The 72,089-nt window shown below is 33.7% G+C and overlaps 3 protein-coding genes and 1 non-coding gene across 5 annotated transcripts; 2 read left to right on the forward strand and 2 right to left on the reverse strand.

Moving 5' to 3' along the window:
- Positions 1 to 6,635: 6,635 nt before the first annotated feature.
- Positions 6,636 to 6,950, reverse strand: LOC120073524. Its single transcript, XM_039026365.1, has one exon. The coding sequence runs from the start codon at positions 6,948 to 6,950 to the stop codon at positions 6,636 to 6,638; it is 315 nt and encodes a 104-aa protein (XP_038882293.1).
- A 15,776-nt stretch (positions 6,951 to 22,726) lies between these two features.
- Positions 22,727 to 34,448, forward strand: LOC120074551 (ubiquinol-cytochrome-c reductase complex assembly factor 1). Of its 2 annotated transcripts, XM_039027708.1 has the most exons (8): positions 22,808 to 22,939; positions 23,225 to 23,323; positions 23,644 to 23,857; positions 24,869 to 25,035; positions 26,128 to 26,252; positions 27,826 to 27,889; positions 28,095 to 28,143; positions 34,190 to 34,448. In XM_039027708.1, exons 2-8 carry the CDS (start codon positions 23,309 to 23,311, stop codon positions 34,267 to 34,269), a joined length of 714 nt encoding a protein of 237 aa, XP_038883636.1. In that variant the 5' UTR covers positions 22,808 to 22,939; positions 23,225 to 23,308; the 3' UTR covers positions 34,270 to 34,448. The 2 variants fall into 2 exon arrangements, with proteins under 2 accessions (XP_038883635.1, XP_038883636.1); XM_039027707.1 differs by lacking the exon at positions 23,225 to 23,323 and having other exon boundaries at positions 22,727 to 22,939.
- Positions 34,449 to 38,086: 3,638 nt separating this feature from the next.
- On the reverse strand, positions 38,087 to 39,666 carry LOC120074405 (protein NODULATION SIGNALING PATHWAY 2-like). The gene has a single exon (XM_039027520.1). The coding sequence runs from the start codon at positions 39,626 to 39,628 to the stop codon at positions 38,147 to 38,149; it is 1,482 nt and encodes a 493-aa protein (XP_038883448.1). The 5' UTR covers positions 39,629 to 39,666; the 3' UTR covers positions 38,087 to 38,146.
- Positions 39,667 to 52,895: 13,229 nt separating this feature from the next.
- Positions 52,896 to 52,969, forward strand: TRNAN-GUU. The gene has a single exon. It is a non-coding gene; the product is annotated as a tRNA-Asn (tRNA).
- The last annotated feature ends 19,120 nt before the right edge of the window (positions 52,970 to 72,089 follow it).

The raw sequence follows: 72,089 nt of genomic DNA on the forward strand, positions 1-72,089 counted from the left end.
CTTAACACATGTTTCCCGGCTTGTATATGTGTAGCACAGACCAAGGTATGTCATATAGTCAATACAAAAGTTAAGTTCTAATGTTGAAATTTACTTCCTAGAGGAAGGCTATGAGAAAATGAGTTCTTGTGTAGATGATAGGCAATGGAACTTAACTTGATGCTATAAAATACCCCGATACCAAAGGACATTTGAGAAGGTACCTGACCAACTTGATACCGAAGGACATTTGAGAAGGTATCTTAGTAGCTCGATGCTGAAGGACAGGTTTGAGAAGGTATTTGAGTGAAAGTTCCTAAGGTATGACGGTACTTAGTATGGCCATGTGCACGTAGGCAGTTTTGAATGAGAGGCCAAAGTATGGGTCTCTTGGTCGGTAATAAACATTGGGAGCTAGAGCATTTAGGCTCGTTCTCAACTAGGGAATAATGATGTTTGATGATGTCTAAGAATGGTTTAAAGCTACATTAGAGACAATTGCTTGAGATACTCGTTAGTATATTTTCATGTTTATAGTAATGTAATTCATAATGTTATACGATTTTATAGTCGCTCACTAGGCTTTTAGCTCACGAAATTTCTGTGTTTTCCCTTCTCAGGTAGCGGTCAGATTCCTCAGGGTTGATCCTGCTGCTGCTTGCCACTAAAAGACTCGGCTTACTAAGAGGACTTAGGTTGTTGATCTATTTATGTACACATCTTTTGAGAGGGACTAGGGCTCTGTTAGAGATGTTTGGGCACATCCGTGAATGTTTCTCCCCTTAGATGTTATATCATACCTGTATGCATGTGTTTAAATAATAGTTTGTTGAACTTTTAGGGAGGCGTTCCATATTCATACATTATTAATGTTTAGAAGGTTGGCATTTAGATTAGAGGGCTAAAGTGGTGGGCGCTGGCAGCAGGGCTAGTAACTACCACGGTCATATCCTCTTTTAGGTTAAGAGGGTAATCTGGAAGGGGGTGTGACACATTGCTTGGGACGAAATGGAGCGTCTCAACAAAAGGGGTCAAGATGTTGTCACCGCACAACCTAACGCTAGAAGCCAACGTGTGGTTGTACTTCATTAAAAGAAAGTTGCTTCCCACAACTCATGACCATTTGATCTCCAGAGAAAGAGTGATGGCCATTTTTTGTATCATGTGACTAATCCCTATCAACGTTGGTTGCTTTATCGCATATCAAATTTGGTCATTCTTCTCTAGGCCAGGGGGCAGCTATTCTTCTCTTCACTCATCATTGAGCTCTGCATAGCTCAAGGATGGTTTGAAGAAGAAGAAGATATGGTGGTGAAAAGTACACTGACGAGCAATTCCCTCCATCGCCTAATGAGGTTGCCAACACAAACAGACATCTAATCTAAGCCACAAATGAAGTGGCAGCTTCATCCCTATACGACCCTAGAATCCTCGCAGCAAAAGAAAAGAAAAGTGACTATCATGTCATAGGTTGAAGAAAGAGTGCTACCCTCGTCTCAAATAGAAAAATCTACACCACCCCAGCCAGACCTCGAATCTCTCAAACTGAGCGTTGATCTCAATGTCTGCCCTCAATCGCTTGAAAATCAATGCCACCGGGTCCTGAAGATGAACCTCTTCCTATCCTTCCCCTTGTATCCCAATTACCAAGCCCACCACCTTCCCCTAAATTTGATAGCCCTCCATATGTCATTACTGATGACCCAAGCCTGCCATCGCTTAGGACTAAAATAGGCGCTGGCTTCGGCATTGGCAAGGATAGTGAGCGTCAGATTGGTGAAAAAATGCAGCATGATCAAGCAAATGAATCTAAAGGGATCGACCCTGAAGAGGAATTATACAGATTCCTTCATGATGACCTCTATGAACAAATTTTGGGGGTATAGATCACCTATCGCGGCAACAACAATCACTTTAAACACAAATGAATGAGCTAAGGCAACAAAAAGACGAACTCATTAGACAACATAACGAGTTGAAGGAGTTTGTTTAAGATTAGCAGAGCATAATGTGTGACTTCATACGACAGCTGACACAAAGGTAGCACGACCAATTACATTATATGATCAAATTCTTTCAGAATGTCGTCGCTCGCCTCGTGGTGGTGCCACCTATTCCCCCGCATCTCCAGAGCCTGTTGCAGTTTCCCAATGAAAACCACCGCGAGATCATAACAACAATACAGGACAAAATTAAATTTAAGGGTGGTGTCTTTCCTTGTTTCTTTTGTTTTATTTTAGTTTAATGTCACTTTCACTCTCTTGTATCATCGCCTCAATGGTTGAATATAAATTTGATGGAATTTTGTCTATCTTTTGTGCCTTTTCTTTTGTTTGCATCACGCATATATTTTTAATCGCCTATTAACTTTCTATTGCCTTGTTGTTTGCCAATAATGACCTTAATAATGAAATTATACTCTAACACTAATGCCTAAATTGACATCAGTATTAAATTTTAGGATTCTTTTTCCTTTGAAATTATTTCTAGGATTCAGTAAGCATGCAATCTTTACATCAAACTTCTTTTACAATAGCTTTCTAATTCCATCGCATAATTCTTTTCTCCAGCAATGAGGACCTTACTGCCCTCTAAATTTGGGGGTGAGGATGGGAAAAACTTTTGTGAACATAAAAGCTTTCAAAATTTGTTAATCTCCTTGAACACATCCTCTATAAAATTAAAAAAAAAAAGGTGTTGAGATCGAAACTGGCTCATAGTTAGATGTCCACAGGACACCCGTGGGGGCAAGCCCAAACGAAGGCAAGAATCGAGATTAACCCAAGAAATAATTGATCACAACATGGCAGGGTCGAGTTTACCCGCGCCCGTAAACCCTTGCTACACAAATACAATTTATAAATCACCGAACGAACTACTAATATTACCTAGTAGTACAAGCGGCAAGTCTGGGGTCGAACCTCAAGGAAGCGTGGAAGATTAGTTCATCGAAGCTCCTTTTCAGTTAAAGTGGTAAATGGGGGAGGGATTGGTATGGATTGATAATTGAATGTGCATGAAAATAAAATGCGAGAAAATAAAAGATAAAAATGCAATTAAAGGAAACAATCTAGCTTAAGGGAATCAGAATTGACTAACGTAATTCTTGTTTATCGAGTTGTTTAAATGTAATTTTAGTTTCTTGATTATGTCTAGCCCAATTGATTGGAATCCCAATCAATGGTTATAATTACCTAATTAATTAACATGCATAAAAAATGATGCTCCATACAAATTAATGAATCACATTTAATTTTAGGGTTAACACTAGAATGAGTGTTCGACTTCCAACGTCTAATCAAACATTCAATACAATTTCTCTCTAGGTTGATAGGAGCAATACTATTCTTTTTAGGCATCATATATCATGCCTAATGAAACGCAAGCCTAACTAACCTATTGCTTCCAATTAGGTTAACCTACAATTTCACGTCACATATTACAAGCCAATCTCCAAGCATTAAAATGACACAACAAAATCATTGGTTTTCAATCAATAATAAAACCATTCAATTCATAAAACACAAAAATCAAATTGAAAACCATAAACAAAAACAAAAAGATTACACTCAAACAAAACTCCCAAAAAATTACATCGTTCCAAATTTCTCAAAGCAAGAAAATAGCTAGAATTTACCTTCCCATGGAGTTGGAGAAGAAAAATCCCAACATCATTCCATTAGTTACATGAGATGGGGAGAAAAACGGAGAAAAATACAAGTGGAGAGGTGAGAAAGGGAGAAAATCGGCTTAGGAGCTAATCGGAGGTCGGCCCTTCTACCATAAATAAAAAATCGACATTGCGAGCCTTGCGCCGCGTCCATCAGTCATAATCTGGAGCGTCGCGACACTACTTTGTGCTCTAGAATGATCATCTATTGACTTGTAGCATTACACAACGCTCGTTTGATTGTTGCAACACTCCGTCTAGGGCATTTTTATTCGTTCACATCCTTTTGAAGCCCGGTTGCTCAAATTAGCTTCTAATTGCTCCAAATTAACTCCAAATAGCTCGTAGTGATAAATTCTGACTCCAAGATGCTCGATACCTATAAAATCACTAAATAAACACACTAAACATAGTAACGACCTAGGATTCTACCTCCAAGATTTTCGGTGCTATCACAACTCCACTGCCATAAAAAGTCATAAGTCGTGAGTTTAGATTGAAAAGAGCGACGCAAGATCACTGACACCCGTGGGAGCAAGCCAAAACGAAGGCCAAACGTTTGGATCGACGCAAGATCACAGCAGAAATAACAATGGTTTTTTTTTTTAATCTTGTTCAAACCCTCATTTCTGAAGAAATAAAATCTGAGATTGTCTTAGAAATGAGTAGAGGATTTTTTAAGAATAAGCTTGCAGCTTCTAAAGATTATAAATAAATTTAGAAGAAAAGGGGATAAAATTCAAGAAAATTATGGACTAGCAAACTGGGTTAAGCACGTTGAGGGGTCTAGGCAACTAATTAAGGCGATGTAAAATCTAGGAAATCCAAAGTATATGCTTGAGGACAAGCATTGTTTTAAATTTGGGGGTGTGATAACTTGTAGAAATACAAGTTATTGTATCTCTTTCATTTAAAAGAATAGGAAAAAGATATGAAATTACGACACTAGTACCAAAGAATTCATACAAAAATCGAAGTATGCGATGATACAATTTCAACATTTGATATATCTGAATTACAGGCTGATATTCCTATCTTTATGCAGAAAACTCGTTAACCAGATGAACACATGATCGTATGAACCAAGCATTCACTGATGCGATTAAGCAAGGGCTATCAGATACAAATATATGATCGCATAACCAGCTATAACGATGAAACATGACATGGGTGGTGGGAGTCAAATCACAGATTGAGTTAGTGGCTGACAAAAGAACTTCGTTGAAGATTCAATGAACTTCTGATGTGTTGCAGGCGACGTGTCAGGGTATGGAATTTAATGCACCTCATTAGCACAATCATGACTGAGAGAAAAGAAAAGCCTCCTCAGACGCCTATAAATACCCATGTAATCACCATGTAGGATATATACAGAAAGATGAAAGAAATTCTGAGAAGAAAACTCTGCTAAAAAACCTTCCCATTCTGCCATAGAAATACCTTAGCAAGAACTTAGGATTCCTGTGAAAGAAAAAGAGGGATACCATTGTTCGATAATCTGAGTGAAGCAGTTGCCAGTAGAGTCGGAGGGAGCAAGACATTGCACACCACGACTTAATTCTCTATCTCTTTCTTTCTTTTAAAGTGTATTTGCATCATAATTTTAACTTTGACAAATTCAAACTTTACAATATGAATACATATTCATTTTATCTTTTGTTTATCTTATCCATCACTATTATGCATAGCTAAATTGTCTAATGGCTTGAGAAGTATGTAGCTAACACTACTAAGCAGCATGAGTAATATGCGATCAACTTGTTTTATGTATGCTTATATGTGTTACTTGAATAAATTGAAAGATTGTTCTAAGTAAATTTAATTTGAGTTTGAAAGAATTTAGATTTGGAACTCATAAAACAAGAAGGAGTGTTCTTTAGAAATAAGTATACCTTCTGCACATTACACTCATCGCATGCATCTTAGAGATAAGATAATGTGGCCAGATACACTGAGAAGTGATGATCGTAACATGGAGTGCATCGCTTGAATGCATAATCCATTTAATTGCTTAGGAAGTGTTAGTGAAAATTCTTCTCCACCTCGTCATCGCATATCTATCACCAACAATCATAATCGACACTGTTTCACTTGGGCATAATTTTCATCGCATAAAATTTAGAATTAGAATAATACATCCAATCAACCCCTTGTTTGAACATTTTGATTTGCATTAAGATCGTATTTTTAGTTTCACCATACATTTACAAGCAATCCCTGAGTTTGACCTTGAACTTACTAGGACTCTAGTTAAATTTGCACTTGGGTTCTACCAGATAAAATAAAGCGTTATAACCTCATAGATTTTACTCATTTCATCGTATCTTACGAATCATCAATGACAGTCAATTGATAACATTTACTATCTACGAGTTTTTTAGCATAAAATGCAACAAAGAATTAATCAACTTTTATTATTGTTTCATCAGAAAAACAAGCATTCACTTTTGGCTGGCGGCGATCACACTCAACATTCTCAAGTCGCGACAGATGATATGCAACTATATTTTCTAATCCCTTGCAGACAATGATTTCAATATCAAATTTTTGCAAGAGTAATACCCATCTGATTAATCACGGCTTCACGTCCTTCTTGGTCATAAGATATTTGATGGTTGAATGATCCATATGAATGATTACCTTTGATCTCAACAAATACGATCTGATTTTTTCCACAACAAACACTACTGCGAGCAATTCCTTCTCGGTTGTTGTATAATTCCCATGTGAACTGTTGAGGATTTTGCTCGCATATGCAATTGGATGGAGAACTTTGTCCTTGCGTTGGGCTAAAGTTGTATCTATTTCATAATCATTTGCATCACAAATCAATTCGAATGGTTTTAACCAGTCTGGTGCGATCAAAATAGGTGTTTTGATTAGTGCTTCTTTTAATGTTTAAAATGCTCTTGAGCAATTCAGATCAAATTCGAAAGGTCTATTTACTTCCAACAGCAAATTCGACAGTCTTAAAATTTTAGAGAAATCAGTGGTAGAATCCAACATGTCCGAGGAAGCTTCGAAGTGTTCTCACGTTGGTAGATAGTGTCAATTTTTCTATGGCATCAATTTTGGCTTTGTCAACTTCCAACCCGGATTTAGACACCTTGAGCCCAAGCACAATTCCTTCGGTCACCATGAAATGACATTTCTCCCAATTGAACACCAGGTTGGTGTCTTCACATCTCTTCCAAATGTTCTCAAGATTTGCCAGACATATTTCATATGTCTTGCCATATACTGAGAAATCATCCCTAAAAATTTCAACTGAATCTTTAAGGTAATAAGAAAATATGGCCATCATGCACCTCTGAAAGGTGCTTGAAGTGTTACATAGCCCGAAGGGCATGCGCCGAAAGACGAATGTCCCATAGGGGCAAGTGAAAGCTTTTTTTTTCTTGATCCTTAGTTGCAATCATGATTTGGTTGTACCCCACATAGCCATCTAGGAAGCAAAAGAAGTCGTTCCCTGCTAATCTATCCAACATCTGATCAATAAATGGCGGGGAAGAGTGACCTTTTTGAAGGAAATCAGACATGACGATTTCCATGAGCAGTGGAAGAATCTTTCCAAATTTCAATCAAATATGAACATACACAATTACAGTCATAAATGGAAACAATAGGCTATGCACCAAAAAGAAATTATAGCATGTTTTACTACACGATTAAGGGAAGGAATTAACCATACCTTTGAAGACTCATCTTCAAGATCCCTCGATCAAGAATGCTTGATCATAGCAAAACGATAACTACGAACGCTTGAACACTTTGATCACTACACAACACGATCACAACAAAGATCTCCAAGATCACGAACACCCCAAACACCACGAACGGCCACCACAGAACCTTAACTGTGTCGAGTTGAGTATGACCCCACCAAGAAGGTTACCTCGATATTCTCGGTGTGACGTATGAGAATCCAGAGTGTGCACTCTATGTGGACTTGGTTAGAGGATAAGATCGGAGGAGGAAAGAGGAGGACAATTGTGTAAACGATTGAGCAAATGGGAGATGACAAAGCCTATCGTATAGATCGATGCCCAATCGTTTATCAAAAGCTATGCGATCATCTAGCTAAAGCTATGCGATCGTTTAGCAAGTGTCTATCGTATAGGAACACTCCACGATTGTCTAGTCTCTCCAAGCTATCGTTTAGTAAATCAAATTTACTTCACAACCTTTCGTGAAAACTTTCCGAGATTGGAAATCTCAAATCAATATTACTAAAATTAGAAAAACATTTTTCCTTTTATCTCATGGTTACCATGAAACCATCGATAACCTCCCACTTAATTGGTTATTAGATAAAAAGAGATAATTATCAAATAATTAATATTATTATAAATAAATGATTACCAACTTATCATACTATATTTAACCTATAGTTTTAATATTTCATCTCATGAAACATACAAACCATAACTCTTTTTCTATTCCATGGCACTTAATGTAAATCTCATTTATATTAACCCTTCACTTGATGTATCTCATACACCACACCGATCATATCATATATAATCAAATTATCTATTGTCAATTTGAACATTTCAAATCAACACCAAGAACTAATTCTCAACTTGAATCCATTGAGCTACCAAGGGGACCTTATGGACCTGTAGCTCGAAGCTCCAACGGTATGTGAATAACTGACTAAACTCTTTAGTCACGGGATCCACCATCCGTTAACTGTCAGGCACTCTACTAAAGATCGATAGCTGAACTCTTTTTAACATAGATATATTATGTGTCTATCTTAACCAATCAACTGTACGACAACCCTTCACAGATCGCTCGTAAGTACAACTGGGTCAATAACCGTTATGCCCCTATAGTTACATTTAACTCCTTAAGTATCGCTGGTCCCTCTAATGAACATAAGTTATTGTTCTATTATGATTGAGTCCTCTTTTCCAAAGAGAAGTTGTGGTCACTATGTTTAAGCCCCGAAATCAGCCCTTAAGGGAGCAATCTATCTACTTACCCCTACTTCGGGGAAAGAGTAAATTCCATCTTATGTAACTGAGTTCCCAGCTCCCAAATCAGACAAGTCTCTAAAAAGATAGGCATGTTGAGTTGGCAATCTCGCCACTCTCATCCATACTAATCAAAGGATCGTTCTCAAAGGCAGAAGTTCCTAAAAGACTCAGGATTGAGGTCACACCTATGGTCATTTAGGTGAGATGTAAGTCTCCAGTATTAACGGCGTTATATATAGAGACTAGTCATCTCGTGGTTCGGTCTTATACAAACTTTTTGTATAGGACACCCCCGCTCGCACGTCTCCTCATGAATGGGCAGGATCTACCATCTGTAGTAGTTTACAACATTTGCAATCCCCTACAAAGCGGGGCGTATCTGTAGTGTCACCAGGATTAGGAATCCCTCCTTAATCCTTATACTACAGACCTATTTAGGTTATCACTTAAGGCATGATCCACTTGTATATCGCATATACATGCTTAAGTTTACATAAGATAACTATGGAACTTTGTTTGTTGGATATGAGTAAATGCCAGAATGAAATAACAATTATTTTATTCATAAACAATGTGTATATTACAAACAACGAGATTACGGGAGAATTAAGACACCAATCCCAACACCTTTTTAGTAGCTGCATTGAGCTTCCTATAATCCATACATATTCTCCAACCCATAACCATACGCATCAAAATTAGTTTGTTGTTTTGGTTGGGAACTATAGTCATTTTGCCTTTTTTTAAGACGCATTGCAGGGAACTGACCACGTGCTATCTGAGATAGGAAAAATACTCCCTGCATCCAACCATTTAATGATTTCCTTTTTGACAACTTCCTTCATTGCAGGGTTGAGCCAACGCTGGTGTTAAACAGAACCTCCTTTTCCATCATCGAGTCTGATTTTATGCATGCAATAGGATGGACTGATTCCCTCGATATCAGCTAGGGTCCATCCTATCGCTTAATGTATTTCTTCAAAACCTTGAAGAGAGCATCTTTTTTTTCCCTTTCTGAGAGTGTTGCTAAAATAATGGCAGGTAAAGTACCATTCTTAGCAAGGAATGCATATTTCAAGTGGGCAGGGAGTGCTTTCAACTAAAATTGGCAATTGTTCAAGCGAATGCTTGATTTACCTTCTCAATTTTCTTATCCCAAGGGTTCAAAATTCATTTATATCTCTTTTATCATATAATAGAATTCAAATGTTGCATTTGCCTCATACTTCAAGTCCATTTCCTCGTTGATTTCAAATTCCAGCCTACAAGGCTAGTCTTCTTCCAAGTCATCTGTTCCACATGCATTGATCTCATCATGATATTCCATCGCCTTAAGAATGTTAAACTTCATCTTCTAGCCATTAACTTGCATGTGATTTCACCTCTATGCACATCACTTTGGGTTCTTTTTGTTGATAGGAAAGGTCTTCCCAAAATGATGGGTTATCTTTATCCGCTTCGTAGTCTAATATAATGAAACCAGCTGACATAATGAATTTATCCACTTTCATAAGCATATCCTCTAGTTTTTCCCCTGGATGTACCAAAGAATGGTCTGTCAGTTGCAATGTAATCGTGATGGGTGCAAGTTCTCCCATTCTCAGTTGCTTGAAGATTGATAATGGCACAAGATTGATGTTGGCTCCAAGGTCACATAGAGCCTGCCCTATATAAACTCCTCTAATGGAACAAGGAATGGTAAACTCCACGGATCTATAATTTTTTGTGGAATAATGGAGCTACAATCTTGTGTCAATGCGACAATCCCATAATTTCCCATCTTTCTTTTCTTTGATATGATATCTTTTAAGAATTTGGCATAAGATGACATATGCTTCAACGCATCAATGATTGGAGTTTTAATATGCAATTGCTTTAACACTCCGAGGAAGCATTGGAATTGGCTTCCATCATTCTTATTCCCAATCTTTATGTGTATGGAGGGAGTTGTACCTCGTTTGATGCTTTCGAAGTAGAAGTTATTGCAAATGAGTCTCTACATTCCTCTTGGCTTTCATAAGATAGTATTCATGGTTACTGCATTGGTTGTGTGTCAGACTGTTCATCAAAAGGATATTTTTGTGCTTCATTCGTAAGCTTGATTGATTTTTTCTTCGGATCTTCTTTCATGATGCGATCACTTCTTAACATCACTGCATGACATTGACATGACATTGTTCTTTGCCTGAACTTCCTGTGTTGCAAGGGACTTTAGTGTTGCTTGGCAATGAGCCTCGTGGTATGTTTTTTTAACTCTCCAGCAATCTGCCTCATTGAATTTCAAGATTTCGAATGGATGTCGCTTGATTTTGTAAAACCGCCTCATTTTTCTGTACGTATTATTTTAACATATTTTTTAAAGGTGAAGTTGCTGGTTGTTGCAATGAGTTTGATGCCTGTTGATGCCCATTTTGTCTTTGATGGAGTCTAGGTGGTCCATCTCTAGGGGCATTGTGATGGTTGGCATGTGCTTGCTGATTTCCTCCTTACAAAAAATTTGGGTGGTTTCGCCAACTAGGGTTATTGGTATTTGAAAATGGATTATTTTTTACAAAGTAGACAGATTATAGGTTATTGGGCATACCATGAATGAATGAGGTTCTTCACAGAGAATGCAATTCTCATTAGCCATTTGGGTAACCATATTCACCTGCCAATTTTTTAGGCCAGTTTTTGTCATGGTCATCACTTACAATAAGCTAGTCATCTCATTCATCTACATCTGTAATGATGCGATGGCATCATTGCTCTGCCCTCTCTCACTCGATCTTAAACCATATTCACTCTCTTTTCAGTCCTCATGGTTCTTTGAAATGCGATCAAGGATATTTTTAGCTTCAACATAAGTCTTGTCCAACAAACCGCCTGCTGCACTAGCATTTACAACAATTTGAGTTGTTGAATTCAGGCCATAATAGAAAATCTCAATTTGTAAACAATTAGGGAGTCTATTATGTGGACAATCTCTTACTAGTCTTTTGAACCTTGCCCGTGCATCGCTTAGTGTTTCATTTTCTTCTTGTAAAAATTTGTGATTGCCCTTATCCTTTTTTAATTTTCTGTAGGTGGAAAATATTTCTTCATAAACTTCTCCACGACTTGTTCCCACGATGTGATTTCACCAGGTTCAAGTGAATAGGCCCACTTTCTAGCATCGTCACATAAAGAAAATGGAAACAAGGTGAGCCTAACTTATTCAAGAGTAATGTTGGGGAATACAAATGTACTGCAGATTTCAATGAAACTACTCAAGTGAGCATGGGAATCTTTGCCTCGTCTTTCTCCAATTGACCAACTATCTGAATCATCTGGAGCATAATAGGTTTTGTTTCAAACTTGGAACTATATAGTGCTGGTCACATGATCCCAAGTGAGAAATCATATAGGATTGGCGAAGCATAGTTCCTGATGAGTCTATTGCGATCATTAGCTAGAAGAATGGGGTTGGCGAGAGCATCTTCATTATCATTGATTACAGCATGTGGCTCCTCTGGATTATCTTGTTGATCTGGCATACTTTAAGCCCTATTCCATTGTGTCATTTTCTTATTTACTCTTCTTTTTTTGTGAAAGGTCCTTTTGATCTCTAGGTCATATACAAGCTTAGGTGTAGATTCCTCGCTCATAAAACGTTGGTACCTTTTTCACAGATAAGGGTACAATACACCAAAAATCGAGACTTGTGAAAATAAAAAAACAATCATCTTAGTGCACTTAATTACCACAATCTTCAGTGACAGTGCCAAAAACTTGGTTCATTTTAAAATATGCGGTGGAGTAAGTGCTATGTGATGTTTTATTAACGCGTTGTTTTACCTAGTTAGACTCAAGTATAAATCCAACTGGAATTATGGTGAGTCTAGGGTCTTACTCAGGGATTGCATTCTATATATGCATTGTCAAATATTGTTTCTATCTTGACACGAGTTGTTTACTAGATATGTGATAATTTGGATCCTATTATATGGAAATCACAATCGTAAGTGATGAGTGTGATGGAAATCACAATCATAAATGAAACAGTCTATGCGAGAAGTACAAGATTCGAATGAATAAAGGTAGGGTTCAGAAAAATATCCACTATCATTTCTAAGTAAATGCACAAGCAAGCTACTAAAAAATTACAACCTACACTTCTCAATGTATTTAGCCACCATATCCTATCTCTAGGATGCATGCGATGAGTGTTTGATGTAAAAGATGTTTCTTTATTTCTAAAGATGCTCTCTTTTTATTTTATGAGGTCTAAATCTTTGGCCTTTTCAAACCTAGATTTAAGCTACTTGGAATAATCTTTCGACTTATTCAAGTAGTTTATAAAGCATATATAAAACAAGTTGAACACATGATTAAGCCTTACTTAGTTCATGTTAGCTGCAATATTTCTCAGCCCATAAAGAAATTAGTTGTTCATCGTAAAAGTTGAGAAGATGGATAAAAGATAAAGTAGATGTATTCATATTGAGAAACAAGAGTCTTTCAACGTTTTACACAATATAAATAACAATTGTGCAAGAAAATATAAATAGAGAATCAAGTCATTGTATGCAATTCCTTGCTCTTCTGATTCTGTAGACGACTGCTTCATAAAGAGTGTATTGAAAGTGAGGTTCCCCTTTTGCTTCCAGAGAGAAATCCTAAGCTTTCGTTTAAGATTTCACGAGGGTTCGAAGAGAAAGTGTTTTTGAAGTAAGAATTTGGGCAGAGTCTTCTCCAATGTTTTGGCTCTTGGCTATCAACCATCCTCTCCTTTGCATGAAAATCTCATTGGGTATTTATAGGCATCAAGGAGCAACTTTTTATTCTCTCATTAATGATTATGCTAATAAGGCGCATTAATTTCCATACCCTAATGCGCCGCCTGCTCCGTGTAAGAAGTTCATTGGCTCTACCGTGAAGCTTTCATATCAAATTACCAACTTGGTCTCTGATTTAACTTCCACCACTCATACGTCATGTCATCCTCTATCATATAAGGCTACCAACTTGTTCAACTATGTGATTCTAATGTTGGCATTGTGAATTCCTTGAGACCACATAAGTAGATTTCCTGCACCCAAAAGGCACGATTTTTATATCATTCGTAGATAGTGAGAATTTTTATGTGTGTGATCACGTGATATAATTATTTATATGAATTCTTTATCAAGCTGTCGCATTTTCAAAGTTTTTTTCTAATTGTTTTACATAATATAGGTATTTCTACAGGTAATCAATTATCAATTAAAACTAAAATTCAAAACTAATAATTTTATTGATTTAAACCTAAAATTTGTGAGTGTAAATCCAGACTCTCATATAAAAATGTTTTTTTTTTAATTTTATAATATGTGAGATGGGGATGGAACTCCTGGCTTCAAACTGAATAACTTATATGTCAATTGAATAAGGGTAACCATTCAAACCGCAAAAATCGAGGTGAGGTTGGGAGGTCTTTGTGCTTGAGGGCTATCTTGCGAAGTAGAGATAGATTCAAGAATCTGGTTCGTTTGATGATTGGCGATGGACGGTCTTGTTTTGTTTGGTGGGATCCTTGGCTGCCGGGGGGTGCGATTTTGGACTCATATCGGTTTACGGTGGTTCATGATGGAAGTGCAGTTGTCGGAGTTCATGGATGGTGAAGGAGGTTGGAGATGGCCTACAGTGTCTTGGGAGCTGCTTGAGATCTAGGATTTTATCCAAGCAGTGGGGCCTAGGGTGAGGGGAGAGGATTATTGGGTTTGGGTGTCGGATGCTAGTGGTCGGTTTTCTATCGCTAGTGCTTAGGAGAGTATATGTCCTCGTCGTCCTAGGGTGTCTTGGGCTGGTATTTTTTGGATGGGGGATTATCCAGATGTGTATAAGAGACAGGGTGTGGAGTCGTGGGATAATTTATTTTTTGAGTGTGGATTTGGGAGAGAAGTGTAGTCTAGTGTGTTGTGTCAGTTGGGTTCGACGCATCGGGTGGCTAGTTGAGATATAGAGTTATGTTGGTTGTATCGAGTGGGGTCGGGTAAGGGGGTGCGTAGTAAGTTGTTCCGTGTTTTCTGATGTGCTTCCATATACTACATCTGGCAGGAGCATAATTGGCGGCTGCATGGAGGTCGACCGAGGTCAGTGTCTGCCCTGGTTCACCTTATGGTCTCTACGGTTCGTGCTTGTGCTACTTCCCGGTGGGTTGACCTTCTTGGTTTTATCTAATGTGTGTACGGATGTTTTTTCTTTTTGAACTTCATGTTGTTCTCTGTTTTGTTGTAGCCCTTATTTTGTGGGGTTTTGGGTTCTTTTATCTGTCTTTCACCTTGGTGGTTTGCGAGTTTGCGTTTATGTGTTGGTTTTGTTATGGTCTTATCCTGTTAGTTTTGTTTTGGTTTTGTTGCCCTGTCTTTGCTTATGCTTTGTTGCTTTGATGCCTTGATCTCGAGCTGTGGGATCCCCTTTGTTGTATAATAAATATTACCTATTCTAAAAAAAACCAAACCGAACCAAATTGAAAATTTTGGTTCGGATTAGTTTGAAGAAAATTTGAAACTGAATTAATTCGGTTCGGTTCAGTTTCAATTTCGAAAATCGAATTTGAAACCGGACCATTTTTAACTATATATATAATATATATATATATATATTATATATATATATATATAATATATATATAAGAGTAAAATTGAATTTAAAATCGAATCGAAACCGTTTTTCAATTTAAAAAAAATATATAACATAGATTTTTTAAAAACACCAAAATCAAATTTAAAACCAAATTATGCGGTTCAGTTTCACATATTAGAAAATTCAGTTCGGTTCAGTTTAACCATCATACCGATCCGAACCGAACCGTTTCCACTCCTACAATTGAATTATGCTTTGCCTCATATATATAAATATTACGGCCAAAATGAGTATGATTTAACTAATATAAAAAAGTTTGTACTATCGAATTTTATGTGAGGAGTTTAATTCCTCCACTCACATGTATTGCTAAGAAAAACATAGAAATGTTGAAAATTAATAATCACATTTAAGGTGGATTGATCAAAATAAACTAAAGATTATATTACACATTTACTCCCAAGTTTATGCATATGATTATAACATATTAGTTTTTTTTTTTAATTGACAAACCTATTGTATATAAATAAAAAGAAATTATATTCACATTAAGTATAAGATTCAAATATGTCTAATAAATTTGTTGAATTTTTAAAAATGTGAAAAATGCAAGTATTTAATAAACACGAAATTTGAAGTACTAAAAAATTTGGAAAATGAACATAGAAAATACTTTTTATTATAAATATTATGATAATAGATGCCCATTAGATGCTCATGTTTAGTGTCCATTGACCATGTGTCATGCCCTCATTTCCCAAAGTGTTGTCCATGTTTCTCAACATTACACGTTATTAATGTCCATGTAATTCACCTCCTACTTGCCAAATTGCACATAAATAGTGGCATTTGATGGATTTTGGAAGATACACATACATTAGGCAAATTCTATGAAAATTGGAGAAAGTAGAGAATTTAGAGAAATTTCTTATTTTAGATTTTGCTAATTTATTTTATTTTGTTTATTTATATATTTTGTTTGATTTATTTTTATATTATATTATATTTATTTTAATATTATATTTTATTGGTATTTGTGTTCCCATTGTGCTTCTCAAGTTCACAACATGTTATCAGTATGAGCTCATATCGTTTTCCTCTCTAAAATGTAGGTCCTAAAGGTATGTTGATTTTCTCTCTTTGTTATAATTAATAAATTAAATATTGTTTTACATATTTGATGTATATTAAATTTCTAATATAAATATAATATTTTGTAATAGTGTTACTATTAAAATATTATAAAATTAGAATTTTTAGCATTTGATATTGATGGTAATAATTATTTGCCATTAATGCTTAATGCCAAATACACCTGGATGCCATAAAAATGCGATCATCAAAAAGTATTTTTTCTTCATAAAGCTCGTCGTAAGTGGATGCACTTGAGGCTAAAAAATTTTAAATCAATATGTTAGAGAAGACATTTTTCTACATTTCGGATATGCTCATATAGTAGCAATATCGAGAGAAAGGTTTTAAACAGTATTATGAACTAATTTCATGTCTTCTCGTAGTCGAACAAAGTAATGAGTTATTGATGAAAAATCATGAATATCAGCCAACTGGAGTAATACCATTCCTTAAAGTGAATGTTGTGAATGTTAATAATCGTGGTCGAGGTCGTGACCGTGGTAAAGGAATAAATAATTATCTTTTTTCATGGTGGCCGTTCCAATTATTCAAATTTCAAAAGAACCATACAAAATGATGATTACAAAGGAAAAACTCCACAAGATAAGAGGTCAAAAAGTGTTGAAAACAAATGTTTTCGATGTGGAATGACTAGGCAGTGGTCATGTAACTGTCGTACGTCAAAATACTTAGTTGATCTCTATTAATTCTCCCTGAAGGAAAAAGGGGAAAATGTAGAAACAAATTTTGCATACGAGGATAATGAGATATTTTACTCATCCAATATAATATATTTGGATGTGACACATTTTTTCAAATCTACCGAAGAGAAAATTGGCACAATCGATGACATAACAATCATTTCTTTTGATTTTGAGAATATCTAGTATTAATGTTGTCCTTTTTTTCATTTTTTTTCCTTTGTTAATATTAAATTTTGTATATTCCCAATGTTATCTTTCTTATTATAATTATTTTATTTTAATGAAGAAATCTAGGTTATTTTCATATGTTGGGTGACTAAAAAATGAGTAAAGAAGATTTATGTCCGGCAGACAGTGCAACTACACGTACAATACTTACAAGTAAAAAATATTTTTCCAAACTGACAATACTGGAAGCAAAAGTCAATACGATATTAGGTTCTGCAAACCTAATTGAAAACTTTGGAAAAGCAAATACTATTTTTCCTAGATAAAGATGAACAAAATTTACAATTGACAATGTATTGTTCTCTAGTCAATTAGTCAATCAAGGAGAAATCTACTTTTTTAAAGATATACGTTATAATGATTCATCATATTGAAGTGGATAGAATGAATAATATGGAGTATCTTTATATCATATCTACTGTCTCATATAAAAAACGTATAGTGGAAGAGTTGCCTGTTTTATCTTCAGGATCATATTATACTCATATATGAGTAATTGAAACATATGCAACAATGAACCTGAAGTTCGTGAATCAAGACATATTTAAAATTTGACATGACAAATTGGTCATTCAAGATCTATAATGATGAGACGAATTACTGAAAATTCAAATAAACACTCATCGACGAGCCAAAAGATTCTCCAATCAAATGCGTTATCATGCTTCCAAAGAAAATTGATAATTAGACCGTCACAAGCTAAAGTGGAAATTGAATCCCCTGCATTTTTAGAACGAATTCATGATGATATATGTGGACCTATTAACCCACAAATTGAACCATTTAGCTATTTTTTGGTATTAATGGATGCATCTAGCAGATGGTCATCCGTGTGCTTATTATCAAGTTGAAACCTTGCATTTGCAAAATTACTTGCTCAAATAATTAAGTTAAGAGCACAATTTCATGATTGTATAATTAAAACCATTTGTCTTGATAATGCTGGAGAATTTACGTCCTAAGCTTTTGATAATCATTGTATATCAATTGAGATAAGTGTTAAACATCATGTAGCTCATGTTCATACACAAAATGGTTTAGCATAATCATTCATGAAACATTTGCAGTTAATTGTTAGATCATTGCTTATAAGAGCCAAGCTTCCTACATCTATATAGGGACATGCTATTTTGCATGCGGTGTCACTTGTACGCATTAGGCTAGTAGTTTATCATAAGTACTCATCGTTACAATTAGCTTATGACCATGACCAAATATTTCTCATCTAAGAATTTTTGGATATTTAGTATATGTTCCAATTGCTCCACCACAATGTATTAAGATGCATCCTCAAAGGAGGTTGGGAATATATGTTGGATATGATTCCCCATCAATTATCAAATATCTTGAATCCTTGATGGGTGATGTATTAACTACACAATTTGCTGATTGTCATTTTAATGAGGTAAATTTTCCAACATCAGGGGAGGAATTAAAAAGTTGAAAAAAGAAATTGCATGAAATGCATCGTTATTGTCTCATTTAGATCCCTGTACAAATCAATGTGTACTTAAAGTTCAGAAAATAATTCATTTGCAAATATAGTAAATTAGTTACCAAATGCATTTATAAATGCTAAAAAAGTGACTAAGTCATAATATACTAAGTGTAAATGCTCCATGAAATGCAATAAGTTGTCACTCATGAGTTTGGGACACGCCAGAAACGTGATAGATCATTTGGTTCCAAAGATAAAAATCCTCGAAAAATAAATAGTCAGTAAATGACCTTGTTAAGAATATAAATGTTATAGAAGAAATCCTAAATATGAGTACTCATAAGAATATTGAAGTAAATGAGGATAATAATGAGATCTTAAAAAATTATGAAACCATATAAGCTGACAACATTTTTGATACAACATTACTCACGATATTATTTATGAAAGTGAGTATGAAAAATCGACATAGCGAGGATTGACTTATGTGGAAAGAAACAATCCAATATAAATAAACTCATTTTTCAAATCGTGAAGACTAGTAGTCCAGACATCAGAGAATGACAAACATATGGGATACAAGTGGAGTATTTGTAAAACAAATAGAGTGAAGTCACAAGTAAGACTAGTTGCATATGGTTTTTCACAAAGACATGATATTGATTATGATGAGACGTATTATTCGGTGGTGGATGCAATTAAACTAAGATATTTAATTGGTCACAACATATTTATATGGATCTCTTGATAATGATATTTATGTGGGAATCCCATAAGGATTTAAGGTACCTGAAACATATAAATCAAATTTTTGGGAATTGTATTCAATGAAGTTACAAAGATCGCTATGTGGATTAAAACAATCAGAACGAATGTGTTACAATCGCCTGAGTGGATATTTGTTGATAGAAGGATATAAAAGCAATCCAATATGTCCATATGTTTTTATAAATAAATCACAACCTGAAATTTAATATATGTTGATGATTTGAGCAGAAACTCCTGAAGAGATTTTGAAGACAATAGAATTTTTGAAAAAATAAATTAAGATGATAAAATTTTATCTTAGTTTACAAATAAAGCATAAATGGAATTACATCAATTTATACATTAAAATCTTTTGTGGATTATGTACATCATTGAAAGCACCTATGGTGGTTCATTCACTCGATGTAAAAAGGATATATCATCTGATCTTAGAAATATGATGAAAAATGTTAGGTCCTGAAGAACCATAAATCTTAAGAAATAAGTGCACTTATATAGCTTGACTTGTTCATAAACTGCACTATGTAGTATTTTTCAGTAATTTTGTTACATATATATGATATTCCTCCAACAGGAGGATATTGGAGTAGAGTTACATATAGTACATTTTATTTGAGAATTAGTTTACATTGATTTATTTTATTCTAATAAATCTAATTATGATCTAGTTGGTTGTGAAGATGCATGATAGTCATCTAACCCATACGAGCTATATCTTAAACAATTTACTTTGTATATGAAGAAGAATTTTGTGTCATGACGATCAGTGAAACAGATCATAACGGCTACTTCCTCGTATCATGCTGAAATTCTTGCAATTCATGAGACTAGTTGAGAATGTGTATGGCTAAGATCGATGACTCAACACATTCGTAGAACATGTGATTTGTTTTATAGTAAAAATCTTCCAATGATATTATATGAAGACAACACAATATGCATATCCTAAATTAAATGAGGATTCACCAAAGTTCTTTTACACTCATGATCTTGAAGAAAACGGTAATATCATTGTACAACAAATTTGTTTGAAAGACAACCTAGCAAACTCATTTACAAAATTATCACCAACCGTAACCTTTGAGAAATTGATGCACAATATTGGAATGCGGCGACTCAAATATCTCAAGTGATGTTTCCACGAGGAGTAGTAAATATACTGTATCATTTTTTAATAGTATTATATTATATGAAATATATATTCTTTTTCCTTTACTAGGATTTGTTTTCCAATGGGTCTTTTCCCATAAGGTTTTAATGATGCATATTCATATATATATATTGGGCATTTAAGGGATAGTATTATAAATATTATGGTAATGGATGTCCATTAGATGCTCATGCTTAGTGTCCATTGACCGTGTGTCATGCACCTATTTCCCAAAGTGTTGTCCATGTGTCTCAACATTACACATTATTAGTGTTCATGTAATCCACCGCTTACTTGCCAAATTTCTTATAAATAGTAACATTTGGTGGATTTTGAAATACGTACATTGGGCAAAATCCAAAAAGATTGGAGAAAGTGGATAAATATCATTTTTATTTTATTTACTTCTGTTATTTATTTATTTAATATATTTATATATTATGTTTAATTTATTTTAATATTCTTTTTATTTTTTTATTATATTTTATTGATATCCACATTCTTATGCTTTTCAAATTTACAACACCTTTTAGTTTATGATTCTATTAGGGTAGAGTAGGAGATCTAAATTATATATATAATATATATAATAGACATAANTGCTTTTCAAATTTACAACACCTTTTAGTTTATGATTCTATTAGGGTAGAGTAGGAGATCTAAATTATATATATAATATATATAATAGACATAAAATATGTATAAGTAAAACATAAATTAACCCAGGACATAGACTTATGTTTACAATTAAAATGAACACACACAAAAAAAAAAAAGATTTTTACATAAAAGGTCTAAAGATAGACACACATATATATAACGTAGGTGAGGACTAAATTATAAATAGTCGATGATATTAGTGAAAATAGAGAGACTAATAGGTCTTTTTTGTAAAAAAATGAAAATTTCAAGACATTAACGTAATATGTGTCTATCTTATATATTTATTTATTTATTTATTTCTCTCTCCTCCATGAATATATTCTCTCTTCAATAATATATTTCATATATTCTCTCATTCATAATTCACACCCATTTTTTCGACCCTTTTTTTCTCCTTCCTCTCCCTATTTTTTCTCCTTCTGGTGGTGTGAGTTGCAAGCGGTAAACGACGGCGTGGGACAAATTGATGACTTAGCACGAGATGATACGAACAACTTGGGATGAATCAATGACACAGACGCCGTGGGACGAATCGAAGGTGACAGATTGAGCATATTAAATCGACGACATGGTGGGGCGAGCAAATTCGATCAACGAAGACAGGGAGAGAGATCCGTGGCGCCATGGCTGAAGAAGAAAAAATGAAGAGGAGGGTTATGTATTATAAACCCCATATGAAGATGAACTTTATTTTTTCCTATTTTTTTTATATATACTATGCTATATATGCATTTTTTTAGCTTTTGTAGGAAATTTGATATATATTGTGGTATGCGTATTTGTTAACGAGTGTTTTTTTATCTAGACTTATTGTATTATGATGTATATACTGTGGTGTAAATGAAATTTACGAAGATTTATATACTGTGGTATATTTCATACATTAGTTTATATTGTAATTTATGTCCAACATTAAATCAATATTTAATTTATAAACGGTAGCATATTTCATATATTAGTTAGAATAGTTTCAAATACCTAACAAAATGTTCTAAGGTATATTTAAAATAATCGCTAGTCCGTAAAAAAAAAATCAATAAATTGATAGGTGAAAACCAATGTAAATAAATAAAAAATTAATTAAATGCATTTTTTTTTCTAAATTAGATAATAGAAAAAATTAAAATAAATGCATTTTCTCTCTCCAATTGATAAATGAAAAAAATTATATTAAATGCATTTTCTATCATTATAATAATGTATTTTCTCTCTCCATCATTAAAATAACTTTAAAAATAGGAAAAATAATATATAAAACAAATATAAATAAATATAAAAAAGGTAAAATTGTCAAAAAATAACACTTAAAAAGACATTTTTGAAAAAAATCAAATTTAAAGACATTTCTGAAAATATGTAGTGAAAAATAGGCTTCTTACGTAAAAAAAAAAAAAAAAAATCGTAGATTTTAAATATGGTAAACCCAATTTCTTCACCCAAAACCGAAGAACTGTAGCTGTAGCAATGTTGGCGAAGTGGAGCAGAGTCACCCGCCATCTCTCGAGGATTGGAGTGGAAAGCAACTTGAAATTTGGTACAGATTTCCCTGTTTGTCATCATCGGAATTACGCCAAAGTCGCAGCCGCTGCTGCTCCCAATATCCGTCACTCGGAAAAGGGTGTATCCGACGGGCATGTGGTGGGTATTTCCATCACTAATTTTAAGCTCCGCGCGACAATTTTGATGTTTGTTTTTTTGTCAATCGAATTTGTTGGTTGCTTTTAGTTTCTGTAGTAGAAGACGATCTAATCATTATTGGGGCAATTTAAGCTAGTTTTGTTGTTCAAAAAAAGTTTTCCTTTTATTTTCACTACGAAATCAGTGTTTTTCTCTTCCTTTGATAGTTGTTTTTTGAACATTACTTTTGGCAAACCAGTTTATCACTCTCTTAACAAGGCCAATATCTGTTGGTTTGAAGTGCAGACTTCAACTTGATTGTTCTATATCTAACACTCGGGATCCTCTCAACATGCATCTTTTTACTCTTTTCCTGCTTGTTAGAGAACAATGCAGTATTTAGAGGTATATGTTAATTTATTTGTTAGTCTGGTTCACATGATTCTTATGGTTAGCTTGTTTTTACGAATCCAATATATTCTCATCCCCTTCTTCGAAGGCTGTTTGTTACACTCGAGTCCCTGTGTTTTTTGAACATACATAACTGGCTGAAGCTCCTTGTCAGCAATTGGGTCGTAATTTCTTCGCATATGAAACTAATATTAGTTTTCTTCAGGCATCTTACCGTGAAATGGAATTTAGCACGGATTCATCTGCTTAACTTACATGGCTAGTATACAGCTTGGTTAACCTATGACTGAAAATGAAATAATTGGTTTAAACAGGTGCATTTGGATAAATTGCTTTTGTCGAAGCCTTGTTCTTTGGCTTTGGCCAAAGATTCACCATTGAGAATGGACGAACCAGAATATGCGGGATTTAAACTTCTTTTTCTCAGGATGATGTTGTTTTATAGTAAACAAAGCAAGCATATTCGAGCTGCAAATGTGATATACCGACGAATTGTTTCGCAAGTTGATAAACCTGCCATATATGATGGTAACTCTTTCTCCCTCCCTTAGTGTTATCCTCCCACCTCTCCTCTCCCTCAGTGCGGAGGCTTGTGAACAAATATTATCTTGTATTCATGATTTACTTGGAAATCTGCAATCAATTATAGTAAAGAATTAGTACAAAACCTCAAGACTCAAAAGGAATGCATTATTAAGTATACTGTGACAAGAAGCTTATTGTCAATATCATGCAATTGGTTGGATCATGAATGATCACTCTAAACAACTAGCAGTGAAGACACATTATAGTGAAGAAGCTGGGCACTCATCATGTCTACTTGGAATCAATTAGCTAATACGTCATTTCCTAACCAATGGACTAAATTAAATGCCTCAACTTTGGGACAATTTTAGCAAGCTAGTGAATGGATTTGAACCAAGATTTATATGGGTGGAGATTCAAATCTTCTTCACATGACATCTAGATGTAAACAATAAAGGGCCTAGAGGGAATGAGTTGGCCTAATGGTCAATAAGGACTATGAAAATAATGAATGCCGTAGAGGGAATGATTTCAAGTCATGTTGGCCACCTACCTAAGATTTAATATTCTATGAGTTACTTTGAAAACTAAATGTGATAGGGCCAAATAGTTGTCTCATGAGAGTAGTTGAGGTGCATGCAAGGTGACCTGGATACTCACAGATATATATAAAAAAAGTTGGGTGTTTACCTACACTAAGTAGAAATGTTTTCCATATATTTGTTATTCATTTAATTATTTATCTGATTTGGATGGTAACATATAGCCATTTCGAGTATTTGTGCTATAAAAAAAGCTTTCTTCCTAGAAATAGTATCCCAAGCTTGGTGTCTTGCTCTGAATTGTTTTTTCTTATACAGGCCATAGATAAGGCCTAAAGTATTTTCTATGCCAAACGGAGCTACAATAAGTTGCCTAAATTAAAGTATGGCATACTTGTGACTATTTTTCAGTTCACAGATAGCAACAATAACTTGAAACTTATGTAGTATTCTTGTTCTTCTCAATGTGCAGTGTTCAATTTGGAGAAAACATTTAAAACAACATTTTCGCTGCTTGTCCTTCACATGTGGCTTTGCCTGCGGCGCCTGAAAGAAGAAGGAAAGGAAGGTGTTGAGCGCGGGCAATACGTGTATGAACTTTACAATCACGATGTGGAGCTAAGAGTGTCTAAAGCTGGGGTTTGTAACCAACAGTACAGAACCTTTTTCATCCATGATTTTCCTTGAGATTTAAATCCAATAAAATTTCAGTGCTTCTATGGGACATATTATGTCTATGTGTACATGCACCCTCTGTAATTCATTAATCTAGGTTTTTCTAAGGTGACTGTGATAAAAAGTTAAAAACATCATCATCTTAAAAGATTAAGACAGTAATTGTTCGACAAATCATTCTTATATATTGAAGGCATCGCTTATCCCACAATTTTACTGTCTTAACATTCTCCTGTTAGATACCCAAGTAGCTGTACAATGAGTTTATTTGTTACTTCTGGTGCTCGGTTGCTGGTAGGTTTGTTAGGCTTTGGGGTAAACTTTGTTTATTGTGAGTTTTGTTATAAAAAAAAGGAGGGGAAAGTGAAGAGAGGAGGAGAAATATTTTATGAGGATCTTACCTTGTATGAATGACATTGGGTAATGTTTGTAGGCTCTGTTGACATAGGTTATGCTGTTTTGGTGCTTTTTTTTTTTTTTATAATTCACTATTCCCTCTGCTTGAGGACAAGGCTATACATGGTTCCTTGAGTTGATATGCGACTAGCTTTCAAATTTGTTTGCTCAGCTGTGGATTTTGTTAGAATGGGTGGAAAGGATAGTGAAGAGATGAAGAGGATTTTAATGAGAACTAGGAGCTTAGCTCACAGGGAGGAAACTAGGGAGTTCCTTGATATAGTGAGTTTTACTTTTCTGCTTGTATTTCAATTGTTCTATCTTTCATTAATTTCTTTTTTATCTCTTCAATGTTATTTTCTGTATTTGGTTTTCCTGTCCCTGTCGTTTGTGTTCTTCCCAGGATGATAGCACTTGTTGAGATCATGCCTAATTTGATCCTAAGATTTTCCTTCATAGGCAATAAAAAGTGTGATGTTTAGTTTTCTTGATTCTTTATTTGAAATGAGATTATTTGCAACGCAACACTGAGATCTGTAGGAATGGCACCGTGAGTGTTATAAATTTGCATTGCAGACTGACGCATACCACATACGTACATGCTACCATGAAATAGGCTTTACTTATGAGGATGTATGTTATGTTATTTTTCACTGGCAGGTCAATTTGCTTTTGACTCGTTGGATGAAAGATTTAGAAAAAATCTTTTATGGAAATATTGTTGCTTATGATTCTGCCATGCTTCCAGAAGCTGGAAAAGATGAGCTGCCCAACGTAATATGGAAGTAAGCCTCTTTTCACCTTTGTCATAGTTGTAAACTTTGAAGTTTTGTGCGATGTTATATTTTTAATGCAATTTTAGAATCTAATTTTGTTTTTGTTTTTGTTATTTTAAGTTTTAGGTAGTTGTCTGGATGTCTTCCCTCGCCTAAAATGTTGAGTCACCTCAAACCTCTTGCTTCTATCGCATGAACCTCTTGTCTGAAACATTGAGTCGCTTGGAATCTATTGCCTGAAATCTCTCTCCACCAAATGTTCTATCACTAAAGCTCAAAAATGGCATTTAATGCTCCATTCCTTTTGTCGCAGATATCTATCTTCATCCTATCCTACGTCATACCATCTTGAATCTCATAGTATCACCTACTACACTTAATAATGTAATTGACTTAAGTGTCGGCAAAAAAAAAAAAAAAACAAAAATGGAAGAAAGAAAGAAAGAAAACTACGGTGTGCCATGAAAACATTGCACGAGCATGTGATCAAACAAGACACCACTATAGCCTTCTATATCACTCCAGTATCGTACTTCCATTGTGGGCCTTTCTCAATCCCTTTAGTTGTTTTTTAAATGGCAAAATATGCTTTTGATCATTAGGTGGTTTGAGTTTGATGTATCCTTGGTTCCTAAGGTTTCTCGAGGGACACTTTTAGTCCTTAAGGCTAAGGTTTGTAAAATGGTTTTAAATGGTCCTTAAGATCTTTTGAACTTTAGTCGACCTAACAAAATGTTGACATGACGCTAAATATATTGAATGTCTCTAACGGCGTGTCAACATTCTACTTTTTGGCGAGGATAGATGTTTTGGTTGATCTTTTGAAGTCCAACGGTCAGACTTAAATAGACAAACTTACCACTCAACGCATATAAGTTTGAGGCAATGATTAAATTATAGACGTTGATATTGCTATCTCAATTTTATAGATATATTGATATCAACGGATATTTATGTAAAAAAAATTATAAAAATTATTTAATATAATAATTTAGTTGTTTCCTTACTTTTGTTATGGAACTCTTCGATTTACAGATATATCGATGTATTGACAGATAGTTTAATCCTTGGTTTGAGGAGTTAGAAGTATCTTAGATATGATTAAAAGAGATAACAACTCTCGTTCCTTGTCATATATCTGGTAATGCCTAGCCAGGTATAGAAGAAGATTTAATGGTCTTATGAAAGCAATAACTTTGCTCTAGTCACCACAATGATTTTGCTCTAGTCAGGCACAAGCACTTCCTTGTCGACAACCACCCAAATAAAAAGGCCTAGAAACACCGGTTTGCTACAAGAGGTTCCCCTACTTTACAGGATGGCGTCTTGTCATTCGATAAAGGTTTCATGACAGAACCCTTCACTGCACCCCTGAAGAATGGGTATGCACCGCCCTCTCACCATTAGAGTTTGGTAGAGGAGAAGAATTATCTATCGAGAAAATTTCTCGAAAGTTCATAAACCACAATCCAAATGCCCCCTGAACTGAAAATAAGCAATATGATTTTTCATCTTCTCTAAATAAATTATTTATACTTATCCTTGAATTTCTCTCCCAGTATTTGATTGTCGTATTTTACAGGAATATATATTCTGATGATGGATCACCAATGCCAAACGGTGCTGCTGCATTACGAGATGTGCAGGTGCGTTTTCTGGCTGCCTTGATTATCCCCCATTCTAAGGAACACATCAATGCTTGAGATTATCCCCATCTGAAAAGTGAATATTTGGAGTTAAATCCACTATCTGTTTGTAACTGATACATCATTTACCATTGACAGATCAATGATTGTCAGATATATTCTTTAGATGATCTTGCAATAACTTGTCTATTTAATGTAAATGCAGGCAATGGCTAGGTATACTCGTCGTGAAGTTAGTTGCTTGTCCTTGACAGGTAGATTATAGTTTTATACTGTATACACACGTGCACGCACATGCACATATATATTCTGTAGCTGCCCAATGGTTTTGATGAATATGATATTTTGTTTTGCCAAGGGAACATGCTTTTTTCATTAAATACCTCTTTTCCAACAAGGAATGCAAAGTTGGCTTACTGACTTTTTGTTGCTTTAGCTTTGGAGAATCTATTTGCCCCATCATTCAGAATTTATTGATGAATGATTATTGAAAAGCACAGATGTTTAACATCCTGTACTCTCAATCTGGGCCAATTACCTTAGAATTTTGCTTTTGGATTTTATCTTCCATGTTCATTGTTCAGTAAAGTTGGTTGACTTCGAATGCAGTAGGGCAATTGATCTACTTTTTGTTCAAGCCTTGGGACCCGAACTACTGCTTATAGGGACTAGTTCTTACAGATTCTAAAATCTTTCAAGCATCAAAGGAGAAAATCTTTAAGAGGGATGTTTATTATGGAATTTGTAAAACTCTTAGATTTGAGAAAGAATCAGATGCTCTATTCATTCACCAAAGATATGAATATATACAAGTGTACAAAGCATAGAAAAGGAAAATATCACAAAATATTTACAAGAATGGAAAACCCTAACTATAGAATTATAACACTCCCCCTCAAGTTGGAGCATATATGTTAATCATGCCCAACTTGTTACATAGATAATCTATACGTCTTCCATCCAATGCTTTTGTGAAAATATCTCCTAATTGTTCTCCAGTCTTCACATATCCTGTAGATACCAACCCTTGTTAAATTTTCTCACGTACAAAATGGCAATCAACTTCAATATATTTAATCCTTTCATGAAATACTGGATTAGACGCAATATGAAGTGCTACTTGATTATCACACCACAACTTTGTTGGTGTGGTGATTTCAAATCCCAACTCAACAAGAAGTTCATATATCTAAATCAATTCACACACAGATTGTGCCATTGCTCTATATTATGATTCTGCACTTGAATGTGACACCACATTTTGCTTCTTACTCTTCCAAGAAATCAAATTACCACCAACAAAAACACAATACCCTGATGTTGATCTTCTGTCTTCTTTAGATCATGTCCTATCGGTGTCTGAGAAACATTCAATATTAGTATGACCATAATCCTTATATAATAAACCACGCCCGGGAGCAGCCTTCAAATAACAAAGAATCTGTTCCAATGCAGCCCGATGATCAACTGTAGGGCATGACATATACTGACTCACAATACTTACTGAATAGGCTATGTCAGGTCGAGTCGCTGTAAGGTAATTAAGTTTTCCCACTAACCTCCTATATCTTTCAGGATCTTTTAACAATTCTCCATCTTTTATGAGCTGTAAGTTTGGCATCATTGGGGTACTACATGGCTTAACCCCTAGCTTTCCTGTTTCAGTCAACAAATCAAGTACATATTTTTTCTGTGATAATAGAATTCCTTTCTTGCTTCTTATTACCTCAATTCCTAAGAAGTATTTCAACATGCCCAAATCTTTTGTATGGAATTGACTATGAAGAAAGGTCTTTAGAGATTGGATACCTAAAGCATCATCACCAGTAATCACAATATCATCCTGCATCCACATATACGACTAACAAGATGACACCACCCTTAGATCTCTTAAAAAAAACTGAATGATCTAACCTGCTCTTCTGCATTCAAAAGCCGACCAAACCAAGCTTGTAGGCTCTGCTTTAATCTATACAAGGATTTACGAAGGCGACACACCGTTCCATTCTCCCCATGAGCAACAAACCCTGGTGGTTGCTCCATATACACCTCTTCTTGAAGATCATCATGAAGAAATGCATTTTTAATATCAAGTTGATGTAAAGGCTAATATTGATTGAAGCTAATGAAATAAACAACCGCACAGATGCCATTTTTGCTACCAGAGAAAAAGTATCAACATAGTCAATGCCATAAGTTTGTGCGTAGCCTTTCGCTACAAGGCGTGCTTTTAACCGAGCAACAGAACCATCGGAATTGACTTTAACTGCAAACACCCATTTGCAACCGATAGCCTTCTTTCCTGCAGGGAGAGAAACTAAATCCCAAGTACAATTATCATCTAAGGCAGTCATCTCCTCCACCATTACGACACACCAACCAGGATGAGACAAAGCCTCATGAACAGTTTTAGGGATGGATAGAGACTTTAAGGATGCAATGAATGAATATGTGGAAGGCGACAAATGGTTATATGAAACAAAAGAAGAAATAGGATGAGCACATGTACGTTTACCTTTACGAAGAGCAATAGGAAGATCATCACTCGTTTCTGGATCCAATGACGAAGAAGACTCTGGTACAGGGCATGGAACTGAAGGAGATTGTCGTCGAGTATAGACTTTAACGATGGGTGGAAGAGTAAAGGTAGTCACAGGTAGAGATGAATCAGGAAGAGGATCGGAGGGAAAATAACTGTGTAGACAAGGAAATTATCCTCTAATTCCTTATGCTCCCTCTGACTCTTATGCTCTCCTGACTCTTATTCGAGAGAGAATGATGGTGATGAAAAAATGGGGTATGTTCAAAAAACGTGATATCAGGAGAGACGAAATATTTATTTTAAACTAGGACAATAACACCAATACCCTTTTGGACAGAGAATAACAAGGAAAATACATTTTAAAGACTTTGGATCCAGCTTGGTGTGCTGAGCCGAACATCCCGAACAAAACAGGTACAACCAAATATTTTGGGTGGAATGGGAAACAAATGTTGCTTGGGGCATAAAGTATGAAAAGGTATCTTACCCTTAAGAATGGAAGAAGGCATGCGATTTATTAAGAAACAAGCTATGGAAACAGCATCAGCCCAAAAGGATTTTGGAACATGCATCTGAAACATCAAAGCTCTGGCTGTCTCAAGGAGATGACGATTCTTTCATTCTGCAATCCCATTTTGAGATGGAGTATCGACACAGGAAGATTGACGAAGAATGCCATGGGCATCTAAATAATTCATGAGTGTATGAGAGAAATATTCTTTAGCATTATCACTCCATAGGATTTTAAGAGCACCACTAAACTGAGTTTGAATTTCAGCATGGAAGTTACAAAAATGAGAAAGTAACTCAGAACGACTTTTCATTAAATATAACCACATAACACGAGAATAGTCATCGACAAATGTAACAAAATACCTAAATCCTCATTTGGACTCAACAGGACATGGACCCCAAACATCAGAATGGACTAATTCAAAAGGAGCACTAACTCATTTATTGACTCGAGGATACAAACTCAAACGATGAAATTTAGCAAACTGACATGACTTACAATCTAAAGAAGACAAATGTTAAAGTTGTGGACGAAGAATGCCATGGGCATCTATATAACTCTTGAGTGTATGAGAGAAATATTCCTTAGCATTATCACTCTGTAGGATTTTAAGAGCACCACTAAATTGAGTTTGAATTTCAGCATGGAAGTTACGAAAATGAGAAAGTAACTCAGAACGACTTTTCATTAAATATAACCACGTAACACGAGAATAGTCATAGACAAATGTAACAAAATACCTAAACCCTCATTTGGACTCAACAGGACATGGACCCCAAACATCAGATTGGATTAATTCAAAAGGAGCACTAGCTCGTTTATTGACTCGAGGATACAAACTCAAACGATGAAATTTAGCAAACTGACATGACTCACAATCTAAAGAAGACAAACGTTGAAGTTGTGGATGGATGATCCAAACGACAATGCTCTTCAAAGGGAGACGACACTATTAAACATGTGATGGCCGTAGATGTTTGTGGTTCAAAGATGTAAAGACCTTCAAATTCACGGCCTTTACCAATAGTCTGTTTCGTCGTAAGATCCTGAAATAAGCAATAACCAGGAAAAAAAAAGAGACACAACAATGAAGATTACGAGTGAGTTTACTGATCGAAATCAAATTAGACGAGAAATGTGGTAAATTTAAAACTGACGACAAAGAAATTGATTCAGGAAAATGGACGATTCCTGATCATAAAATAGGAGTGGAGGTTCCATCAGCTATAGTGACATTAGGTGAAGAGGTAGATGTACAAAGGTTAGAGAATAAATTGAAGTTACCTGTCATATGGTTTGTAGCGCTAGAGTCAATGACCCATTTTGACGTGGAGGAAAGAAGGCATTTCGAAATGTTACCTGTCTCTGCGATGGCCGTAATGGGAGTAGATGATGTTGCCCTCAATAACTCTTGATACTGCTGAAATTTAGCAAACTCCTCTGCAGAAATCGTAATTGACTTGTCAAGATTATCAGGAGTAGAGGCGTTATGTGCAAAGGGTGATTGTATCCTCTGACCTTTATTCAACAATTTTCGACATTCACGCTTTGTATGGCCAGGTTTGATAATAATAGCAAACAACACCTCCTGGATTTGATCTTTTGTTATTGGGATGATCTTTGGAGCTATTTGATTCAACCCCCTTATTACCTCTATAATCATTTGTGCGCCCAATCAAAGCACTACTAGAATCAGATGACGTAACTGCTTGTGTCTTTTCAGTACGAAGTATTCGAGTGTAAGCTTCTTCAACGATTGAGATTATTGAGCTTGACAACACTTGATCTTTGACCATCTCATATTTAGGTGCAAGATCTACTAAAAAGCTCATGATAAACAACTTCTCATGTTGAGCCATCAGAACTTTTTGGATCCATGCTGATTGGCATCAAGGCATTGAATTCCGCACATTTATTTTTAACCTCCATAAAGTAGCTTGTAAGAGATTTTTCTCCTGATTAGGTTGATATGGAGTCTTACAAACATTAAACATTCTATTAATATCTCTTTCCCTGAATAAAGGAAATCCAGATATTCCAATAGTTTCCTTGATGATTCGCAGTGATTTATAGTTCAACAATTTCACGTCAATAGAATTCTTGATTTGTAGAAGCATCCTTGAATCGTCCCGCCACCAATATTTCTTATTAGCATCAATCGGTGGCTCTTTCTATGATGTGATCATCCATCTCCATGCTCCTAATAAATTGGCGGACATTTGATCTCCATGATATAGTTGGATCCATTCACTTGTGTCAGTTCTTTGACACCATAGGAACAATCTCAGACATGACTACTGGTTTCTTATCATCCATTACCTCAAAAAAAAATAGACACCGGACAGCAGATAATCAAACTCTAATTTACCGAAGAGATGTCTTTAACAAGCAGTGAGAATATCTATATATCCCAAACAACACACACCACGAGAAGAGTCAACCACACTGAAGAAACCATAGAAGACGAACAAAAAAACGACGGCGCACACGCTACATGCGCTGGCGCGTGGACGACAGCAAGATGAACAATCGGCGCGTGAGCCTCACGCGCTGGTCAGGTGGCAAACGGACTTTGGGGTTTGTAGATCGACGGCTGGGCTCCTCGTTGGACTGGGTGGGGTTTTTTTTTTTTTTTTTTTTTGGGTGGCGGCGGCTAACGATGGTGAATGAATCGAAGATGGAGACTGTGAGCAAAAGTGTAAACTCACCTCTCCACAAAACCCTAAACGTATCACAAACGAGTTCTAAATTCTCAAACCCTAAGGTTCACAAAACCCTAAGTTTGTTTAGAGAGCTCTGATACCATGTAAAACTCTTAAGTTTGAGAAAGAATCAGAATGCTCTATTCATTCACCAAAGATATGAATATATACAAGTGTACAAAGCATAGAAAAGAAAAATATCACAAAATATTTACAAGAATGGAAAACCCTAACTATAAAATTATAACATAATCAAAACTAATAACAGAAGATTGACTCACTACTTATCCATTCTTAGTTTGACCCATAAGCGATCTAACTTCTAACTAAAACATAAACCATTCGAATGAAAATTACAAAATAGTTACTAATTATGCTACATTACATCACACCATCTATTTATTTTTGTCGCTTGGCTCCGGAAATTATTGCATTTTGAAGTGTGGTGGGTTCAATATTTTATAAATAAATCTTGTAAACTCTTAACCTGCAAGTTTCATGTAATGTCTGACTGATGAAATCTGCATTTGACCAACCGACAGACAAAGAAGCAATTTTGTCTGGGAACTTCATGTTCACTTCATTGGAGACTGGGAAGCCAAGCTCAAATGATGGAAGGTGATAATGCTGAATGGTAATGATTGAGTTCTACCTTACAAAGGTCAAGAAAGAAGACATTCATTCTATTAGTAACTTAATAATATCAATTGAATTTTTAGAGAAGGTTTTACTTCTTATACCCTCTTACTGAATCCAAATTATTCATAGAGTTCAGTGACAATGAGGTTGTCTTACTGATTTTCTCTTCTGCCCTTTCATTTGCTTGATTTAGTTTTATTTTTTGCAACTCAGAAGCTTTGTATGATTAAATGTAGTACAATTACCAGTGATAAATTAAATCTATATAAGAAATCAAATGATTTTTGTCATATAAGTTCTGGTTAAAATTTCAACTTTACCTCTCTTTTTTCTATTCTCAGCGATGGCCTCAATGTGGGAACCACAAATAATAAATAAATAAATAAATAAATAGATGTTAGATGAATAAATGGGGGAGAGGATAATGGTTCAACATGGATATACTGTATAGATTGAACTCAGAATGGAGCGTTGTCATTTGTCTCTATTTTTTTGGGGTTAAACTACCAATTTAGTCTATTTGGTCCATTAACTTTTAAATTACAAATTTAATATCTTAATTTTGGTATTTTAAGATTGTGAATCTATTATACGATTGGTTGGAAGTTTTAGATTATAAATTCAAATTTATATTTAATTGATTAATTAATTTTTAAAAAATTTTAAATTTATTAAGGCCTGTTTGAGAGGAAAATTGAATTCAGTTTCAGTTTTATATTTTCAGATTTACTTAGTTCAAGACATGCATTTGATAGATAGTTTGGTTTTTATATTCGAGACATGTTTCTAAATTTTGTGATTTAATGGTAGGGTTGGCAAAAATTTCCTCAAGATCGAGGCCTCGTCCCTGACCCCCACCCCAATTGGGTTTTCTTTTTTTTTTTTGAAATATTTATATATTTATATGTATATCCTAAAGGCCATGCAATTATATATTAATTAATTTTACAAATAAATATTAATTTTATTTATTTTGTAATGGAAATATTGAATTAATTTGTCAAAGGTCCAACTCCCCAACAAAGCTCAATATATGTCTCGAGTTGAAATCCTAATATCATATCTTCCAAGTTCCATCATCTCTTTCACTCCACCGGCCACCATTCTTTTCAAAAATCCATCTCTCCAACTTAACGTTCTTCGTATTTTTTTTTTCTTTTCTTTTTTTTTTTTTTTAAAAAAACATTCTTCATTTCTCTCTACTCACCGGACATCGCCTCCACCACGAGTTGAGCTCCACTGCCACTACCCTCTTTGTTCCCAAAAAAAAGTATCGGGGATAGGTCCCTGCGGGGACCAATTTCCCTCAATAGGGAATCTCTGTCCCCGTCTTCGTTTTCAATTGGCGGGAGTGGGGAAAATACCCTCATAGAATGATCATGGGACGGAAAATTTCCCTACTTTGCTCTGACCCCATTGTCAACCCCATTAAATTTTGAAGACAACATTTTTATGATTTTCGTGTATTTAAATTTTGAATTCAAAAGTTTAAATTGTTGCATTATATTTAAAAGATAAAAAAATATTAATAAATATAGCATGAATTTAGATAAATCCAAAACACACACAAATTTAGAGTTAAAAGGCTAATTTATAATTTAATCTAATTATGAATAGCATCAATTATCAGCCGTTGGATGTCTCTTTCAGAAAAAAGAAAGAAAGAAAATTGTAGTAGTTTAGGCGACTCTCAACTTGCAGTATATTTTCCCTTTTCGTCTTTGATGACTCCCTGAGTTTTGGGGATTATTTTAAAGTTTTTTCTTTCTTTTTTAAAAAATAAAATTCTAAAAAAGTTATTGATTGATCTTATGTATTTCTTAATTAAGTAATCAGGGAAAAGAACGCATGCTGTTATCACCCAAGAACAAAAGGAGTTTGAAACTCAATACATGGAGAAATGCCTACACAATTTTACAAGTCCCTAACATTTAATCATATACACTGAGTTAATTATTATAGTGTTAGTGATTATTAACACATTTAATCATATAATGTAGACTGTTTTAGTCTGAGTTATAACAGTTCGTGTAGTGTATAGTATCTTAGTCTGGGTAAGAAATAGTAAATATTATAACAAAAAGAGATGGAGAAGATTGATGGAAAATAGCAAATGCGGTAACAAAGAGGATAACAAATAGTATTATTGTAGACATTTATAGGTTATAAATAATTATAAACACCACTATATTTGAAACTCCAAACATAATCCATTTTTACCAACTTCAAATTAGGGTCTCAAACAACTCCATAATAATTTTCTAAGGAGATATCAATTTTACCATTCTTTTATAAGGAATCAACTAAGTACATGGAAAACTTGTAAGTTTGATAATGAATGTATATGTATGCATGTGTGTGTATATATACATAGAGAGAACTTTAATAATAAAACGTGGGACGAGGAGAGATTTGAATCTCTTATTAAAGAGATATATAGATAAAGAGATGGGAGAGAAAAATCAAGGCATGTAATTTACAGACTTAGACCATCAATTAATAAGGTATTAAATGTGTAGTTGATAAGTTTAGAAGTACATAGCATAATGAGAAGACGTGGAAGGAAACATATAAATTGACATAGAAAAAAATGATGATTATCTAAGCTTAAGAATTAATTTGATATTAAGATCATACCATGTTATGATGGTGTGACATATTAAAAAAAATTAACTGCAGTTAAAAAAATAAAATCAGTAATAATAATAATAATAATAAAACCATTTATAATCCCTGAATATGGAAAAGAATTAGAGAAGTCTACGAATCAAAATTGAAAGCTTCTGACTTTGGACTAACTCAAGTCAACCAAAGACTAGCCATTGTTATCATTCATCAGCATAGAAATTTAAATTAAAAAGAAAAAAAAAAAAAAAGAAGCAAAACTTTGACATCAATAAGCGAAGAAACCTAGAAATTAAAGAAGGTCCAAAGACAGAACAAAGATTAAATTTGTCATTTATATAATGATGTTCCTCATATTTTGCTCCAAGAGAAGAGTTTTTATTTTACATCATGTTTTTGTCCTAAAATTGCAAATAAAATAGGACTTATTGTGGTGGTCCATGTCCAAGAAAAAAAGTTCCATTTTGTTTGTTCATTATCGAAAATTCTTCTGTTTTAGACGGCAACTGAAGTGATGGAAGAACAATGTCTATTTCAGTATTAAATATTCTGATGTTTTTACTAATTATTAATAAACTACCTTTTCTTTATTCTTTTTTCTTTGGAAAAAAATAAATAAAGATTAACTAAATATTGAATTGGTCCAAATATTAATGTGCATAACACATAATTTCTTCTTCTACTCATATATGTAGAGATGAATGATTATTAGCCAACTTCCAACCAATCCCATTGGAACTTTTAAAAATTAATCAGTGATTCAATTTTGAGACTATAAATTACTTGGGTTAGTTAAGGAATATGAGGAAATGTTAAGGTTTCGCGAAAATTAAATTTACTTTAATCAAGTACAATTAAATGATTTTTAAAAACTAAATCACCCAATCTATTGGTTTATATGGTTTTTTTTTTTTTTTTTTAGAACATTTTCAAAAATCATAGGCAAATTTTGAAAACTAGTTTTTGTTTTTAGAATTTTGATAAGAATTCAAATGTTTACGTAATAAATATGGAAATCATGAACAAAAAATTATGAATAGACAAAACAGAATTTTGAAAAATATAATTATCCAACGAGACCTAAATTATTATCGAAGAAGATCTAAACGATTTGATACTAAGAGCATTAAAACTATAACAATATAATAAACCTTTTCATATATTATATACATATACCTACAATAATGATATTGAACAAAAGAATCAAATGATAGTATTTGTTCTTAGTAAACTCTTCAATTTGCCACTCTTGGAACCCAAATTGTAGCTGTACACAATGGCCTTGATTTCCAACACAAGCTTAAGCTACACTTCTCATGCTGCACCCAAAAATCTCCTCTGAAAAGGCTAATCAAATACTTAGCTTGAGAGCAATTGAAAGAACTAAAAGGGATTTTCTTGTAGTCTTTCAAATGATCAAAAGCACTTTTCCACACATATGTTTTATCACAAGGGAATTGAGTAACTGATTCCAAAATTCTTGTCCCTAAAAACTCTTCCATCACTTGTTTGAATCCATTTTCATAAACCCCAGAAAAGCATCTCAAAAGTGAATCTGAAAGAGCAGAGAAATGATGAAAAGCTTCAAAGAAAAACTCCACAAATGACATTGGTTGAGGCCCTGCAAGCTGTTTACTGACCTTAAAAAGCTCTTCTTCAACTAAAACTACACATTTAGGGGAAAGTTTTGAAACCCCATTTATAAAAGTTTCAAGCTTTGATAAGTTTCCATAGCTTAAAATATGGTGAAAAATGCCACTACAATTGGCAATTACTGTCTCACCCAACACTTGAATTTCCTCAAAGTTTTCTGCTTTTTCAATTCCCATTTGATCAAATATGAAGGGGAGATTGATTGATTTAGCAAATTCAATTAATCTCCACCCTGTTTGCTCAATAATCTTTCTCTCATTTTCATTGTCTTGTACAATGGCTGTCAATCTCAAAGAACAAACATCTTTCTTAGCTGCAAGATCAGCCATTAATGGTGGCCATTGAATTCCTTCCATGATATCAAAATCTATAACATGAATGATTTTCCCCCCTTCTGCTGCTTCAAGAATTGCTTGATTGGCTGTGAAATGAGCAAACTTTATATAAGGAGATAGCTGCTGCAACATCTGAAAGGCTGACATGGAGTTATTGTTAATCTTGATTTGATAATCAGCTGCAAGAATATTATAATCAACTGTCTTGTAATGGAGTCCTTGAGTGAAAAACCAAGCCAATTGATTGAATGAAGATGAACCCATGTCATATAAAAGTAAATTCTTCAGCTTTTCAATCAAATTTGAAACAAGGAAATGGTTTTGTGCTTCAATTGCTTCAGCTGCTGCTAATAATAGATCTGTTAAGCTCTCTTCTTCCATTAGCTCTGCTTGAATTCCCTTGAAAATAGTATTATTGGAATTTTCTTCTTCTTCTACAGGACTTGAATTGCTGAGTTCTTCAATGTTTTGAGGATCTACAGAGGAAATTGTGAGGAAGTCTTCAGGGTTGTAATTGAATATTGGATCAAATTGAAGCAAATTTTGATCATCATATTCCAAAAAGCTTCCTTCTTGGAAGGAATTTTGAGAGGAGTTTTCTGAGAGAGAAGAGCAAGAATTTGCTTGTCTGCACCCAGAAAATTCATGGCTTTGGAAAAAGGGTTCAACTGATGAAAAGTAATTGTAATTGGTAAGGAACTCAATGGATTCAAATTCCATTGTATTCATAAAGATGTTAACTTTATGAATGAAATTGAAAGGCTAATTAAGACACAAATTGCTATTTATCTTTTGCTGTGTGAGTATATATATATATATATATGTGTGTGTGTGTGTTATTTTGTAATGAGAGAGAAGGGAATGATGAAGATGACATAAGCACTTAATATAAAGTACTGTTAAGTTTTAATTCTAAGAGAAAAATATTAATTAAGAAATTATTGATTTAAATGTATCCGAAGATTCCAACCTTCTTATTTTATATTGATTTTGAATCCTGTGGATGGCGGAATCTACTGTGAATCATTGCAAAATATAAATAATAGTTGGTTTAGATGGTTTAATTAACATTAATGTGATGTTTGTTTTGGTTAGACGTGAAAAAATATTAGAAGTACAATTGTCTCACATCTGAAATATTAAAGAAAGAAATGAACACCAAATACTATAAAATATAAAGGGAGTCTATGTTTTTTTTATTTCTAATCATACCAATTTGAAACATGAAGGAGATTTCCATGTGATTGTAATAACATATTAAATCTCTTTTTTTTTGTATATGTTTTTTTTTCTCTTTAATTTGAAGTTCTTCCAAGTTAATTCTCGTGTTTTCAAATTTATTGATTTCTTTTAATTTTTCGGTTAGTTTTCTACTTAGATCTTAATTATATATTATCTAACATGAAAGAGTAATAAATAAGATTAGAGTCTTAAAAGATGATAATTAAATAGGATAAACACAATTTGGCCTCCTTGCTCACGGAAGAAATAAAATAAATTATTAAAAAAAAGTATAATATCTTTAGTACAACAAGAGAAGGGGGATTCAAATCATCCATCTCTTGGTCGTTAATACATTCATATGCCAATTGAACTAGAATTGAGTAGAAATCAAATAAATAACGATTATCTATAACTAGAATAAAATATGATTCTTCACACTTTTTTTTTTTTTTTTTTGCTTTAATATCTTTAGTATTACATGAGAGAGGTCTTGATATCAATTATTAAGATATATATAAGCTTTGAATTCCTTCCAAGCCATTAATATATATCAAAGTTGTGGACTTTTAACCCTCAGACTAATTTATTACGTTTTTTTAGTATAACAAATATAGAGTAGAAGATTGTAATTTGAATGATGTCCGACGTTAAAGAAGATATGAATGTTTTTATTTAGAATAAAAAACCCTTTATTATTTAAAGAAAAAAAAATTATTTTTAAATATAGAAAAATAAACTAAAATATTTAGAAAATATAACTAAACTTTAGAACTATCAATTATAGATGCTGATAGACATTGATAGATTTTTATCCTTATCTATCAGTGACATTAATAGACAATGATAGAAGTCTATCAAAGTCTACCATTAGTAGTTCTAAAATTTTGCTATACCTTATCAATACTTTTAACGGTTTTATCATTTGAAATAATTTTTCTAAGAAAAAAATAATAAAACAGATTTTATAGTTTTGTAACCTTGTAAAATTTTTTATTTCTTTTAAAATAAATGTATTTATTTTTGGTACAGAGAACAAATATTTGAATATATTTTGGGCAGAGACCAAATTACCAAACGTCTAGCATTCCTTCACGCTCGGCGCGTATATCACATCTTTGTGCACTTCGGTCAAGTGTCTAGTTACACATTGTTTTGTGACAATTTTTTTTCTTAATAAAAGGTATCTTTAATATAATTTTCAAATCTCAAGTTTCCAAAAATATATGTAATAATTAAAATCTTAACTTGTGTCAGCTTTCACATATTCGTTAGGTTCTTTCATTTCTATCCTACTCGATCTAATAATTGATTGCAAACAAATTGGCTTTTTAAAATTTCCTTTACCTGGAAAAAAAATTGAAGTTTTTTTCAATAACATTTATTAAAAAGAGAAGACAATGCAGTATCAGACATTATGCATCTTTGTTTATTAGATTATACTTAAAACATCATTTAATTATGGATTAATCATATTCGGTTCAATAGGAATATGCCCTCCTTCACCTTTTCTTTTTAACAAAATACTTCTTTTTTATTTTTAAAACAATAATTAATCTATAATTGTATATATTAAAATTTAAGAATTTAATTATGAAAGAATCATATTGAGACCAATAGGGAATATGCCCTCCCTCACTTTTTTTTTTTTAAGAGAGATAGTTTATCCGCTTTTTTTTTTGAGAAGATAATCCATAAGGGTTTTTTTTTTTTTTTTTTTTTTTTTTATTACATATATATGTATGTATTTGGTTAGATGGGTCAATATTTCAACATAGCTTAGTAAAAAAAACATTAGTTACTATCATCACAAAAAGTCTATGATTGAATTGATTTGCTAAAATGTTGGTATTCTCTCAAAATATCCCACGACTCTATTAAATCTTTCCTCTTTGTTTAAAACCATATTTAATGTATCACAAAAGCGAAACCTCAAATTCTAAAAAGCGAGAGTAATATTGTCTCATCCATGAACTTGGAGCCAAGCCAAATCTCACATCGAAACACTACAAGAATTCTGGGCTTTAATGTCGGTTTAAAATCGACATTGAAGATCGTATTATAAAATATCTTTAATGTCGATTTTAAACCGACATTGTACACCATTTTCAATGTCGGTTTAAAACAGACATTAAAGACAACTGACATTAAAGACCTTTTATAACACGATCTTCAATATCGGTTGTCAACCGACATTAAAATCCTTTAATGTCAGTTTTAAACCGACATTGAAGCCCATAATTCTTGTCCCCTTTTTTTAAATACCATTGTCCAATCCATTTTTAATGTCGATGAAAAAGTTAAAAACGACATTATATGTCTCATGTTGGGTCACAATGTACGAATAATAGCTAGCTCCCAAAGAGAATTGTTTTTATATATTAGGATCTCAACAAACACAAAAGTTTAAATCTAAGTCTTGCTTATAAAGTACGAGTAATAGTTAGCTCCCAAAGAGAATAACAAAATTTATACGTACAAAGCAGTAGTTCAAACAAACTTGAATTAATATTCTCATAAGCTAAAAGAAAGAAAAAAAGGCTAACAATCTCTTCAATCAAGCTCGTATTCCACTAAAGATTAATTGAATTGCGTGTAAAACGATTCTTTCAAAGTAAAGTTTGAGCTGCTGCTCCTCTGCCATAACTACTAGTTCCACTGCCAAAACCCGACCTTCCACCAGGACCTTGAGAAATTTTTAAGTATGACAACAATCAACAACACAATTGAGAAAAATATGATAAATATCACGATTGCAAGAGTTGAAAAAGAATAGCTTCAAAATATAAATCCAGAACTTCAAAATTTGTAAACAAACTTGCAACTTCATTTAAATCTTATAAAGAATCCACACAATAAATTCAAGAAAGGAGTTCTTTTTTCATTTTAGATTTCTTAGGCAACTAGACCAATCATATTAACCAAACAAGTTTAAGAGGAAAATAGATCATGCGCAAGTGTATGCCACAAAGGAAATCACTCATAACAAGTTGCTTGTGGTTAATAAACGCAATACAATCTTATTTTGCTTGCTTCAAATTGGGTAAAGTGAATCCTCCCTTGGAGAATGGAACAACTTCTTCCACTAGCTTTTACAGAAATTTGAACTTGATCATTTTTCAACAATTTCTTATTTCCAGAAAAATACACCAACTAAGCAAGAGTGCCTACAAGAAATGCGGAGATTTATCCCTAAACTAAATTCCAGGTAAGATCAAAGCAAAGTAAAAAAAGAAAAGAAAAAAGAAAGAAAGAAGGGGAGAATGTAATAGGATGATCCAATAGAAAATTAGAACTTCAAACTAAAATTCCATTACCACAAAAAGAACAAAATTTGAATAGCTTAAGTTCCTTCTCCATCCAAATTTAACATGTAGTTCTATGGAGCAATAACAAGATCTAAACATCAAACAATCAACCAATAGATCAGGATTTACACATAACTAAGTTAAGAAAATACCTCTCTCTTCTTGCATTTCTCATAAACATCAAAATGATATTCTTGACATTTAGTGTTTGGAAAAAGAGATTTTCTCTAATGCGAAATTGAATTTTGTTGCTTCTTCAAGTTCATAAATTGTTCCGAAACAATAATAGAAACAATTGCATAACACTTCTATTTCTCAAAAATTATGAAATGACTCCACAAATCCCTACACTACCCTATGTGAAGAATGTCTGAAGAAACGTCTTCCAAAATTATATATACTCACATAATTATTAAACTATTGCCAAAATATAAGTTATAACTTGAAATAAACTAACATCCAAAAACATGTCATATCACAGACAGAATCAATTAACAAGCAAAACATAAAAAAACATGTCATATTACAAGCATACACTCTTAACAAAGGGACATTCAAGCAGAAAAACAAATGGTCCTATCAACACTAAATATCCAATAGAATGAATATAAACTATTTTGCTGACATTACCTTCTTTTGAATTCAATAGATCATGGAAGTGAGGGAGATGACATAATGGATAACCAAATTACCTTCTTTTGAATTCCAAGACTGACCTACACGGAGAGTTTCAATATACATCATGTTATGGTAGAGGAAGAGATTGAGAGAACACAAATGTGAGGCAACTTCAATCAATATGAACTAAAGCTAAACTCGTAGGATTATAACTAAGGAAGCAGGAGTTTTCTTGAAACAGACACAATTCTCTTAAATTCTTATAATACTAAAACATTCTCCCTCTCAACAAACAAACAAACAAACAAAATAGAGGCTTACAATGACGAGCATTTTGATTATTCTCATTCCCCTACAAAACTCTTTCAATACATATATTTAAGAATCTACAAGAACAATAGATGAAATATGGAGTGCTTTCTTGGACATACAAGAAAAATAGATAGAAAAAATATTATTATCGAAAGGTCTACAATAACAATATTTACATCTTTAGGGTTGCTAAAGCACATTTGACAAGAACAAGACTTAGGACAACCACTGATGTAGCTAAAAAGAAATGAAAAACAAAAAAAAAAACAAAAAAAAAAATCAAAATCAAGCCACCATCGAACATAACAGCTCACTATCGTAATAATTTCATAATGGCAACATCTTCTTTAATAAATTCTAGTAAAAAAAAGCCCAACACAACATGTTTGATGGTGGCTTAGATCATTCCTATTTCATTTTATAAAAGCGAATGGTTTCTTTAACTCCAAGCATCACGCAAACAGAAAAGCAAGAACTTTGAAGAAATGGACCGCCAAACTCATACTCTCATTGTACTATTAATCATAAATCATTCTCATTTCATTTTATCACAAAAGAGGTACAACAAGTGTCACACATGGAAATAGAGGTGGAGAACAAAACCAAAAGCAAATTGGAGAAGCCAAGAAAAGCAAAACATTTGAAAAATAAATGAACAAAGAAACAAAATTGTTTCTTATGATACAAATCAGCGGAAGAAGGTAAAATTGGATGACCACCATGAATCCATAAATTTATAAACTCAAACAACTTAATGAAAATAAACAAACTTTATGAACTCAAGCAAGATTCCTACCTACTTAGCAGTTTCGAGAATATCACACATTTCTCTCATTACTTTCTTATAACATCGTTGCAAGTTGTGACATGCTGGACAACTGTTGCAATTATGCCTGCAAATGTAATTCTATGATTGCATTATTCCACCCTTGCATTATTCTCGACTTTCTAGCATTAATTTATAGAACTTAAACACCATGGATCAATTTTAGGTAGTGTATAATGATTGTTTTAGCTATAAACCCATACAATTTATTCAAAATTCTAAATAATAACGGACTCCAATTATGTAAAATAAAATTTATAGAATAGTTACAAAAAGTTTTTGAAATTGAAGTCTAAAGCGAAACATGATAATGAACAAGAGATCAAAGCTCATTTAAAACCTTCTCTTATTCTCTACTATGCATAACTGAATAAATACAGTATTTTCATACTCTCAAGAAACAAATCTCTTTAACAGTAATCACAAACTACAAAATAACTCTAAACAACCCGGTTCATAATAAATTAACCTCATAACACATTAATTTCAAGTACTAGAAATATTCAGTGAAATTTGAAATGCCACATCAGAAATCGACAAATGTATTCTGTTTAAGTCATAGCAATACAGTTTCTCATCAACTTACCAAAGTATAGCCTTGAAAAATGCTTTGTTTAAGAAATTTATCTAACCAAATACAAAAAAATAAAATCGATAGTTGCCACCTAGCAATCTAATTTACCTCATCTTCACTGAATCTTTTGGCCTTGCATATTTTTTCAAAAAATTTTCCCCCAACTGCATATTCCATAATTATAAGCAAATATGTGTGAGTGAGTTATGACTTGTATAAAAAAAATCTATTTGAACAGAAATTTAACAAGAAAATATGTTTTATAAATAAAAGTGAAGTTACTAAACATAAAAAGAGCAAAAACATACTAAAACTAACATAGTTTAGTAAAAATAAAAACATATATATGTTTAATCAATAATATAAAGATTTTCTAAACCCCAAAAAGATAGGAAGAAGCTGAAAACTGGTGTTACAACAAAAATAAATATACATTCTACCATCTACCTATCGATAGTCAATATGAAACTACTTTCTAATCTGAGTGAAAAGCTTAGGAGGTTTTCCAGCTCCTCCAACTCCACCAGTGGCAACACCAAAAGCGAGAAATCAACACTTCCTTACTGACTACCGAACGACCCAAATCCACTTGCAAAGCCTCCACCTGGTAGCTATTCTAATTTCTACATGCCCCAATTTTGCGTTGACACTTTATAGATCTACAAATGAAAACTAACCTAGTTTAGCAAATGATTTCAAGACAAAAAGAAAAAGTGCAAAGAATGGAAAGCAATAAGAAAATCAAAGATTGAATGGATCTGATCCAAAGCTCGAAGATTGGAACATATCTGAGCTGAGATCGAGTTCAAAGAATGACGAACCTCAACGACTGCATGATTCAACAACTGGCAGACCTGGACGATGAGGATATACATAACGTTGGATCTGCATGTTGAGGGGTTGGGCTACGCCGGTTCTGCACGTCTAGGGGCTGGGCTACAACAAATTTGCACATAAAGGGGTTGGGCTACCAATGGATCTAAACGATGAGCGGCTGCACAAATCTGAAAATATGCACTACGACGAGCTGCACGAAGAGTGGCTACCAGATCTGAATCTCTGGACGGATCTACATGGTGACCGACGTTGAGCTGACGTTGACGGACGGATCTGCACAACATCAATGACGACTTGAAAGATTTGGTGGTGATGGCGCACTGACAGGGATGGTGAAGGATTGCCGGCGAGAGGAGGGTTTTTGGGAGAGGAACTTTTGTGAGAAAGGAGGTTGAAGAATGATAGTGAAATGAAAAAGAGAGATTTTTTACTGAAGTTAAAAAAATAAATGGGAATCTTTAATGTTGGTTTTAAACCGACATTGTAGCCTATCTTCAATGTAGGTTTAAAATTTCAATGTCGGTTTAAAATCGACATTAAAGATCCATTTTTTTAAAAACCGACATTATACATCTGGTTTCACTTTTTCCATCCGACATTAAAGCCCAAAATTCTTGTAGTAAAAAGATAGGAGACTTCACAAATTTTAAGATACATGAGTTATTTTTCTCTCATTATCAATTAATTTTGAGATGAAAATATGCACAAATATTTAAAATTCATATAACCGTGAAATAAGATCTCCAAATAAAATAGAACCTAAATTCCATAACACAAACCGATATTTTCTTATGCTTAGACCTTTCACATGTAACATCAAATACATTTAACTTAATGAGTAAATCAATACAAAAATGTAACATCAAATACATTTAACTTAATGAGTAAATCAATACAAAAATGTGCTTATATGAGATCATGTTTATATTTTTACACACACAAAATTCAACTGTGTTTGTGTTTCTTTGTTTTTTTCTTTTTAATATTCTAAAAGAAAGACATTTATTTTTTTAAAAAAATTGCAAAATTGCAAAATTTTCTTTAATACCCAATTTAACCATTTGTTTGTTTTATATACACATGTCGACTAATCATGAAAAAATAAATTGGTGCAAAACAAATTAAATAGTTTATTATATTGTAATTTATATAGTTGCATGTTGCAACTATATGTTATTTCTCTTTCCAAAAAATTTTACAAAATATTTTCAATTTTATATATATATATATAGTTGTTGGTTTACACATCATTTATCAACCTTTTTTCTTAAAATATATTTGCCTATGGACCCAAAAATATATATATATATAAATAAAAAAAAATATATATATATATATATTTACTAAGTCAAGACTTCAAAAGAAACAAAAGAGGGGAATTATCTTTCTCTTTCATTGCAAACAAGATAGAAATGGACAAATCACTTCTGTTTGTGTCCTAAAGATATAACCTTTAAAATAATTAGGGTTTAGGAGAAAACACCTTGGGATCTTTGGGATATTCCTTTGCTTTGTTTTCCCTTTTGGGTTTGGCCAATACTCTCTTAGTTCATCAATTGCATCATTTTGTAACAACTCCAATTTTCCCTCTTTGTGCATCTTAATAAGAATTAATTAAGGATAAATACATCCATCACTTTTAATACAAGCAATATATATCCTTTTACCCTCATTTGTGTATATTTATGAATTTGTCGTCTTAAATTACGACATGATATACATAATATCATTTAACTTCCCTTTTAAACAAGGACGTCCCGTTATGTTTAATAACATATTTTAATCATAATCTATATGAAATACAAACACGTCTAAAAATATTTATTATAATTTAAAAACTTCAATAAACGTCACTATATTAAAACACATAATTCACCATGTCGATCTTGTTATCATTATATTTTGGATGTTTTTCTCTCCTAGATCTATTTATTCGAATGAAGTAACTGAAAGACATTTTTTTAATTGGTCGATAATTTTGAAGCCACTTTGTATAAATTAAACAGAATGGTAAATAAAACAATAATTTAAAGTATATTTTATTCCAACAATCAATTAGAAATCCAATTATTGAATGTATATTTGTTGTAATATTCAATAAGGATGGAATAAAGTGAACTGCAAATAAAACTAAACCAAGGGTTCCTCAAAACATGATTAAGGAAATTATAATTTCGAACCCTTAAATCAGAGGCCAGCCAACTTTTATTTTTGAGATTTTAATTGTTTATGTTTCGCAATGTTCTTGTAGTTCACATGAATGTCGTAAGTAGGCAGGGATGTATTCAAAATTATGTTAAATTACAATTAACTTTAGTTTCTTTCAAATTTGTAACAATTAATTTAGCGTGTAAGCCCATTTGATAACAATTTGATTTTTGTTTTTGAAAATTAAAACTTCTAGACACTATTTTCACCTCAAAAATTTAAAAACTAACAAAAAAGTAGTTTTTATTTTTTTTTTTTTTTTTTTTTTTTTTTTTTGGAATTTGACTAAGATTTCAATCATTGAATTTAAGAAATATGTAAATCATTGTAAGAATGAGGAGGAAATAGACTTAATTTTTAAAAACTAAAAACAAAAAAATAAAATGACTACCAAAGGGACCTAAATTTTTAAGTGTCTAATAATTTTTTTTTTAAAACTTTTACTTTGTGTGTCTAATAGATCTTTCAACTTATATTTTTCAATTTGTTGTTAATAAATTTTTTTTTTTTGAATTTTGTATTTGATAGGGTTTGTAAAATATATATATATATAATAATAATTTTTTTAAAAAAAGATTTAATTGATTATTAATTTAATAGATTTAAAATAGATTATTATGTCTGATGGAATCTCAACGAATGTAATTTTATGTTTGGTAGATACATGAATTCAGGGAAAAAGAAAAGTATATATGTTGAATAAGTTAATCAAGGACCTATGTGTTAGACATAAAATTAAAAATTTTAGAAATTTATTAGACACAAAATTAAAAGTTGAAGTATCTCTTAAAAGAAATTTTGTAAAGCTCATGAACTTTTAATGGACAGAAAAATCGAAAGTTTACAAATCTATTAACATGTTTAAGAAAGTTCATAGACTATAAACTTGTAATTTAACCTAAAGACTAAAGCATATATTAATCCAAAACATTATATTGAAATTTAAAATAATTGTTTCTTAGGCTTTATATGTAAGTAAATTTAATTTGTGATAGTTTACATTTAAAATAATACTTATAATTACTTTTATAATAAACATATCTAATAAAAAATATATAAAATAAAAAAATAAATAAAAGACCTACGTTTTTTTTTCTCTAATTTTCTAATTAGAGTCTAATAGAGTTGGTTAGAGAAAGAAAGAATATAATTGGAATGTACTGATTATTAACAACTAGGTAGGTTGGTGAGAACTTAGGACAAGTATACCACCAACCAGACACAACTACATCATAACTTTAATGTTAAAAATTAATCTTCACAATTAAATTAATAAGCCCATTCTTTTCTAATTTCATAATTAATCATATATATGACTTAATTCCAATATGCTTCCAAAACAATCATCCATTTTATAACTCCCATTCTTTAATATATTTATATACATATATATTTGGATTTTAAAATTGTTTTTAAATTTTCTAACTATATCCTACCATTTGTAAGTAATCTAATTTTTCATAAATTTTGCACATAAATAATCCTAACTAAAGTCTTTCAAGGTAAATTTTCGTTCTAACTATTAGCTTTAACACCAACATGTAGTAATTTAATTAAAAAAATTAGCAACTTTTGTTAAAACTTGGTTTCAAACCTTCAAATTAAAACAACACTACTAAAATTAAAAATAGAAACAAAATATATTGTGGTCTTATTACACGAGATAGAGTCTTGAACTAGTTGCTAGAGAGAGTACGAAAAACGATCAAATTTGAATTTGAAGTACTAAAGATATTTTGTAATTCAGTAATTACTCTTGGCTCTTTTAATTGATTTTCAAAGTTTTATACGTCGCTTATTGAAATATATTTCTAGATTCCAATACATTGAATTCTAGATAGATGTTAAGAAGCACGATCTAAAAAAATACAAGATATGGTCCAAATGCACTATTGTAACTCTAAATACTCAACAATTTAGACTGAACATTTTGTCAACTGTCTTATTTTGTTCTTCTTGAAAATAATAAGGGGACGTTGGGGTAAGAAATTGGTTATTATAATCTTAGGTTATTATAGTTGGATTATAATAGTTTGTATTTGGGGTATAGATTATTTTAGTTTGGGTTATAATCGTATGTGTTTGAGGTGTAAACTATTTTAGCTTGAGAAAGAAATAGTAAATACTATAACAAAGAATAAAAAAATAATGAAAACTATGACAAATAGTAAATACTGTAGCAAATGAGAGGTTTAAAATAGTATTAACGGTAGTTAATTGGAGAATACAAAATAGTATTTATTGTAGCAAGAAGTGGTTATTATGTTCTTAGGATAATTTTTCCCTAAACAAACCTAGGAAATAAGAAAATATAATATTGAAAATGTTGGTGACATAATTATCAAGTTCTATCCTAGTAAATTTAACAATGGAGTTAGATGTAGAGATTTTACTAGACATGTTTAATTGAGCGAAAATTTTAACTCAAGTATATATTTTTTTGTAATTAAATTATGACTCCAATTGGTTTCCAACCTTCATTTTTTTTATATATATAAATGAAATGAAATGAAATGAATACTTTGTCTCATTGTATGTCTTTGTTAGGATTAAAGAAAGGGTTTATTTGAAAGGGTTTATTTGAAAGGGTTCCAAATCTCTTGGTACTTTTGTGCTGTTGTCTCCATCTGATGATGTAATAAATAAACGAATCATATTCTAATTCCAAGTATATGCCATTATTTTATTTATATACATTACATAAGCCTTAACAATTTTAAGAATCTATTATTATTTTAATTTAATGGGTACTTTACATGACGTTCAGGTGACAGATTCTCATTTACAACTAATTTATTTTAATAAACATCGAAGAAAGGGAAACTTAATTAAAAACCAAACCAAGGCTTTTTCCCAAGTGATGTTGCCATTTTCGATTATTATTTTTATATTAAAAAAATATATCATCGTGTTATTTATACTTTAAGGTTTGTTAAATTTTATATTTTATATTTTCAAATATTTAATTATTATTATTATCGTTTAATTAATTTCGATAAAAATTAATTTTGAAGAACTAAATTTAAGATTTATTAAAAATATATGGACTAAAATTAAACATTGACGAGTATTTTAACTTTATTTTTTAGATTTGGGGACCATTAATTATTATGTTAACATGTATGATAAATATATATGATCATAGATAGTTAATCATCTCATATGGCTTCAATATTGATTTTTAAAAATGTAATTGGGGTCGATTTGAGTTTTGGTTTTGTTGTTTGAAAAAGGAATATTTTCGTACATGCATAAAAGTTTGTCCTACTGAATATTTGAGATAATTATTCAAAAATCAGTTTGATCACACTTTGCTCTATATTTTGGACTCTGGTATTGATTTATAAAAATCACAGTAGGCTTAAAAGCTCAACAATCAACATGAACATGAGTTTTGCATTATAAATTTTTCAATTAATCACAATTAATACTTTTTATACATTTCTTTTAAGATAGATAAATTACTTCTTTTATTGTCAATTGATTTTGAAATAGAACCCCATAATATCAAATATATTATTGTGATTAAGATTTTACGATTTTTTTAACCTCAAAAGTATTAAGATTTTACGATTTTTTTAACCTCAAAAGTATTAAGATTTTATGTTAAATAAAGAGTTCATATAATAGTGGAACTATACTTGCTATCAATATTTATTCTTTCGTTACCATTTAAAACAGTTACAAAGCATTTTTTTTTTTTTCACAAGGTTCAAAGTAAGTGGGCACGAGAATTTGTCATCTTGTTCATCATTTTAGTTGTTCCAACTCTGAGGGCATGTTTTTATTGACTTTGTCCCTAAAAACCTTACTTTTAATTTAGAAAAATACTTTTTTAAGCAATCAAAAAAGTCAATCTCGAAACATACCTTTAAAATCTATTTCAAATAGAGTCTTTGCTACTCTATCTAAAAAATTTTCTTTCACATTAAAACTTTAAACTTATTTAACTATTTGAATAAAATATTTACAAATACCCTCTTAGGGTTGCTTATGTTTTAGACCAATATGATTCCCCATGATACCGTTTTTCACTCCTATTTTTCTAAATTATTAAATTATATATTAAATATATGAATATTTAAACAATAAGCTGGAATAGCTCAGTTGGTTAGAGCGTGTGGCTGTTAACCACAAGGTCGGAGGTTCAAGCCCTCCTTCTAGCGTTTTTTTCCTTCTCTTTTGAAAAACATATATTTAAAATATAATATAGGCTCATTTAAAGGGTTGAACTTGGCTGAAAAGAGAGCCAAATGCAGATTGGTTACAACTTACAAGTTACAACTCATCAAATGCTGTCTAAACTAATGCCAACTTTTTTTTTTCTTTTCTTTTTTAAGAATCTAAAGCCAAACCTTTAAACTTGCTTAAAAAATTTGATTAAGGGCTCGTTTGGATTGACTTGAGAAAAATATTTTTTTAAAAAAAAACTCATTTTTATTTAAACATTTTTTTTTTATAAAAACTATTTAAAATATACTTCAAAAGCTATTTTAATTGGATGTCAAACACTTCAATTTTTTTCAAAATGACTTATTTTTTGTCCCGTTTGATAATCATTGGATTTTTTATTATTGTTTTTTAAAATTAAGTCTATAGATACTATATCCATTTCCAAGTTTCTTCATTTGTTATCTATCTTTTACCAATAGTTTAGGCAAATTTTGAAAACTAAAAAAGTAGCATTTAAAAACTTGTTTTTATTTTTGGAATTTGGTTAAAAAATCAATCATTGTACTTAAGAAAAATGCAAATCATTGTAATATATGGGAAGAAAATAGCTTAATTTTTAAAAATAAAAAACAAAGAAGGAATGGTTACCAAACGAGACCTAAATTGTAAAAAAAAATGACTTAGAAAACATATACTTCCGTTTATTTGTTTTTTTTTTTTTAAGAAATAAGTTGCAACTTTATATCTACTTTCAAGTTTGTTCTTAAAAAAGTTTCTGAATCTTTAAATGAAAGAATCGAATTTCTCACGGAAACGTGTGAACGTCGTGCAATTGGATTTCAATTTCAAAATTAACAAAAATATAGAGAAGAAAAATAGAATAAACATTATAAACAAAGCATGCTATTGGAGAGGAGGAGGGGAAAAGAAGAATCTTACTTTTGAAGAATTTCCCTCATCTTGTATATCCTCTCCAAAAGTCATGAACTCTTCTGCACGTACATCTTGAAGAATTTTCTTCTTTTCGTAAATCCTCTCCAAAAGTCATGAACAACATGAACTTTTCTACATGCACACTAGAAATCAACCCCATGAACACCACTATTCTCAGAACAAGAGAATAAAGAAGTGTGGTCTCCTTATTTTATTTTTGGGAGAAAGGTAAAGGCAGAAGGATTGAGAGAGAGTAAAAGAGTTTTTTTTTTCCTTTTCTGAGACAGTTGTCACGCCCCCTCCCGAGTTTGCCTCTATCACCCGAGAGGCGGCGTGAAGACAACAAATATCACTCTATTGTGATGCCCACTACCCATTTAACCTTTCACACTAAACAAATTTTATAAAAACATAACAATTAACTAGAAAATAATTATTTGTCACAACTGATAATGTTTTACAGGATTATGTTTATGCTCCTTTGGGTTTATCACAATTATAACTATCTACAAGAAAAGACTCAAAGCTAATGTTGTTGATGTGGCAGATTCTGACCATGGGTGATGTTCCTGGAATGACTTTCCCTGCTACCCGGGGGGGGGGGGGGGTGGAACTCAGTGAGATCTTTTATAGAACATACTTTTGGTTTTTTAAATTTATTTTAGAAATGTTTAGTAGCAACCAATCATTCAAACAGAATACAATAACAACTTTCAAGATAACATAAATTTTACATATGTATTTCAAATCCTTCCCGATCAAATATATGTCCAAGGAAACAATCTCAATAACTAATACAACCCGTCTAATGTGCACATGTCAATAATTCCCGCTGGACATACTAGTGAATGCTGACAACCGAAGTCAGAGCGAGCTGACAATCCCAGCCAGACATTCTTGTCGTATGCTAGTAATTTCTAGGGTACAATTCTAGTTTCCAATGGATAAATAGTTAAAATATTGAAGGAACTTCGAATCGAGATCTAGTGAGCGGAAGCGGATCGTTTCAAATCCCATTGAGAAAGAACACAAACACAATACAGTCTAAATGGAGACGATTATGCATAAACAGTACATTACAACATACTTCTTTAAGGAACAAACAGGGATAGAGTATGTATACCTTTGAAGAACTCTTCTTCAAGTATCCATTGATCGTTCAACAACACGAATTCGAACGCAACGATCAGAACATGATCTCAAAGAACTTCTGAATGAATCTCGATCTCAATCGAGTCCAACTCAATCCTCGAAATCGTATAGACGAAATACTCGATCATTTAGAAAGATGAAGCCTATCATATAGACTTTGCTACTCGGTCGTGTAGCAACAAGTAAGCGAGTAACTATCGTATAGTAAACTTGTAACTCAATCGTGTATGCTCTCTATGCTATCATTTAGTAAAACACTTTTACTTGATAGCCTTTTTGTGAGATTAATCCGAGTGAAAAATAAACCTCTAACTGATTTGGAAAACAATTTTCCTTTTTATCTCACAGTTACCATAAAACTTCCAATAACCTCTCACTCAATTCGGTTATTAGAAAACAAGAATTAATTATCATATAATTAATATGTTATAAATAAATATAATAACCAACTTATCATATTATATTTATAACCTATAATTTTAATATTTCATCATATGAAACATATAAACCATAGTTCTTCTTCTATTTTATGGCATTTAATATAAATCATATTTATATTAATTCCTCCAATTATAATGTATCAAATACATCAAATCAATTATATCACATATCGTTGAATTTCCTCTTGTTAATTTGAACACTTCAAATTAACCCAAAATCTGATTCTCAAATTGAACCCATTGAGCTACAAAGGAGACCTCATGGACCTATAGCTTAAAGCTCCAACGGTACGTAAATAACTGATTAAACTTTTTAATCACGAGATCCATCATCCGTTAACTGTTGGTCACTCCACTAAAGACCGACAACTGCACTCTTCGTACTACAGATATATTTCTGTGTCCATATAACCAATCAACAGTGTGATGACTCTTCACAAATCGCTTGTAAGTACAACTGGGTCAATTCACCGTTTTTCCCTGTGTAGTTACATCTAACTCCTTAAGTACCACTGATTCCTTTAATGAATAATAAGTCATAGTCCTATTATGACTAAGTTCTTTCGGGCCAGGAGAGGGTGTGGCTACTATGTTCATGACCTGAAATCAGCCCTTAAGGGAGCAATTTATTTACTTACCATTGCTTCAGGGAAGGAGTGAATTCCATCTTATGTAGCTGAGTTCCCAGCTCCCCAATCAGACGAACCCTAAAATGGTAGACTTGTTGAATTGGCAATCTGGCCACTCTCATTCATACAAATCAAAGGACTGCCCTCATAGGTAGGAGTTCCCAACTCACTCAAGATTAAGGTCATGTCACCTATGGTCATTCTAGTGAAATGTAAATCTCAATTATCAACGATGTTATATAAAGAGACTAATCATTTCGTGGTCCGGTCTTATACAAATTCTTTGTATAGGATACTCCCACTCGCATGTCTCTATATGAATGGTCAGGATTAGACCATTTATAGCCTTTATAACACTTGTAATATCTATAAAGCGGGTCGTATCTGTAGTGTCAACAGGATAAGGTATCCCTCCTTTATCCATCTACTACAAACCATTTAGGTTATCACTTAAGGCATGATCCATTTGTATGTCTCCACATACATGCTTAAGTTACATGAAATACCACAGATCTTAGTTTATTGGATTTGAGTAAATGCCTAAAAATAACATTTATTTTATTAATAACAATATGTTTACAAAATGTTTACAAACTACAAGACTACTGTTGTGGAATGGGCGTAAAGCTAGTTTGTATCACTTCCGCATGGGGTTGCCCAACACATGTGCTTGAGGCTAATCCAAAGAAATTAGAACCACGGTCGAGGTTCTGCCGGTTTTGCCTCTTTGTAGGCTACCCCAAAGGTACATGAAGAGGTTACTTTTATGATCCTATGGAAAACAGAGTGCCTGTGTCTACGAACGTTACCTTCTTGGAGGAGGATCATATTAGGGAGCACAGTCCACATAGTAAGATCGTGTTACGTGAACTTTCTAACAAAATTACTGAAATTTCAACAAGAGTTATTGAAGAGCCTGCTTCATCAGCAAGAGTTGTTGATGGTAGTTCATCTGGTAGGTTAGTTCCACCTCAAGAGTTGAGGGAACTTCGACGTAGTGGGAGGGTTGAGAACCCACTTATTTGCTATATGGGTTTTACGAAAATCCTGGCTATGGTAGCTGATAGAGAGGTTGAGGATCCGTTGTCTTAGCATAAGGCAATGAGGGATGTTGACCGGAATGAATGGGTCAAAGTCATAGATCTCGAGATGGAGTCGATGTACTTCAACTCAGTATGGGATCTTATAGATCGACCTGATGGGGTAAAACCTATAGGTTGCAAATGGATCTACAAGAGGAAAAGGTGTGCCAATGGGAAGGTGCAAACCTTCAAGGCTAGATTTGTGGCAAAGGGTTATACCTAGGTAGAGGGATTCGACTATGAGGATACTTTTTCACATGTTGCCATGTTGAAGTCTATCTGTATCCTCCTGTCCATTGCCGCATTTTATGACTATGAGATATGGAAAATGGACGTCAAGACTGCTTTTCTAAATGGTAATCTTGAGGAGACCATTTATATTAAGGGTGGGCATGTTAGACCAAAAAACCGACATGACCGACCCAAACCGGCCGGAATGGAGTCGGACGGTCGAAAATATACTCAGAGCGGTCAAGGTCATTTGGTTTTTCGAATCGAATCTAGCGACGGTCGGGGCGACCCGACCCAACCGGTTTATTTGAAGTATATATATATAATGTTATTTTAAAAAATTAGGGTAAATTTTATTAGTTTACTTCGCGTTCGCTGCACCCGCAGTCCGCATGCACGACTTCGCTGCACCACACGCCCTTCTTTCTTCTTCGTTCGACCCGGCAGGCGACAACCAACATCGTCTTCTTCGTTCTAGACTTCCAAACTTCCAGTCCAACCGGCAGCCAACATCGTTCCAGTTAGCACTTCTTCTTCGTTCCAGCCGGCAGACTTCCAGTCCAACTTTCTTCTTCTTTCTTTTGCAGGTTCGTATCTTCATCTTGATATCTTCCATTCCGGCCGTTTCAATGTATTGTAGATTGTAGATTCCAGCTGTTTCAATGGGAATTAGTTTGATTTATGGATGTGTGGGTAGTGACTGACTGATTGTAATGTATTGTAGATTGTACACAGTGGCCACAAAAATGGAAATTAGTTTGAAAACAAAAATGGAAATTAGTTTTCTAAAACAATTGTCGAAGCCATACTTAGTGTGCATGAACTTAACAATCTTGCTGAGTTTATGTAAAGCTGAAATACTTTGAGTTTTGTGAATTGTGATACTTACGTCTGACATGGTGTGGTTCAGCTACATGGATTCAACAGATATGAAGTTTGATGGAATTGCAACTGATGCTTCAAAAAATGAACGAGATGCAGAAGAAACGGATGCTGATACAAATACCGTTGATATTGATTCAGTAAATGAGACATCAGATGTTCTAAATCCATCAATAAGAAGGAAGGCTGTGAAAAAAATCCATGGTTTGGGATCATTTTGAGAGGCTAAAAGGTGATCCTAAATACCCCCATGCTCAATGTAACTACTGTGGAGTTGTCTATGCATGTCATTCTAAACGTAATGGTACTGGGACTATGAAGATCATTTGGAAAATTGTAAAAAATACCCTTACCAGAAAAAGAGAGATTCAGCCTAAATGACATTAGCTTTCAAAACTAAAGACAAAGACAATGTTGGGGATAATACGTCACAACTTATATATGAGTCATATAGTTTAGAGAGTTGTCGGGAAGCGTTGGTTGAAATGGTAATTGTTGACGAATTGCCATTCAAGTTTGTGGAGGGTAAAGGATTTAAGAAATTTGTCGATAGATTAATATGTGCAAGTCAACTTAGATTTGTTGTTCCATCTCAATTTACTGTGGCTAGAGATGTGCTTAAGTTGTATGTTAATGAGAAAAAACATTTGAAAGACATGTTTGTGAACAAGAAGTATAGAGCTTCTCTCATTATGGATTGTTGGACACCGGGACAAAATATAAATTACATGGTATTAATTGTCCATTTCATAGATTTTTATTGGAGATTACATAAAAGGATACTTAGTTTTTGTCCAATTGAGAATCATAAAGGTGATACTATTGGTAAAACCATTGAACAGAATTTGAAGGATTGGGGCATTGAAAGGGTAATGACTTTGACTGTTGATAATGCAAGTTCGAATGACACTGCCATTGCTTATCTTCTGAAAAGATTCAATAAGGGATTATTGTTTGGTAGATAATTTCTGCATGTTCGTTGTTGTGCTTATATTTTAAATCTCATAGTATGTAATACTTTTAAGGAACATAATGATTGCATTGAAATGATTAAATATGATGTACAATTTATAAGATCTTCTTCTGCACGTTTTTTTAAATCTAAAAAGTGCATTGAAATTGAAAAAAAATTCTTGTAAGAATTATGTGTGTTTTGATGTTCCCACTAGATGGAACTCTACATATTTGATACTTTAGGCAGCTATGAAGTTTGAAAAGGCTTTTGATAGATTAGAAGATGAAGATGCTTCTTATAGACATGATTTGTCACCAAATAAGGAAGATTGGACAAATGCTAAGATGTTGATTAGGTTTTTAATGATCTTTTATGATGTGACATTGAAAATTTCAAGGTCTTTGTACACCACTTCAAATATGGTTTTTTATCAGATTACAGTGATTCAGAATTGTATATGTTTGAATACTGGTAATGCAAATGCAATGCTAGTTGGAATGGCTAATAGCATGAAGGTCAAATTTGAGAAGTATTGGGGGAACAATGGAAAAAATAATTTATTGTTGCATGTTGCTATTGTGCTAGATCCTCGAAAAAAGCTAAGGTTTGTATCTTTTTGCCTTAAAAAATTTTTTGGGCCAGAAGTTGCCAAATCTATGGGAAATATAGTGGAACAATGTTGTAGACGTCTCTTTAATGAGTACAGTACTATTTATACTCAGAGTGGGAATGGGAGTGGGAGTGGGAATACTACTACTAATATACCAATTGTCTCAGCCTCGAAGACCATGATTGATTGTGATCCAACTGAAAAGCGGGTGAAGACTTTGTCTATGATACAATTGATCTTGATTTTGAAGGCGATGAGACTACACCTTTCAAACAGGGGTCAGAGATTGATATTTATTTGTTGGAAGCCAATGTTAAGAATGAAGGTGATTTTGACATACTTTAATGATGGAAGAAGAACAGACATCGATTTAAGGTTCTTAGTCGTATCGCTAGAGATATTTTGGCAATTCCAGTATCTACTGTAGTGTCTGAGTCGGCTTTTAGTACAAAAGGACGTGTTGTTGATTCATCACGTGTTCATTGGCTCCAAAAATAGTGGAGACTCTCATTTGTACTCAAAATTGGCTAAATTTTGTTCCAAGAGATCTTGAAGTTTAGCATGACATGGAAGAAGCTTCATTATTTGAAGAAGGTATTTATTTAATTGTTTAACTTTAAACTTTATTCGTTTGTATTTTGTAGTTGTAACTTGTCAGTTTAAAATCTTAATGAGATTGTCTTTCTCTTCTTAATCTTAATTATATAGAATTCAAAGCGATTATGGACAATGAAAAAGACATTCAAGACCTTCCAGATTTGCAAAGTTGTTAATTATCGATTAAGTATTTATCATTTGATTTTATTGTAATTTAGTTGTACTTGACAATTGACTTTATGTTGCAATTTTTAATTTGATTGTATGTGACTATGTGTCATGTGACATTTCTATTTGTCACGTACACTCTCGACTCTCATATTAGTTTTATTTTCAAATATATATGTAATATGTATTAGGGGTTCTTTAAGCAATTAAGCGAAGCGAACACAATCCCAAACAATGGACATGTTAATTGATAAATATTAAGAGTTGTCAAATCAAATCATATCAATATCTTATTTTTAATACCTCTAGCTCTATTCCATAAGTACTAAAATGTGAAATAGTATCTTGAATTCTGAATCATAATCACAAATTAAGAGAGAAAATTAAACATGATTGATAAGGAAGTTAATAAATAGTTGATTTTTTATGTGTATTAAAAAATTTCTATTTATAACGATAATGATTTATAACTAAATATAACTTCTACTTAATAGCACTTTTTCCTAGAATTTTAATAAATAAATATAATTTCTTCAAAAGAAAAAAAAGAAAAGGAAAATGCAAACCGATTCTGGTCGGTTCGACATTGGTTTGGTCAGAAAACCGACCCCGACCGACCGATGATCACCCCTAATTTATATGGTGCAGCCCGAGGGATTCATAGCCCAAGGTTAATAGCAAAAGGTTTGCAAACTGAATCAGTCCATTTATGGGCCGAAATAAGCGTCTCGATCTTGAAACATTCAGTTTGATACTGCGATCAAATCGTACGAATTTGACCAAAACATTGATGAACCTTGTGTCTACAAGAAAATCATCAACAGTTCAGTAGGTTTCCTAGTATTGTATGTAGACGATATCCTACTTATTGGAAATGATGTAGGACTATTAACATCAATTAATAACTGGCTAATGACCCAATTCCAAATGAAATATTTGGGAGAGGATCCATTTCTTCTTGGTATTCAGATCTTTCAGGATTGGAAGAACAAAGTGCTAGCACTGTCTCAAGCATCATACATTGACAAGATGTTGCTCAAGTACTCGATGCACAACTCCAAAAGGAGCCTACTGCCTTTCAAGCATGGAGTTACATTGTCTAAGGAAATGTGTCCTAAGACGCCTCAAGAGTTACATCCCCAGTGCTCTAACTAGACCAGATATCTACTATGCTGTGGGGATTGTCAGTAGGTATCAGTCTAATCCAGGACATGGTCACTGGACCGCAGTCAAGAACATCCTCAAGTATCTTCGGAGAACGAGGGACTATTTGCTCGTGTATGGAACTAAGGATTTGATCCTTACTGGATATATGGATCATGACTTTCAAACTGATAAGGATTCTCAGAAATCCACTTCAGGGTCAGTGTTCACTCTTAACGGAGGAGCAGTAGTATGGCGAAGCATTAAGCAGGGGTGCATCACCGACTCCACGATGGAGGTCGAGTATATAGCGACTTGTGAAGCTACTAAGGAGGCCGTTTGGCTCAAGAAGTTCCTAATTGATCTGGAAGTTGTTCCAGACATGTCTAGGTCAATCACCCTTTATTGTAATAATAGTGGTACTGTGGCAAACTCCAAGGAGCTCAAGAGTTACAAGTGCGGCAAACATATAGAGCGGAAGTATCATCTCATCTGCGAGATAGTGCATCGAGAGGACGTGATAGTCACGAAGATCACTTTGGAGAATAAAGTTGCTGACCCATTTACGAAGGCTCTCATGGCTACATATTTTTAGGGTCACCTTCAGAGCATGGGTCTACGGGACCACTCGTCACACACCTTCTCATTGCTCGAGAGGTGTCCATATATAGTAAGACTATGTTGTATTGTTCATTAGAGGGATCAGTGGTACTTAAGGAGTTAGATGTAACTACAGGGACAAAATGGTGAATTGGTCCAACTGTACTTACGAGTATCTGTGAAGGGTTATCATACAGTTGATTGGTTATATCCAATGGACACAGAAATATATATGTCGGTCTTTAGTGGAGCATCCGATAGTGAACGGATCTCGTGGCTAAAGAGTTTAGTCAATTATTCACGTACCGTTGGAGCTTCAAGCTACAGGTCCATAAGGTCTGTTAGGACACTGATTCTTGAAATTCTTTATTAACAAAACAATTGGTACAATCTTCCGGAAAAGTAACTAAACGATGAACAACTTCTTTATTAAACGATAAGAGTCAACAAGACCAAACGGTCGCTTACAATTATCACTCGATCGCTTACCAAACGTTAAACGATCATTTACAATTTCTACACGATCGCTCAGTATTACTAAACGATCGCTTACTAAATCCTCCGCGAACGTTCACAAACTCCTACATGATCGCTTACCAATTACTATGACTTGATCGCTTACCAGTTTCTATACGATCGCCTACCAATTGCTATATGATCACCTACCAAATGCTACACGATCGCCTAGTGGAAGTAGACAATGAGCGGCACACTGCGATGGCTTCTCCACGACAGCGTCTTCCAAACTCCCACCTTTGAGAGCTTCTCTTCCTTACTTATGATATTCAAAATTCACTCTTTCTCTTTCCGTTTCCTTCTTCTTTTAAACCTCCACTTCTCCCAACAGAATTGGAAGTCATTCTTAATCGATTCAATCACCTCTCCTCTATTCTTTCTTTCTTGATATTGCCACATAATTAGGGTCCTATCAAGGTCCCTTTGGTAGCTCAATGGATTCAAGTTGAGAATCAGTTTTTGGGTCAGTTTGAATTGTTCAAACTGACAAGGGGGAGTTTGATTATATATGATATGATTAAACTGGTTCAGTTATATATGATATAATTGACATGATGTATGAGACACATTAATTGGAGAAAAATGATATAAATATGATTTATGTCAAGTTAAGGAGAAAAGTACTATGGTTTAAATGTTGCATATGATGTGATATTAAAACTATAGGTTATAAATATAATATAATAAGTTAGTTATTATATTTATTTATTTATAATTAAACAATTATGAGATAATTGTTGGTGGTTTTCTCCATAACCATGCGTGAAAATGGGAGGTTGCATTCAGTTTTCATAACTGAAGGATAAAATGAAAATTGTTTTCATTTTGCTAAAGGATCGGATAATCATTTCAAATTTGTACACTGCCCATCGTATAGCTAACGAGAGCCTACACGACAGCTGAAGTTTTCCTAAATGATTGTGTACTCGCGGAGTCGGCCTAAACGATTGTATAGCTTTTACTAAACGATCGTGCACAAAAGCGAGATTACCTAAATGATCACACCTGATTACCTAAACGATCGTGTACCTTTTTCTAAACGATCAAGCACCCGTATATACGATAGACTTCAAATCTCTCCCACTTGCTTTGTTGTTGAATACGATCATGTTTCATCCTTCCCTCTACCAAATCCAAGAGAGCTCATACCTCCTGGATTCTCACTCCGAGAATACCAAGGTCACTGAGTGGTGGTGTCCTTCTTGCTGCTTGTTCGTGTAGAATACCATTCGATGGTGAGCGACAGCGAGATTTGGTAGACGATTGGCTTAGCGTTGCAGCGACAGCGAGAGGTGCTGTTCCTTGACGAGAGCGAGAGAAAGATAGAAAAAGTATTCTTCAAAGGTGAGTCTCTCAGTCCTTTATGTTGGAACGTACCATCGTGCAGCGGAAGTGACTAGGATCCATAAGCATTCTAATTCATTAATTTTGGCAGAAATGAAAACGTGCTTCAACAGAAATGGGTTTCGTGACATACCTTTGTAGAACTTACTCAAAGCTTGAATTCAACTGCAAATCTCTTATGAATCTTATTGTAGACCACCCCAAGATCTTCTCTACTATTCTCTTGGTGCTCTAGATTGAGTAGTGGAACTCAAAATAAGTCTGAATTAAGGGAATTTGGAAACAAACTCATTGCAGCACCCCAAATGAAGAACACCTTTTTTCTCATGAATTTTTCAGAAAAATTTGATCGGTTGCATTACTTCAAAATCACTCAAATCTCTTCAATATATTGTAGACACTCATGCAAAGAGATTTGCTGCATGAGATGCAGCTCATGCTTAGCGTAAATGAAGCTTGAAGATGGTGGGTTGTTAGTGAGCTACTTGAAGAAGTAATGGAAAATGCCAATTTTCCATTTCTGTGATTTTTCCTTCTTTTTCAATTTTTCAAATATTGATTCATAAATCAATTCTTTTAATAAAATTGAAAATATTATTAATTTTACAAAATTAATTTTCTTAATAAAATTAATAAATAATTATTTAAACAATTTAAAAAATTCTAATTAATTTAATATCAAATATTAAATCAATTTTTACACAGTTCCATCTTTAATATTTAAATCATATTTAAATATTATTTCTCCAATTTCATTTAATTCTAATTTGAACGTTTCAAATTAACTTATCATGCTATTCTAGAGTTAATCCATTTACGAGCTAGTAGGGGGTCTTCACGGACCTAGACATCATGAGCTTCAACAATCCGAGATTAATCGGCAAAACTCATTAGATCGAACTAATCCCCATTCGTTAACTAAAGGGTGATTCCACTAAAGCCCATAGCTAAACTCCCCTCACTGTAGATATATTATGTCCACTCGATATAACCATGATTAGTAAGTTAACCCTTCACAGGTTGTTCGTAATAATAGCTAGGTTGAATCTCTGTTTTACCCTCGAAATTACCTCTTGTTCTTTAAGTCCCACTGATCCCCTAATGAACAATTGATTTGTGATCCAATCAATAAATCGAATCCCTCTCAGGCCAATGAGAGGGTGAGGCCTCTTGTTCAAGACCTAAAATTAGCACTTAAAGGAAACAACCTCTCTACTAACCCTAATCGGGTAGGAGTGAATTTCGTCTTGCACCCTATGTCCCCAGCTATTCATCCGGTCTTATCTCCAAAATGGGAGACTTATTGAGCAAAGACATTTGGTCTACTCTCATCATTTGCAGATCAAAGGATAATCCCAAACAAATAGAAGTTCATAGTTAGCTCATGATTAAGGTCAAGTTACCTAGGTCATCGCTTTGAAATAGTCAGTCTTAAATAGTAAATAGCGTTATAAAGTAAGAGTGACTGGTTTCATGGTCTGATCTTGCACAAAACTCATTTGCACAAGACACCCCCACTCTTCATGTCCCAACATGAACGAATTAGGATCACTTCGTTTGTAGCAATTTACAACTCTTTGTAACAACTACAGAGTAGGCCGCATCCAATAGTGTTACCAGAATAAGGCACTCAACCTTATTAATATATTATAGATCATTTTGACTATTTACTTGAACCTGATCCACTTGTATGTCTCCACATAAAGTTCAAGTACTCATATAAAAGTCAAGAGACTTAAGTTTATTGGATTTTGAAAAAACAATATATTAAATAACAACTTATTGAATTTTCAGAATAAGTTCTATTATTTACAAACCACGAGTTTTAGGACATAAAACCCAACACTTTGTATTTATTGTTAAAAGCATGTCGCAATTTATTCTTTGATGCACAACTTGTATGTATGTTTGTGAATGTTATATTTCTGTCACAATGAATTTAGAACGATCTTGCTTCCGCTCATAGGTACTCTTTGACAAGATTTCCTGCAATCCAGTATTGAGGGAACCTCGATGTAGTAGGAGGGTTGCGATCCCACCTGTTCGCTATATGGGTTTAGCAAAAATCTTGGTTATGGTGAAGTTGATGATCCATTGTCTTACAAAATGGCAATGGAAGAGATTGACAAAGATGAATGGATCAAAGCGATGGATCTCAAAATGGAGTCTATGTACATCAATTCTGTATTGGATCTTGTAGATCAACTTGATGAGGTTAAACCTATAGGTTGTAAATAGATCTACAAGAGGAAACAAGGTGCTGATGGGAAGGTACAAATCTTCAAGGCTGGATTAATTGTAAAGGGTTATATCTAGGTTGAGGGAGTTGACTATGAAGAGACTTTCTAACCTGTTGCCATGCTAAAATCTATCAGAATACTCCTATCCATAGCCTCATATTATGACTATGAGATTTGGCAGGTGGATGTCAAGACTGCCTTTCCGAATGGCAATCTTGAGAAGACCATTTACATGGAGCAGCCCGAGGGATTCATAACCCAAGGTCAAGAGCAAAAGGTTTTCAAGCTTAGTCGGTTCATTGATGAACTGAAGCAAGCTTCTCGATCTTGGAACATAAGATTTGATACTGCTATCAAATCTTATGACTTTGGTCAAAATGTTTATGAGCCTTGTGTATACAAGAAGATCATAAACAATTTAGTAGTTTTTCTAGTATTATATGTAGATGATATCCTACTCATTGGGAATGGTATAGGTTTACTGACTGAGATTAAGAATTGGCTAGCGACCCAATTCCAAATGAAATATTTGGAAGAGGCAAAGTTTGTTCTTGGTATTGCCTAAATGGATCATGCCTTAAGTGATAACCTAAAAAGGTCTGTAGTATAAGGATTAAGGAGGGATACCTGATCCAAGTGACACTACAGATACGACCTACTTTGTAGAGGTTTATAAGTGTTGTGACTACTACAGATGGTTGATCCTGACCATTCATGTGAAGACATGTGAGCGGGGTGTCCTATACAAAGAGTTTATATAAGACTGGACCACGAGATGATTCGTCTCCATATAACACTGTTGATACTTGAAACTTACATCTCACAAAAACGATCATAGGTGACATGACCTTAATCCTGAGTGTTTTGGGAACTCCTGCCATGGTCTTTTGATTAGTATGGGTGAGAGTGGCCAGATTGCCAACTCAACAAGCCTACCTTTTTGGGGATTTGTCTGATTTGCTAGCTGAGAACTCAGTTATACAAGATGGAATTCACTCCTTCCTTGAAGAAGGAGAAAGTAGATAGATTGCTCCCTTAAGGGCTAATTCCGGGTCTTGGACATAGTGGCCATAGCTTCTCTTTGGAAGAGAGGACTTAGTCATAATAGGACTATGACTTATGTTCATTAGAGGAATCAGTGGTACTTAAGGAGTTAGATGTAACTATAGGGGCAAAACGGTAAATTAGTCCAGCTATACTTACGAGAGACCTGTGAAGGTTATCGCACTGTTGATTGGTTGATATGGACACAAAATATATCTGGAGTAAGGAGAGTGCATCTATCGATCTTTAGTGGAGTGCTCGACAATTAACGGATGGTGGATCTCGTGACTAAAGAGTTTAGTCAGTTATTCAAGTACTGTTGGAGCTTCAAGCTACAGGTCCATAAGGTCCCCTTGGTAACTCAATGGATTCAAGTTGAGAATCAGTTCTTGGTGTTACTTTGAAGTGTTCAAATTGACAAGAGAAAACTCAATTATATGTGATATAATTGATGTGGTATATGAGATACATCAAGTGGAGGATTAATGTAAATGTGAAAGTACCATAAAATAGAAAAAGAACTATGGTTTATATGTTTCATGTGATGAAATATTAAAACTATAGGTTAAAAATATAATATGGTAAGTTGGTTTTCATATTTATTTATAATAATATTAATTATTGGATAATAATCTTTTTTTCTCTAATAACCAATTGAGTGGGAGGTTATTGGTGGTTATGGTAACCGTGAGATAAAAGGAAAAGTGTTTTCCTATTTTTTAGGAGAGTTACTTGATTCGGAAAAAAACTCATAAAATGTTATCAAGTGAAATTGTTTCACTAAGTGATAGCTCATAGAAAGACTAAACGATCGTGGAGTGTCACTATAGGATAGTTCACTCAGCTGATCGTAGATAAACGATCATAGGGAATTGTCTATACGATAGGCTACCTTCTTCTACACGATTGAGCACATCGTTTATACGATAAACTGTGTCATCTCTCATTTACTCAATCGTCTACACAATTGTTATTCCTTCAGTATCTTCTTCTAACCAAGTCCATCAGAGCCCACAACTCCTGGATTCTCACACCGAGAATACCAAGGTAACCATTGGTGTGGTGTCGTCACTCAACTCGATTGATATCGAGGTTTTGGAGGTCGTTCATTGTGTGTTTGCGTTGTTTGTGTGGTGGTTGCTATTGATCATGTTGTGTTACGGTCGTTGTGTTCGAACGGTCGTGTATTGCTGTCTTGGACGCTTGGATTCGATCGAGGGAGTTTGAAGAATGGTTCTTCAAAGGTATGATACTCTATCCCGTGATCTTATCTTAAAGCATGTTGTAATTTCGTATTATGCTTGACCTGTTAGTTTCTGTTTCTTATACTATGATTGTATATGTTCAATTTCGAATGGAATTTGGAACGATCCTTCCGTTGCTCATGGAAATTCTCATGTCTGATTTCCTTCAACGTGATCGTCACACATATATCCTCGGAGCACAACGTTGATTATCCATTTACAAATGCCCTCACGGTTAAGGTGTTTGGGGGTCACCCAGTACATATTTGTACTGGGTGCGTGTTATGCCCTAGTTTATTATTTGTGTACTTTGTATTTTAACTATATTGTACACCACACTCGCTTTAGGTCAAATGGGAGATTGTTGGGGTTGATGCCATAAATCTCGTAGGGTTCTATAGTTTGTAAATGTTTTAAATAAATTCATTATATATTTTATTCCATATTTTAGTTTCATTGAACACAAACCAATAAACTAACATCCAAGTTTACCTTGTGGCTTAAACATGTATGTAGAGATATACGGATGGATCATGTTTAAGTGATAACCTAAATGGTCTGTAGTAGATGAATAAGACTGGGTACCTTATCCTGGTGACACTATGAGTATGGCCCGCTTTGTAGGTGTTACAATGTTGTAAAGTACGCTATGATCCTGATCATTCATGTATAGACATGTGAGCAGGGATATTCTATACAAAGGAGTTTGAATAAGACCAGACCACAAAATGTTTAGTCTCATTATATAACGTCGTTCATAATAGAGAATTACATTTCACTAGGATGACCATAGGTAACATGACCTGAATCCTGAGTGAGTTGTGAACTCTTGCCTATGAAGAAGGTCATTTGATTTGTATGGGTGAGAGTGACCATATCGTTGACTCAATAAGCCTACCATTTTGAGGATTCACTTGATTGAGGAGTTGGAAACTGGTGACGGGAAATTAGAAGTCAAATTATTCAACAACTAAAATCCTTTGGATGTGGTATACGATGCATGTTCTTAAGATATGCGTTGATAGTCATGCGTCGTTGGTCATACGTTGGAATGATAATGCATTAACGAATGTATGCGTTGACCATGCATCCTGCTGCAAGTTTTCATGCGCTCATGCCAAGTATAACGCAAACACAAGTTTCTCGAGTAATACGAGGTCGAACACAGGGACTTGTAGCTATATGTATGCGGTAATATGCATGCAGCGATTTAAATAAAAGAATGGAAGAGAGGTTGCTAAGTTAACCCTACTCCTACTCCTATCTAACAGATAACACGATAAAAATATGCATGAGAGGTAGAGATACGACAACACTTGACATGAAATAACTGTATGGAAAAATAGATAAAATGCGGAGATGATTTCATTGCAACCCTTAAGAGTGACCGCAAGGGTAACTTTAATCAACGCAAGCCATGCAATCATGCTACACACACGTAAACCTAATTCTAGAACGTATGCGGTGTATCTGCGATATTGCCGAAAAGCCTATGCCTGCCTAGACCTCCATAACCAGCTCACTAGCTCCCGCCGCATGAGCGTGGCTGCTGCATAACCCCTTATCCTACTTCCTGGATGCGTGCAATATCCAATCTGTAGGGTGCATACGTTGTGTAATAACAAACAGAGCTTATCTCTAAGATCCCCATTCTTGCTTATGCATTCCAATTTGCTCTCCCGAGTCTTAGATTTGGGTTTTAGACTACTCTCCCAAGTATTCCTAAATGATGAATGATGCGCTCATAGGACAAGGTAACCGCATGAACTTTGCTGACCTAAGATTGTTCCTATCCCTAGTGAACAATGCATACATTGCTTAATGCGACCAACCACTTACCCTTCCAAGCAGTTTGTTGTTGCTGACTTTACTCATAAACAAGCAATGCGTTAGTCTATAGACAGGCATTGTTGCAGCTTCAAACTAAGCAAATAAGGTTACTCACACACTCACGCAACACACACCTCTCAGTGGGTTGCTACATGTTTTATATCCTTAATCCACATGACTAAGTATGTGATACCTAAGCAATCCCACTAAGTGTTGCAATGAAAGTAAAGATGCTAAGCAAAGAAGATGGAGATGGAGTCGAAGGAAACAGAGGAAAACAAATTGTATTAATTCCTTAATCACAAAATGTCATACAATACAATATAAGAAAAAAAGGAAAATGAAGTGACAGGCTAGAAGCAAAGACTTGCTTCCAGCGGATGTGCGTCAAGGCTGCCGGTGGTGCCATGGATAGGCAGAGGAGCTGACTCTCTCGAGATCTTGCTCCGATCGAAGGCTCCAATCGTCACTCGGTATGGATGAAGGAGGTGAAGAACTCTCAGCGTCTTCTCACGCATTTTGTCTGAATCGTGGGGAAAATCCCTGGATAGCTTGAATTTCTGCTCATCAGCTTCTATTTATAGAGCTTGGGTCACCGAAAGCATTAATTGGACTGCTCTGAGTTTGACATTCGTCGCATTAGTCCTTTCTAAACCTCTGCCACTAACAGCGTGGTAGGTGAAATATCAATATCATCTTTTCGTTTTTCTCGAGGTAGATGCGTTGATGCATTTATTCCACCAACCTTGCGTTGATCCCATTAGTATGTGTTGTCGCGTAGCCACAATCATTTAATGACCGCATTCGCTTAATACCACAATCCTACACGATGACCGCAATCGCTAGGCAAGCGTAACTCCCATGCGATGGATGCATACGGCTGATTACCGCAACATCCATACGTTGATCGATGCGTTCAACCTTGCGATGGAGTATTTTTCCGCATGCGGTCATCTGTGCAGTGGTTCGGTTTCTGCGTTTGTGTCCATTTCCTGTTTTAGCTACAAAAATAGAACATTGACTGCATAATAACGCAAAATAACGGGTTAGCCAAGACTCAACATGTTGATCGACACAAGCTCACTTTCTCGTGAATTCCTAGCACAATTGCCGCATATTCTGCTTAACAACCTTCATAATTCTACGTAAAAGGCCTAAGATGACATGCATTTCTGCATGTCATCACACCCCCAAACTTAAAATCATGCTTGTCCTCAAGCATGTGTTATACTTAAGAAATTCTAACTCACCTTCATGTTTTCCTTTGCGATGACCAGCTTCTCAGAATATAATTTACGCACACCTCTGACCATCACCGCAATGCTTTCCTCCACTTTGGCTGCTTCTTCAAAAAGATCTTTTCTAAGTTTAGATCCGACAAGTCCTTCCTTAAAAACTTTTTACTCATTCACTGCAACTTTGTGTTTAGCTTTTGAGAATGCGTTCGTTAAAATAATTCAAAACTTTGCAATG

Source organism: Benincasa hispida, chromosome 3 (genome assembly GCF_009727055.1).
Source record: "Benincasa hispida cultivar B227 chromosome 3, ASM972705v1, whole genome shotgun sequence".
Taxonomy (NCBI): Eukaryota; Viridiplantae; Streptophyta; class Magnoliopsida; order Cucurbitales; family Cucurbitaceae; genus Benincasa; species Benincasa hispida.

Bases quoted from the DNA above. Each gene is read 5' to 3' on its own strand.
- LOC120074405 (XM_039027520.1), bottom strand. From the start codon at position 39,628: ATGAATACAATGGAATTTGAATCCATTGAGTTCCTTACCAATTACAAT.
- LOC120073524 (XM_039026365.1), bottom strand. From the start codon at position 6,950: ATGGCCATATTTTCTTATTACCTTAAAGATTCAGTTGAAATTTTTAGG.
- LOC120074551 (XM_039027707.1), top strand. From the start codon at position 22,766: ATGTTGGCGAAGTGGAGCAGAGTCACCCGCCATCTCTCGAGGATTGGA. The intron at 27,890-28,094 runs GTGCGTTTTCTG...ATGTAAATGCAG, and splicing joins CTGCATTACGAGATGTGCAG to GCAATGGCTAGGTATACTCG. The intron at 28,144-34,189 runs GTAGATTATAGT...ACCAACCGACAG, and splicing joins TAGTTGCTTGTCCTTGACAG to ACAAAGAAGCAATTTTGTCT.